The sequence below is a fragment of the Kogia breviceps genome, chromosome 8, assembly GCF_026419965.1.
Source record: "Kogia breviceps isolate mKogBre1 chromosome 8, mKogBre1 haplotype 1, whole genome shotgun sequence".
In the NCBI taxonomy this organism is placed as follows: Eukaryota; Metazoa; Chordata; class Mammalia; order Artiodactyla; family Physeteridae; genus Kogia; species Kogia breviceps.
Window position 1 is genome coordinate 32,497,141 of NC_081317.1, and position 68,293 is coordinate 32,565,433.

At 41.9% G+C, this 68,293-nt stretch overlaps 1 protein-coding gene across 1 annotated transcript; it reads left to right on the plus strand.

Annotated features, from left to right (window-relative positions):
• Positions 1–23,086: 23,086 nt before the first annotated feature.
• Positions 23,087–41,121, plus strand: LOC131760783 (spermatogenesis-associated protein 31A6-like). The gene is made up of 4 exons (XM_059070901.2): positions 23,087–23,194; positions 36,179–36,236; positions 36,814–36,874; positions 37,103–41,121. The coding sequence occupies exon 4, from the start codon at positions 37,170–37,172 to the stop codon at positions 41,046–41,048; it is 3,879 nt and encodes a 1,292-aa protein (XP_058926884.2). The 5' UTR covers positions 23,087–23,194; positions 36,179–36,236; positions 36,814–36,874; positions 37,103–37,169; the 3' UTR covers positions 41,049–41,121.
• The last annotated feature ends 27,172 nt before the right edge of the window (positions 41,122–68,293 follow it).

The following is a 68,293-nucleotide window of genomic DNA, read 5'->3' on the forward strand; positions in this document are numbered from 1 at the left end:
GGGAGAACGCAAGGAGGAGTGCAGACCGTGATAAATGAGGATGGTTGTACTACGAATGAATCACAGAACCACACTGCAGGGGTTGGGAAGGAAGGGGATGACCTAAGTCACTCTGGAAGTGGGTTCTCACTGGACACCATAAGGCAGTTGACAAAAAGAATACTATACAAATAGTGTACTCTAGTTGGTAATTTCTTGTTTTGCTTTCACAGGGGTATGTGTTAGCAGCTCTGAAACTACGACCAAGAAAATATATTGCAGATAACGAAAGCCTGGCTTCTCCCTGTCAGAGAAGGAAGTTTACCAACAGGAAAAAGGTACGGACCGTATAATAATGACCCTGTGTGCTGGAATGGCATTCAAGGTTTCAGTATGAACGCATAGATACAGGGGAAAAAGAAAAAATTGCGTGTGTGTGCGCGCGCGTGCATGCATATTCAAGGATCAGGGTATACGCAGTCAACCTTGTAACCCTCCCAATGGCCAAAGCTAGCATGCTTTGAGCAACAAAATAATGACAGTGTTGGATTTCAGTCCCTCGATATATATCTAGATACCGATATCTATAACTATGTCTAGATATATATGCATCCCCTGGAGTCTATATGGATATCTATAAAGTGCATAAATGGGGAAGAAGGGACAACTCTTCCCTTCCAGAGGATTCCAGTTAGCAGAAGTAGAAGGAACGAAGGAAATAGAAGGTCACGGTTAGAACAACTTCGTGATAATTGTTGTAGGCATAATGCACAGTGGACGCTAACATTGAGGGATAGTACTTTAAGAAGAAGCAGAGTATTTGTACAGTGTCAAAGTGTTGTCTCTCAAATAAGTATTTATTAATTACAAGGAGAAAAATAGGAACTTAATAGACAGGAAACTTGGCAGAAACTACCTGAACCAAGGATCAAGTCACTAGTAATAGGACTTAGTGACCTATTGTTCCCCCTGTTAGTATGCATTAAGAAGGGCAGTAATGCATAACATCGCTCTAATCTTGAGAAAACACTAGAAAACCCCGGATTGGCGGACATTCTACAAAACCTGTAGCCAGTGTCATGGTCAAAAGTGTCAAGGTCATGAAAGAAAAGAAGAAATTGAGGAAGCATCACAGATTGGAGGAGGCTAGAGAGGCAAGGCAACCAAACACAATGTGGGATCCTGGATTAGACCTCGGGCAGAATAAAGGACAATAGTGGAAAAATGATAAAATCCCAAAATGTTGATATGTAAAAGCCCAGAATATTTGGGATTTCATCACGCTGTACATGAGAGAGGACCCAAGCCTTACATTAGTGTTTGGATTGTAAAATGTGGACTTTGTTCGGTGTCCTTGCGGAGTTACTAAAGATTACAACGTATTTCAAACTGCCAAGAAAATAGAGGGGATTTCCTAGAAAAATTTATCTGAGTTGGAAATAAAGGTGTACCTTTTCCACTGTCCCAATAATGCTGCCCACTGCTTGTAACCTATGTAGGCCTTAGAGAAGGGAGGGAGGGAGGGAGGGAGGGAGGGAGGGAAGGAAGGGGAAAGAGTCAAGGAGAGAAGGAGGAAAGGACAGAAGGAAGGAAAGAAAGGAAAGGAAAGAAGGAAGTACATCGTTGAGATCTCTGAGGTGTCCCATTACTTATCTTCTGTGTGGCTCAGCCTCATTAGGCTAACACAGTCTTACAAGTTACTGTAAAATGGTTGATTTTTGTCTTCATCGAGTGACCTTGGAAACTCCAAGGCCTGTCGCAAGTGAAGGGGAATTTCAATTCCAGCACCATGAATGTTTTCTAGAAAGACTCACTGCTCATCTTGAAGCACTATACACTTGACCCTTGCACAATGTGGGAGTTGGGGCGCCCCCCTTCCCCGCCAGGGAAAATCACAAACAAAGTTCTTCTATCCCTAAATCATCTGTCAGCTCAGACTTCTATAAAAGAGGGAAGCATTTTTGTGTGTGTGTCAGCCCCTTAACGAGATAAAAGTTAATTTTATTCTCTGCTAATAACGTTGGACGTGATTCTGTGCCAACGTCCTAATCAAACAGTGTCTAAACAAAGGAATAAAGTCGTTCCTTGAAAACACTAGGTTACAGATTTAATCTGTAAACCTAAATGAAATATTATGAGGCTCCATCAGCTTTGTGTATAGAGGGAAAGATACCTGTCTATTCTCAGTGCTACTTTTTCCTTTCTCTTTGCGGTGTCCCTGTATGTTGAACATCCAAATAATTTGTAATGATAAATAGTGCATGTTAATGAGTATTTTGGTATAATACATACTATTGAGGGTGGCACCATGAGAAATCATAATTTAGTAGGAACTGTCCATTGTGAGAGGCGGTACGGAGGACAGAGGATGCCGCTTTCAGGCGATCATAGTCACTACTGAGGTGGCAGAGGTTGTGTGCTGCCCTAGGGCGGGGCCGGTACCTCCTGTCATCACAGCGGGACTCAGAACAACCTTGGGGTATTGACAAATTATATGATGCTGCTGCTGCATCCTCACAGCGTGACCCAGGCAGCGTCCAGGACACTGGAACAAAAGCACAATGCGGTATAAACAACGTTGTGAGCTCATGCATGCTGGGGTTCCAAAACCGTGTGCTGCGGCGGCATTGCTAAGGACTAGCTACAGGGAGGGGGTCAGCTGTCCCTGAGCGAAGTGAGGGAGGATGGAAGCCCAGCTCTAAGGACCAGACAGCCCTCCTTCAGAGCCAGAAGTTTCCTTTCCTCCTCTTTTCCCCCAGAAACTTCGACCACCTCTGGGCAGAAGGGGAAAGGACAGGGCCAGTCTGTAATTGACCAGGCTTAGGTTCGGCAATGACTGTGCTTAAAACCAGAAGTCATGGGCAAGGTTGGGTTTTCCTGCTCAGAGCAAAAATGAAGGCTCTGTGTTGAGGTGAGTTCAGTTACAGGAAAAAAAAATATTTTGACATGCAGTTCTTAAATTTTTCTGTACTCATAGCACCTATTAATTTTTCTTGTAATGTGTTTTATGCTTGAAAAGGTCTTTCCCGTCCTGATAGTTCTAGTCCAGTTTAGTTACTTTTACACTGAGCACTTTAATCAAGTCAGAATTTATTCTGACGTACGTGATGTATGTGAGTTTGAGCTCTCATTTTGCTTTCTTTTCTTACATTAGTTGACCAATTTCCCTCATACAATCTTTTTTTTTCCTAACAACATTATTGTGATATATTTCACATACTGTACAAGTCGCTGTTTAATGTATACAATTGAATGGTTTTTAGAGTTGTGCCACCATCACCACAGTCAACTTTAAGACATTATCACCATCCCCAAAAGAAACCCTGTCCCCTTTAGCATCTACTCCCAATTCCTCCCTTGGCCTCTCCCCCTCAGGCCTGTCACAACTGACTGTTGAGCTACTTTTTTCTCTAGAGGTTTACAGAGTGTAGACACTTCGTATGAAGAGAGTCATACAATATGTGGTCTTTTGTATCTGCCTTCTTCCCTCCCTGACCATGATGTCTTTAAGGTTCATCACCTTTGTAATACATATTAGTACTCTATTCTTTTTAATGGCCAGATGATATTCCATTGTACAAATACACCACATTTACCTATCGGTCAGTTATTTCCAATTTTTGGAGCTTTATTATGGGTTTGATTTGAGTTACTCCCACTTTTTGGTTCTTATAAATAATGCTGCTGTGAACATTCACGCACAAGTTTCTGTGTGAACCTGTTTTCGTTTCTCTTCGGTCCATACCGAGGAGTAGAATCACTGGGTCATATGGTAACCCATACATGGAACCTTTTGAAGAACTGTCAGACTGTTTTCCAAAGTGGCTAGACCATTTTACATTCCCGTTTGCAAAGTATTAAGGTTCCAATTTCTCCATGTCCTCATCAACACTTGCTACTATCTCTCTTTGTGATTAGCATTTCCCCAATGACTAATGATGCTAAATATCTTTTCCTGTTCTTATTGGCCATGTGTAAGTCTTTATGGGAGAAACGTCTATTCAGATCCTTTTCAATATTTTAATTAGTTGATTTGCGTTTTTATTATTGAGTTTGAGTGTTCTTTGTATGTTTTGTTTTAGAAACAAGTTCCCTTTCATATATATGATTTTAAAATACTTTCTCCCACTCTGTGGGCTGTCCACTTTCTGGATCATGTCCTTCGTAGCAAGCAAAGTTTTTAATTTTGATGTGGTCCAGTTTATTTTTGTTGTGGTTGTAGCTTGCGTTTTGGTGTCATGTCTAAGAAACCATCTCCTAATCCAAAGCATGAAGATTTATGGCTACACTTTCTTCCAGGAGCTTTAGAGTTTTAGCTCTTAAGTTTAGGTGTCTGATAAGTTTTGCCTTAATTTTTTGTATATGTTGTAGGCTTGGAATCCAAGCTCATTCTTTTGTATGTGGCTATTCAGTTGTCCTGCACCATTTGTTGAGGAGACTATTCCTTCCCCGTTGAAGGGTCTTGTCACCTTGGCAGAAAATCAGTTGACACCGATACATGGATTTATCACCACACTTGCAACTCTCTTTCATCAATCTGTGTGTCTATGCTATGCTAGTACCACACTCTCATGATTATCACAGTTTTGTAGTAAGTTTTGAAATTGAGAAGTCTGAGCCCTCCAACTCTGTTCTTTTTCTAGATTGTTCTGGCTATTCTGAGTCCTTTATATTTCCACATGAATTTTAGGATCAGCTTGTCAATTTCTGCAGAGAAGCTGGGATTTTGAAAGGGATTGTGTTGAATCTGTAGATCAGCCTGGGGAGTGCTGTCATCTGAATAATAGTAAGTCTTTTGATCCATAAATATAGGATGTCTTTTCATTTATTTAAATCTTCTTTAATGTCTCGGGAAAAAAAAAAAAACTTTCTGTATTTTTATACTGTTTATTTTTGTTTGAACTATTCTTCCCTCTATGATGGGCTGTTAAACTCATTTTACATGGGTCTGTTTCTCTACTCTAATTATATTCCATGACTCAACGTCTATTCCTGTACTAATGCTGCACTATTTTACTACAATAGCTTTGCGACACGCTTTGACATCAGATAAGGAAAGTCTTTCTATACCTCTAGTAATTTGCTTTTCTAAAACTTACTCGTCCTCACTCATTCCTCCCACATGAATGTCAAAATTATCGTTAAGTTCCGAAAAAAGAATTCTACGGTAATCTGAGTTAGAATTACATAACACGTTTCAGTTCACTTAAAGGAATGGACTGTTCGGCTTTTCTGTTACGTGGTTCAACGGTGTGTTACAGTTTCCTTTATAGGTTCTGTGATGGTTAGTTTTATGTGCCGTTTCTCACCCATACCTGATCAGGTGAAATTTAATGAGGCTTTGGACTTGGAATCGGTGTTGGAATGGGTTAAGACCTCTGGGGATATTGAGATGGGGTGAGTGTATTTTGCCCACGAGAAGGACGTAAATTTTGGGGGGACCAAAGGGCATAATGTTCCGGACCCGTTTCTGTCCCCTCAAAATTTATATATTGAAGCTCTAACCACCAGTGTGACTGTATTTGGAGGTAGGGTCTCTAAGGAGGTTAGGGGTTAAATGAGGCCATAAGGGTGGGGCCTTAATCTGACAGGAGTAGTGTCCTTCTCAGAAGAGGAAGAGACCCCAGAACTCGGTGTGTGTGTGCACGGAGAAGAGGCCATGTGAGGATGTAGTTAGAAGGTGGCTGTCCACAAGCCAGAAAGAGAAGTCTAACCCAAACCAACCCCGACAGCACCTTGATTCTGGACTTGTAGCCTCTAGAACTGGGAGAACATAAATTTCTGCTGTTTAAGGCACCCCATCTGTGGGTTTCTCTTTTGGTGCCCTGCAGACTAAGACAGGGTCTACTACACATTTCTTAAGCATTTTTTCCAAGGTATTTTTTTTATTATAATAGCATTCAAGGTGGTAGTTGGAATACCGGTTCTGAGACTTCTGTGCACATATTACTAGTGTTCCTCTGCTCCTTTTCTTGAAGCCTGCTCTTCTCCCTGTTGCCTCAGATCCATCTATCTTGTAGCTTGTTATTGAGCTGCTGCATTCAAAGGGACCCGACCTTGGTTATTAACCTTTGTACTGGAGACGGAGACACTGTGATTTCCAAATGCAGTCCTTGAGGTCAGACACATACATTCGTTCATCTTAGAGACCGGTCGGACTTTTCCCCCAAATTAAAAACAAGACAGTATTAGAAACGAGGTGATGATTTGTTACGTGTGTGTGCTTTATTATATATTAGTCTCTTAAATCAAACAGAAAACGAAAAGCGGAGCTACAAACCAAAGTTACGACAATACTAGCTTTTCTCATCACCAGTCTATCTACTTTTACCCGAGGTCTTTATTTCTTCCTAAGGCTTTGAGTTACTACTGTCCAGGGTCCTTGACTCCAACCTGAAGAACTCCCTGTGGCAAGGCAGGTCTGGTGGTTAAGAACTCTCTCAACTCTTGATTAACTGAGAACGTCTTGATTTCTCCCTCATTTTCTAAGGAAAGTTTTGCTAGATACAGGATTCTTGGTTGACGGTTTCTTTCCTTCAACACTTCAAGTACATTGAGCCATGCCATCTGGCCTCCGAGGCTCCTGATGAGAAATCTATCTGCTCATGACCTTCCTGGCAAATCTTCTCTCAGCTTCATAGACTTTCATAACGTACCTTATCGTGTCTTATGCAACAGAACATTTTGTATGGTATTGTGAAGTCAGTTAAGTTGTAACATTATTTGGAGACCAGAATTTAAGGGAAAGGAATTGAATGTTTCAAGTGTAGACATTATGAGGTCTTTAAAATTATTACACATTTTCAAACTAGAAATAAAAAGGCCACTGAAGTATCCTAACCGATTTTAATTTATAACAAAGTGAATACCGATATCTAATAACACACGTAAAGAAAAATTTCTTGGGGATCCTTTTTCCTAAGTGTAAAGGGGCCTTGAACTCAAAAAGTGAGAAAACCACTGTGGTTTATCCCCAGCTGCGATGGGTCCATTTCTTGCTCTGACCTCACAGTGCACCACTGTGATGTACTTCACAGAAGCCCTGTAAGAGCCTAGCTGGGCCCAGGTTTTTGGTCCTTGAAGCCCAGGAAGCTGCTTTTGGTGACCTGACAGCCTTGGACCCACAGTTAGCTTGTTTTTTCCTTGTTCCTGCCATTTTGTTGATTTTTTTAGTTATATTTTTTTATAGTTATAGTTTTTTAGCATAGTTAGTGTAGTTAGTACCAGTTAGCGCTGTTGGCACAGTTAGCATAGTTAGCGTTGTTTGTTAGTGAGGATAGTTATTTCGCCTTGCCTAGTCAGTGTAGTTAGGCCACAAGGATGCAGGGCCTCACAGCCAACTGTGCTGCCAAGGAGGCTCATATTAGTGATTATGAGATCCTCCACACCATTGGCGAAGGCAGCTTCGCTAAAGTGAAGCTGGCCCGGCACATTCTGACCGGGACACAGGTGGCTGTGAAGGTCATTAAAAAGAGGCATCGGAACTTCTCGACTTTCCAGAAGCTACTGTTGCGGGAAGTGCACAGTATGAAGGCTCTGAATCACCCCAATATTGTCAAACTGCTGGGGGTGACTGACACAGAGGAGGCGATGTTCTTGATAATGGAGTACCTCAGTGGTGGGGACATGTTCGACTACTTAACCACACATGGCCGTATGCCAGAGGCACAGGCCCGAGGCCTGTTCCAGCAGCTGGTCTCCGCTCTGCAACACTGCCACCAGAGGGGCGTCGTGCACCGGGACGTGAAGCCACCGAACCTCCTCTTTGATGGCAACATGAACCTAAAACTTACAGACTTTGGCTTCAGCAACATTTGTGACACCAGCAGGACACTGGACACGATCTGCGGCACACTCCCGTACACTGCCCCGGAACTCTTGCTGGGGCAGAGCTACAGCGGCCCTGCGGTGGACGTGTGGAGCCTGGGAGTAGTGCTCTACTTCATGGTAACCGGGTCCCGGCCCTTTGTGGGAAAAGACCTGCAGGAGCTGCGGGAGCAGATCTTAACAGGGCAATACCCCATCCCAACCTACCTTTCTTTAGAGGTACGGAGTCTCCTACGAAAAATGATCGCCCTCAACCCCAGTGACAGAGGCACCTTACCTGACCTCGTGAGGCACCCATGGGTGACAATGGGCCGGAAGAAGCCACCCCAGCCACCCTGTAAAGAGGACCTGGAGGGGACGGTGACGAATATGCTGGACTCGGTGTGGGACGACATGCAGGCCGGAGGAGAAGGCAGCGTGAGCTCCAGGAAAGCAACGGTGGTGTCCTCCATCACAGCTGCAGGGCCCTTGTCTTCCGGGGACGTCAGTGGCAGTGAACTCGAGCCTTTGCCAAGCCCTGAGTTATCCACCCGGGAAACCAGGCAGCTCCACCAGGGAGAAAATGTGCCACAGCGGGAAGACCAGCAGGCAGGGCAGAAGACCAGTGAGCCTGCCTGTCCCCCAGCCAGCCTGGAGTCGAGGACTGCCACCCCCAGCCCAGCCCACCAGTGTGGCCCTGGGTCGTCCCCCTCCACCAGCAGCAGGACTGGAGCCCCAGAGGGAACCAGCTGCCCCCTGCGTGTGTGCAGCAGTGGAAGGTCCTCCCACCAGTGTGGCCCTGGGGCGTCCCCCTCCACCAGCAGCAGGACTGGAGCCCCAGAGGGAACCAGCTGCCCCCTGCGTGTGTGCAACAGTGGAAGGTCCTCCCAGCAGTGTGGCCCTGAGGGGTCCCCCTCCACCAGCAGCAGGACTGGAGCCCCAGAGGGAACCAGCTGCCCCCTGTGTGTGTGCAACAGTGGAAGGTCCTCCCAGCAGTGTGGCCCTGAGGGGTCCCCCTCCACCAGCAGCAGGACTGGAGCCCCAGAGGGAACCAGCTGCCCCCTGCGTGTGTGCAACAGTGGAAGGTCCTCCCACCAGTGTGGCCCTGAGGGGTCCCCCTCCACCAGCAGCAGGACTGGAGCCCCAGAGGGAACCAGCTGCCCCCTGCGTGTGTGCAACAGTGGAAGGTCCTCCCAGCAGTGTGGCCCTGAGGGGTCCCCCTCCACCAGCAGCAGGACTGGAGCCCCAGAGGGAACCAGCTGCCCCCTGCGTGTGTGCAACAGTGGAAGGTCCTCCCACCAGTGTGGCCCTGAGGAGTCCCCCTCCACCAGCAGCAGGACTGGAGCCCCAGAGGGAACCAGCTGCCCCCTGCGTGTGTGCAGCAGTGGAAGGTCCTCCCAGCAGTGTGGCCCTGAGGGGTCCCCCTCCACCAGCAGCAGGACTGGAGCCCCAGAGGGAACCAGCTGCCCCCTGCGTGTGTGCAACAGTGGAAGGTCCTCCCAGCAGTGTGGCCCTGAGGGGTCCCCCTCCACCAGCAGCAGGACTGGAGCCCCAGAGGGAACCAGCTGCCCCCTGCGTGTGTGCAACAGTGGAAGGTCCTCCCAGCAGTGTGGCCCTGAGGGGTCCCCCTCCACCAGCAGCAGGACTGGAGCCCCAGAGGGAACCAGCTGCCCCCTGCGTGTGTGCAACAGTGGAAGGTCCTCCCAGCAGTGTGGCCCTGAGGGGTCCCCCTCCACCAGCAGCAGGACTGGAGCCCCAGAGGGAACCAGCTGCCCCCTGCGTGTGTGCAGCATTGGAAGGTCCTCACACCAGTGTGGCCCTGGGGCGTCCCCCTCCACCAGCAGCAGGACTGGAGCCCCAGAGGGAACCAGCTGCCCCCTGCGTGTGTGCAACAGTGGAAGGTCCTCCCACCAGTGTGGCCCTGGGGTGTCCCCCTCCACCAGCAGCAGGACTGGAGCCCCAGAGGGAACCAGCTGCCCCCTGCGTGTGTGCAGCATTGGAAGGTCCTCCCACCAGTGTGGCCCTGGGGCGTCCCCCTCCACCAGCAGCAGGACTGGAGCCCCAGAGGGAACCAGCTGCCCCCTGCGTGTGTGCAACAGTGGAAGGTCCTCCCACCAGTGTGGCCCTGGGGCGTCCCCCTCCACCAGCAGCAGGACTGGAGCCCCAGAGGGAACCAGCTGCCCCCTGCGTGTGTGCAACAGTAGAAGGTCCTCCCACCAGTGTGGCCCTGGGGCGTCCTCCTCCACCAGCAGCAGGACTGGAGCCCCAGAGGGAACCAGCTGCCCCCTGCGTGCGTGCAGCAGTGGAAGGTCCTCACACCAGTGTGGCCCTGGGGCATCCTCCTCCACCAGCAGCAGGACTGGAGCCCCAGAGGGAACCAACTGCCCCCTGCGTGTGTCCAACAGTGGAAGGTCCTCCCACGCTGCGCAGCCTGAGAGTATGTCCTCATCCATTCCCTCTGGCCACAGACAGAAAAAGCAAGGGGTGGCTGGGAGAATCTGGACCTTCTTTGCAAGGCATCTTTGTGGCAGTTGCAAACCGCCCAGCATGAGGCGTCACAATAAAGTGAAGCCCATCTGAACCCCATGGGTGACCGAGGCAGGAAGGTCAGGCCGCCGCGCTCCCTGGGCCCCGGTCCAGTGGAAGGTGTGTGTGTGTGTTCTCTGCACGGCCTTCAGAAGCATCGTATCCAAGACCCTGGCCAGCTCAGAGGATGGTCTGGAGCAGCCAGGGCGACTGAGAGAGAGGCCACCGTGGCTGCAGGTCCGCCCCTCAACCCCCACCTGGGTGAAACTTCAGAGACTGGACTGTGATTCCTGGGGCACGTCTCCCCTTCCCCAGTCTTCTGTCTTCCATGTTGGTGGAAGAGGTGGTGGGGGGGATAGTTCTTGTTCCAAGAACTCCTTGGTTCTGCCAATTCTAGTTAATAAACTTGATGCTCCAGAAAGATGTATCACACTCTGCTTTGCGTCTTCCCTGCGCAGAATTGGGGCTGTGCATTTTCCAGGTTGACAAGTGTGTAACCATGTAGTGCTTGGAGTTAATCATAACAACTAAAGGGCAAGATGACCTAAGAGAATTAGCACAGTGACTCCCAACAGCAACAACTGCTGCACCGCAGGGCAGAAATGCAGAAAGTGTGAAATACCTTCCTGCGCTAACGTTACCGAACATTTTCAGAAGGGTCGAGGGGAACGTTTGGTCCCTGCAGCCTGTGTTCATGACAACAGAGAGGCCCCTGAGAGGATAAGAAGGCCCCGTGAACCAGCCTGTGTGCGGTGTGGTAAGGTCCCTGTGCAGCTGAGTTTCATGACTGTCAATGCAGCAGTTGGGCTCTCCTCTTCCCCTGTGCGGAGGGGGCCCTGATGCATGGGTGTATTTTATTTTTTGGATGTGCACCATTTTAAAAATCTTTATTGAATTTGTTACAACACTCCTTCTGGTTTATGTTTTGGTTTCTTTGGCCGCGAGGCATGTGGGATCTTGGTCTCCGACAAGGGATCCAACCCACACCCCCTGCCCTGGAAGGCGAGGTCTTCACCACTGGACTGCCAGGGAAGTCTCTTTTTAAATTTCATTGTTTTGATACAGGGGTTTGACCACGGGGACTGGAAGATTATACTAGATGAGCATACTTTCAAAACACTAGATTTGTCAGCGTTCCCTGGTTCCCTGGTTCAATGAGCCCTTGAACACACGGGTGACTGGAGCAGGGTCTTCTTCCCAGAGGCCTCTCTCTGGGGGCACATGCTCTCGGAGGCATCACCTGCACAGTCCCGTTGGCTCTCGTGCGCTTACAGGTCACTTGCCGACTGCGGAATCCTTCACCGCAAGACACAGAGCACTCTGACCACGTGCCCGTGAACCACCTAAACAAAAAGTACAGCAGCTTAGTAAGGACAGGTAGGACAGATCCTACAGGAAGTGCCTTCCAAAGGAAAAATCGATCCTAACGTGATGACTTGTCGCAGGGCCCTCACACGTCTCTCTGGGAATGGGCAGCAGCACAGATAACTCCCAGCCATACGCTCAGCTTTTCTTTTACTCAGAGAAGCAACAGAATCACCACGTGGAGACAGCCAGTAGAGGGGCGGGATAGAGCCGTCTTCAAGTACGTAAGGAGCCATGACTTGTGCGTCTTCATAGAGTAGAGCTAGGGCAAAATTAGGTGGAAACTTCAAAAAGGTGGGTTTCAACTCACTGAAACCAAAGGGAAGAAAATAGTGCTAAGTCACCTATGTGCTCTTTGTGCTCTGAGACATTTGCATGTTTTCTAATGTAATTGTCATCTTGTTCCCATTCTTGCAGTGAAGACACCGATGTCCACAGGGTTAAATGACTCTGGTCAGATGACTAACATGCCAGCAAAGCTGGGACTGCTTCTAGTTTTATCTCTCACCCTAAAGTTCATAATGATTAAAGGAGACTGAACTAGGAACTGGACACCTTGGAGATATTGAGTGCTCTGTCACTCAAGATGTCCAAGCTGCCACCAGGAGGCTGCAGAGTAGGGGTTCCTAACCTGAGCCCCGTGGTTCTCCCACCCTAAAGTTCATAATGATTAAAGGAGACTGAACTAGGAACTGGACACCTTGGAGATATTGAGTGCTCTGTCACTCAAGATGTCCAAGCTGCCACCAGGAGGCTGCAGAGTAGGGGTTCCTAACCTGAGCCCCGTGGTTCTCCAAGGGAACCATGGACTTGGATGGGAAAAGGAGTACATCTTCATTGTCACTAAGCTCTAACGGCGATTGAGTATTGCCTTCAGTTGTAAAAATGCAGGCCACAACGTGTAGTAGGAGTAGCAGCAATACCTGTGATTTTGTTACCAATAGAAATCATAGCTCTTTTCACATGACATGAAAATTGTGGCAGGCATCCAAAACAGCAATTGCATTCATCACCGTTTCAAAATCAGTGGTACTAGTAGATAGATCCTATTATTTCATGTGTTAATAGAGAAGCAGCTTTACTACTACATCACATTTAAAACTCCTGCAGTAACTGTATTTCAGTATAATTAGTTGGCTTCCTTTGTAATCAAGTGTATTTTATTTTATAGATTTAAAACCCTTGTTTGAGAAGGGAGCCATAGGCTTCTCTAGACTACGGAGGGCTCCGTGGCACTGAAATGGGAAGGACCCCTGATGTAGAGGGATCTAGGGTTAGATGATCTCTACTGTGTCTTCTCGGTCTGAAAGTGTATGACTCTGGTTTTCTAGGAGCGGCTAAAGGCTTGAGAGTACTCAGTAAATAAGGATAAATTTCCCAGTGTGAATTCTCACTTTGTGAGAATCAAGAATTGATGTAAACCAGTTTTCTTGGATCAAATCCCTCCCAGTTATTCTAGCATGGGTTTGCTGCTTCCTGAGGGACAGATGACTCTTGCACAAGCTCTTCCTTTGAAGGATAGGAAGAGCTCATGCCAGAGTCAAGGTGCCTGCGGCACTGGAAGAGAGGTCAAGGGGCCTGCGGTACCCACGGCTCTTCTAAGAACGTGTTCCAAGGCATCTCCTTTGTTTCACGGTGTGACCATGCCTCCCGCTTCTCCTCCAAGGCACAGATCATGGATCCGGGGTGGGCATTTGCACAGAGCAGTGAGCTGTACAACATTATGTACACCTCCGATTCCTCCTCGGTAAAATGAGGTTGATAATAGTGTCTGCCTCACAGGTTTATGCTCAGTAAGTGCTACTAGTGTTTGGTTTTTTGTCTTGGATTTTTTTTTTTCTTTGTTTTTACTGTGAATTTTGGCACTGTGAGCTACAATATTGCCTGCCATATCAGTAAACAAAGGATGTTGCAGCCATCAAGCCATCACATGGCTGCCCTGATGGTGCACCACCCCGAGGAGACTCAGGATGAGAAAGCACAGGACGCTGGCCCCAGACCGTGGAGGTGCACACTTGTGTCCAATCATAAATAGTCATCCATCTATTAGCTAGAGTATCCGATAATGTAAGAGTCTATGGTGCCAAAGGCCCATAACCTGCACAGGCTACTTTTAATTCCTTTATAATTTTATAAGGGAGGGGTTCCCAATTAACCTCATCATCAGTTTCTCCTTCAAATACCACAGGGAAACAAGCAGCCAATTCAGGCTCGGTAGTTGTGGCTCACGGGCCTAGTTGCTTCGCGGCATGTGGGGTCTTCCGGGACCAGGGCTCGAACCCGTGTCCCTTGCATTGGCCAGCAGATTCTCAACCACTGCGCCACCAGGGAAGCCCCTATGCCCACAACATTAAAAAAATAAGTAAATCAAAGGAAACGGAAGGAGAGTAGAACGGTGTGCAAGTCTGTGGGTTTTCGACCCGTGTTACGCTTTCTTCTGTTCCTAGCTTTCCATCCCGGCCCGACCATATTCCCTTTCCCAGTCCCATCCAGACTGCTTTCCTTTGGGATCTGCCAGCCTGAAAATGTAGTAGGTAGTCTCCTGAAGCCCAGAATTGGTCAGTGAGTTCTGCTGCCTAACCTGTAAGTGGTCATCTCCTTCCTCAGCTTCCTTGCTGACCCAGGGATTAGACGACTATTTGCTAAATAAATATTATGAATACGTCAATCCTGTCATCCTGTAATCCCCTCCAAAGGAAAAACCCTTCACATGGTGATGGAAAGCAGTTTCCCCGTAGTTTCATGGAAAATGTTGTTTTTAATTTACTGATTGGATGCAGATTTAAAGATAAGTCGACCTTTGAGGATTTGATTCATATCTGAAAACCCTGATAGGCAAGAAAATTGTTTAATTTTTTTTCTAATCTTTAAATTAATTTCTATCCAACCTAAGTTCCTTTCCCATCCAGCTGTCAGGCAATTTCAGTCTTCATTATGTTGGAGGCTCCCTTTTCTCCAAGCAGGAAAATTATGCAGGGAGCAGAGGCATTGCCAATGCAAGAGGAGTCTCCTCTGGGCTTTAGACATTGGTAATGCTTCCCCCTGAAATGTCTCTGGCTGAAGTTCGCAGAATCCCTTCAGGAGCGGTGCCTTCGCTGCTTTGAAGTTTACGTATGAGGTACAAGAATCTTGGCAAAGCTGGGAGCCGCTGTTGTAGGCTTCCACCTAGCCAACTCTTGATATCTGGCCACCTCCTGGAACACTGATAGAATGGGGCAAAGACCCCCGCTCTTCTAAGAACTCCCTCCCCCTCAATCTTCTACCTCCTTCCTCTCTCTGGGGAATCGTCCCCTCTTCCCTCTCTTGCAGTCCAGGACCATCTGTTTCCTCTTAGGACCTTATTTCCAGAAGGACGTCTGATTTCATCTCTTCATGAATTGTTTTCTAAAAGACAGGAGAACGTGTTGACTTCAGGCAGCTTATATCCTCGGCCCTTCCAAAAGTCCTGCAAGAAGGAAATATCAGGGTCCTGACTACCTGCTTGAAATAAAGGAGGGGAAAAGAACTGGGAGAACAAACTCATTAATATTTCAGTTCATTGCCTCTCTTTAGGAGACCCCTTCAGGGAAATTTTGACCTGCATCTGCTACTTTTTCATTTTGCTGTTTGAATCTTTTTTTTTTTTTTTTTTCATACTGTGTAACTAAATCTTTTCAAATGTCTGTTTCTTTCACTGTGTCAGTCAAAACAGCCGTCCATCTCAGAACATCGTTTTCTCTGCCGTGTGTATATACAATTGCTCATGTGAGTGAAACTATGATAAGTGATTTATGTTTGCATAGGCGACATCGTTGCCCACATGGAATGGGCATCATTGCCCATAGTAGGCACTCCCTATTTATTCAGTGTGTGAAAGACAAAAAAGTCCTTTTGAGCCTAAACTTTTTGTTTGGACTCAGCTCTTTTGATCTCTGTCAGTTCAGTGGGTTCTTTTCTCTATTTTCTTAATTGTGTACACTATAGTCAAGGTACAGTCTTAGGCAGTAAGTATAAAAATATCAATAAAGAGAGGTTCTTGCTTTCCAGGAACGCATACATCAGCTTTCTATAATTGAGGGGGTTTGACATGCTCTGTAACAACTTTAACTTTTAGTGCTATCCATTTTCTTTTCATTTCAGATAGAGTTTATTTTACTTACCTAGCAAAGGTGGAGACCTTCAAACTTTTTACTCCAGTACTTGTACCTTTAACGTTTCAGGCAACTCTTGCAGTGCTTTGGTGATTCCAGTTACTTTTGTAGGTTTGCAGCTCTTCCAGAGATGTGAAGATTTTCCATAGTCCTCATACTTTGGTGTGATTTGGAATCATCTAGAAAGGTTAAAATTGCAGATTCCAGAGCTCCACCTAAAATAGTCACTAGATACTGAAGTGGATCCCAGGAATATGCATTTTTAACCAGCACTGCTGGTGATTCTGTTGCTACAGACACAATGCAATGGGCAGGTATCAGACTCTTCACTGGGTATGACAGGGAACGGAAAGAAGGGCTTTCCCACTATGTTTATAGTCTTGTGGGAATGGTAGTCCCACAGCAAAGATCAGGTAAACGAGATAACGACACATTATAGTCAATGAGATGAAGGAATTGAGCAGTGGGTTGAGATAGAGCAAATGGGAATGGTTGCTCTTTTCTCTTCACCTTTATTCCTTTCTTTCTTGATGCCTTAATGATTCATAATGGAAATTTGAAATAAATTTCACACTGTTCATGTTTATCGAATAAAGATTTTGCATTTAACCAACTCGGAGTGTTAAAATCAAGAAAGTTTAACCTGCCACATCTCTCTGTCAAAGGCAGTTGCTCTTCCATTCTGGGCTTTCTCAGTTGCCTTGTTCAAGTAGCCTGTAATAGTAAAAATAATAATAATAATAATAATAAAATAAAAAAATAAAAGAAAGAAAGAAATGTCCCAACTCCCAAAAGGTTCAAATATGCCAACAAAAGCAAAACTTCCATTTCTTAAATCATCGTCTTTCCACTTCCTAAAACATTAGATCTTTTCTTCGTAGTTTGACTAGGGAACTAGCAGTATTTCCAAGAGCCATATTCAAGGGGTTTGGAAGTCTTGCTTGACTCCCTCATGGGGACCACGTTGACTAGGCAGCAGGAAGCTGCTGATTCATCTGTACCAACACAGAATCGTGTGTCATTCTGTTCTATACTTTTCTGTAATATAGGAAGAGACTGTGTAAAGAGCAGATGTCTGGACTTGTACAGGACTTTTGATCCTTTATAGCATTACAGCTGTCGCACAGTAGATGATCGCCAGAGTTGGCCGGAAGTCTGCCCTGAAAGTATGATTCCAGACACGTCAAGGGTTTTAGGATGTATCAGATGACTAAGAGTGCATTTACCCTTTACTACTTCTCCATAGAAAGTAGCTTTGGGTTTGGAGGTAAACTTTCTAACTCCTAACTAATCTTACTAGAGAAACGAAGACTTCTAAGCTTCCTCTGTCCTCTCCACTTCCTGACTGCATTTTAGCCTATTCCTCTCTAGCTGGTGTTTGGGAAGAGCAAAGAACAACTCAGATGTCTTGAGAAGCAGAGGTATGGGATATATCCACTAAATAATATTTCATAGGCATTCGTTAAGTGTCAGGTGCTATGCTAGGCACCTGGGATACAGTGGTGAGCAAAGCAGTCATGATCTCTGTGCTCACGGACGTTGCAGTCTCGTGAAGGTGTCAGTCAAAAACATCACTCAAAATAAGTATGAAATAGCAACAGTGATCAGATCTGTGAAGGGTAGGCGCAAGGTAACTTCGGATCCGGAATAAGAGGCTTGACTTTATCGGGGAAGTGAGAAGAATGAGCTAAAATCTGAAGGCTGTAAAGCAATTAACTGGATTAAGACGGTAAGAAAGTGCCTTCCAAGGAGAGAGCAGCCTGTAGCAGGAAGGAGCATGGAAAGAAGGAAATGGTCAGAGAAGGCCAGCAGGAGCAGAGAAAAAACAAGAGGAAGCACGGTGTGATTTGAAGCTAGTGAGAGAGGCCGTGTTCAGGTTTTTCCTATATCCTTAGAGCAATAAGAAGCCACTGAAGCTTTCTTTTCTTTCTTGTTTTTTGTTTGTGTGTTTGTTTGTTGAGGGGGGTGGGGTACGAAAGAGAGGTGAGGAAGAGGCTAGGGAGATGAGGGCAAGAATGACCTGATCAAATTTATGTGTGACAGGATGACTGTGGGTGCAATGTAAGAAAAGATTGGAGAGAGAAGTAGTAAATGAGTTTAGGAAGGTATTGAATTGATTTGAATGAGCTATTATGAAAGCTTGGGATGGTGATGAGAGAGAGAAAAGCGGATTTAAGAGATATTTAAGAGGCAGAATTGACAGGAGCTGATGATGAACGAAATACAGGAGGGAGGTGAGGCGTGAAGGGTTAGTCCTAGGTTTCTGAGTGCAGCTGAAGAGACGGTGATGCCAGTCACTAAAAATAGGGAAGAAGCCAATAGGCCCAGATTTGTTGGGGGGGAATAGTTTGATTAGGGGTCTGCTAAGTTTTGAGGTGCCACTGAATATCCAACAGGCCACTGTAAAGACTGGTACGGAGCTAAGAGAAGAGGTCTTGAGTGGAGACGTACGAGTGAGAGGTGTTTCCACATAGTTGGTAATGGCAGCTGTGGGAGTAAGAGGCGTTGTCCTCAGGAGGGAACGTTGGGTGAGAAGGGGAGAGTGGGTAGCCCCAGTGTCGAGGAACTGCCCAACTTCATGACGGACTACAGGAGGGCGAAGCTGCATAGGAGACCAAGAAGAAATAGCGAGGAAGGCAGGGAGAGAGAATATCTCAGAAATAGAGGGAGTGGGCAATAATGTCGATTACGACTTGAGAGGTTAAGTAAGATGAGGACTAAAAACGCCTGATGGATTTAATCACGTAGAAGTCACGGCGCACCTTCAAGCTGTGTTAGAGAAGTGACAGTGCTGGCAACCGGGTTGAAGTGGGTTGATGGGGGTGAGGCAACGGAGTTAACAAGTCGGAGAGGTCACATCGTGACTGGAGAAGGGATTCAGTGAGTTTTGGTTTTTGGAGCTTATGGACATAAACAGAAAATATTGATTAATACAGGATGGTTTAAATAAGTGATGCAGCGAGTGGAACAGTCCATAGTGTCCCAGAGAAAAAAAGCCATTTTGAAGACATGTAGTCATCTGTAGAGCTAACATATCATCCTTACTGTGTACTGAACACTCATGCGTATGCTGTACATGCGTGCATGTGTCAGTCCTTCCAACCACCCAGTGAGGTAGATGGTATTCTTGTCCTATTTGATATCTAAGGAAACTGGAGCATAGACAGGGTAAAGTTATCCCACGTGATAAATCTGGTGAATGACAGAGGCAGCATTTGGACCCAGGGAGTCTGATCGGTCTGAGTCCGTGGTCTCACCACCCCACCAGACAACCTCAGCGTCTGCAGTACCACCTCTGCCACATAATGTTACATAATGCCCAGGGTGGCTAGGGTACCATATGACTCCGACCCACATCAGTACTCTGAATATGATGTATGTCTAAAGGCCAGAGTTTAGACGTTAAATTCTTTCCTTAATTGATTACTTAATGGTGAGCAGAAAGACAGCATGACTTCAACAAGAAGAGAGCATGCCCAAATCGTTTATTAGAGTCCTTAATAGGATGAAGAAGGATTTTGACAAAGTGGACCCAGGCGATAGAGTTAAAATTGTTTTCAGATTCATTAAATCTTTAACCTGAGATTTCCTTCCGGGTTAGGAAAACATTCAGTGATTTGAAGATGGTATTTATGTAAGAGCCAGTTAACTGAGGATCCACTGTAAAGATGTTTCGAAAACTAGGATCTCTGACATTTATTTTTCTTATATTTAGTCACTGGATAGGACATAAAGGAATTCAATAATCTCTTTCAAGGAGCTTATCAACCATCACCATTTTAATATCTTCTTAGACTTTTCAAGTTAAAAAAAAAGTCTGGAAAATTTTAATACGGCATTGAAAAACTTAGAAATAAAAGAACCTGTGAAGCTATGTTTCAAATTTATATGTTTCAGGTTGGATTCTCGTCCTTCTGAAATAGTCAGACAGCCTCGCCATGCACCAGAAGTACTATAAACCAAAGCAGGGGGAGATTGATCTTGGTACTACCTGCACACGGCATCTTCATTCTTGTAAAGTGCAGCGTGTGGCAATAGCTCGGCCTTTGGAGAGACACGTTAAAAAAGGGAAGTTGGATACCGTCCCGACCTATAAAGGTAACTTGCCATTTCAAAAACTAAAGAGCCAAAACCCAAAAACTTCCTTCCAGCTTTGAGATCTAACATCAGATCGTGATTTTGGTGCATTGCCAAACGTAAGTCTCCGTGGCTTAGGAAAAAACATTTTTCCCTGTTGTCTACATAGTATTGTATAGTGAGAAAAAAGCGGACTGTTTGCTTGATGGAGAGTTAAGAGGCCTGGATTCCTGTCCAAATTCAGCCACTTAATTAGTTTTCTCCGTCTCCAACCATGAAAACAAAGGATACCACTGAACAAGCATTATGTCATATGTGTCACATTATGCCACATTTAGTCGGCACTGTTCCTTTCCTTCCATCCCAGCATGGGTTGAAACTTTACTGAGCATACTGGAGCCTTTGAGAAAGTCAAATAAAGAGCAGCCCTCTTCTCCATTCAAGTTCTGAACCAACCGATAAAGCAAAAGAGTGAGCAGGTAGAGAACCAAAATACTCCCTTTATACTGAGAAAGGCTGGAGTAGAGGGTGAAGCTTGCATCTGTTAGCAGATGGTCCCTGATACTGAACCTCAGAATACAATAGGCTTGTCCACCCAGCGAGACAGTGTTGGAGCACCACCTAGGCAACCTGCTCCTCCAAGACTTCCAGCCTGGAATACCTCCTGCCTCCTGGCAACTGACTTGGAAGAGTAAGGACTGTACAACGTATGACCAGGTTCTTCCCCCCCAATCAGTCTGAGTCTATAATGGTCTGTTGCTTTTGGGCAGGGAGTGGGGTCCTTTATTTTTACACAATAGGCTGTCTTGTTAGTTCATTTTTTTTTTTTGTTAATAATGTAATTGCATATTTAGGCTTACAGCCTTTTCACTGGTTATGTGATATAGCTGAATGGGTATGTCCTAATATACAACCCTTTTGTACGAGTGATGCCATCCACAGTAAAAGTAATGATTTATACGTTAAACCGGTAATAAGAGAACACATACTTTTTCTTTAAATGTCACTCTTACCAGTTTAATGGGTAACTAAAGTATATGGTATCAGTATGGCTGTGATCTGTACATCAGCCCAGGAGGGAGATCTGTACAAAGGACACATTTTTAAGACAATGCACACGGTGAACATGTATATTGTTATAATCTAATATAGCATACAGTAATTGCTAAGATATGTATTTATTGGTATGCAGAGGAGACAGTGTATTGTGTAATAATTTGACATAAAAGGTTATTGGTGAACGGTCTGTACTAGGTCTTTTAAAACAACCATAGTGAGATTTTCTTTTCTCTTTTTTTCCCCACAAAGTCTATTGAAAAATACAACAGTAGTGATACTCCTTGATGCTGTGACTATTTACATATGAGACACACACATTCACACACACCAACACTAGTTCTGGCTTCTAATTAGCTGGGTTTCCTATAGATTCCTGTACTTCCACTCCCGTAATCCAGTGTTGAGGATCCTTGGGTTCCTTCTGGCCTTCTCTCTCCTCATCTTCCCTAGTGAGGAACAGGGATCCTTGTATTTCCAGGTTTTCGGGCATGAGACAACGAATACTAAGGGCCTAGGGAATAAGTTGTCGTTCTGTGTGTTGGTTGTACTGTAGGCTTTGTAGATACCTACAGCAGGACAGGTCTGTAGCTGAAGAGAAATCACAATGGGAAGGGACTCTCTCTCACTGTCACCGAAGAATTAGAGAACAGAGCAAAGGCAGAAATGGGATATGATTAAAAACAAAAACGAAAAACTCTACAAGATGGTGAGAAGGGTGACATGTAGATTCTGGAGACGTGGTTCTCTGAAACTGGTGGCTCTTAGACACAGAAACATACCTGCCCCTAGCAGCAGCCTTGCTTTAGAAAGTCATTCAGATGAACATGTAGATAATGAAAATAGGTCAGTATTTGATGTGATACTTTTTAGGGACGACTCTTCTGTGTGCCGGGCACTATAAGGAATAGAGATCTGAATTGAGCATCGTTGTTGACATTTAGAAACTTTACAGTTGAGTTGAGAAAGAAGAGCGGTAATAGCCTGAAGAATTAGGTAAGTCATACGAGAAATCAAAACAGGAGATATCACAAGAAGAGGCGAATAATTCACAAGGAAAGTAATGGAACAACTAGGGCTTCAAACACTTAGACTAAGCAAGATACCACTCCAGGCTAGTGTGGGAATGCATCACGGACTAGTAAGTATTGATATATAGAAAGAGGAGGGATATCCTAAAAGCTTAGGATGAGGCGAGCAAAAAAATCATAAAGCCAGAAAGATAAGAGGGTGGTTCAGCGAACATGGTGGGAACCAGAGAAATTCAGGATCTGAGAGATCGGTGTATGCTTCCAAACAGGTAGGTTGAGATCAGATTGTGAAGTCTTGCTTGTCAGACTGAGGAGCTTCATTAACGTTTTTCTAGTAGCCAGTAACAAGTTCTCAGTTCTGCTACCAGATAGGACATAGCAGATGGCAGAAAGCCATTACTTCCACTGAAACAGCTTAAAAAGATACATAAATTTTTAAAAATCTCTTTTTAATGGAAGCAAAGAACTAAAATTACAGACCGAGGGGAGCCCTTCCTACATGAGCTGAGATGGCCAACTGTGTACTTCTCTGGGAGCATTTGTCAAGTCTAGGCCAAGGCTGAAAATTCGGGTAGCATCAGCAGCGGGGCCCTCCTAGGGGAAGGGAAGGAAACCAGCGGAGCACCTGACATGTAGGCCAGTGTGACCAACCGGGGTCTGTAAATAGCCCTGATGTGTGGCTGGTTTTCCTCGCGGGATGTGTGCTGAGTGATGAGGGGGCATGGTAGGCTAGAGGACTGAGACTTCTAATCATCAAATCACGTTTAAAAGGAAGCTAAGTAACAGAACATTGGTTTCCCGAGGGCAACACCAATTTTCTGTGGTAGGAAAAAATGTTTATGACAGCTGAAAAAAATCCTGTTTTAAAGTTTTAAACGAGATTTAGAAAATTTGTCACCAGGAGGCAGGGAGAACGCAAGGAGGAGTGCAGACCGTGATAAATGAGGATGGTTGTACTACGAATGAATCACAGAACCACACTGCAGGGGGTGGGAAGGAAGGGGATGACCTAAGTCACTCTGGAAGTGGGTTCTCACTGGACACCATAAGGCAGTAGACAAAAAGAATACTATACAAATAGTGTACTCTAGTTGGTAATTTCTTGTTTTGCTTTCACAGGGGTATGTGTTAGCAGCTCTGAAACTACGACCAAGAAAATATATTGCAGATAACGAAAGCCTGGCTTCTCCCTGTCAGAGAAGGAAGTTTACCAACAGGAAAAAGGTACGGACTGTATAATAATGACCCTGTGTGCTGGAATGGCATTCAAGGTTTCAGTATGAACGCATAGATACAGGGAGGAAAAAGAAAAAATTGCGTGTGTGTGCGCGCGCGTGCATGCATATTCAAGGATCAGGGTATACGCAGTCAACCTTGTAACCCTCCCAATGGCCAAAGCTAGCATGCTTTGAGCAACAAAATAATGACAGTGTTGGATTTCAGTCCCTCGATATATATCTAGATACCGATATCTATAACTATGTCTAGATATATATGCATCCCCTGGAGTCTATATGGATATCTATAAAGTGCATAAATGGGGAAGAAGGGACAACTCTTCCCTTCCAGAGGATTCCAGTTAGCAGAAGTAGAAGGAACGAAGGAAATAGAAGGTCACGGTTAGAACAACTTCGTGATAATTGTTGTAGGCATAATGCACAGTGGACGCTAACATTGAGGGATAGTACTTTAAGAAGAAGCAGAGTATTTGTACAGTGTCAAAGTGTTGTCTCTCAAATAAGTATTTATTAATTACAAGGAGAAAAATAGGAACTTAATAGACAGGAAACTTGGCAGAAACTACCTGAACCAAGGATCAAGTCGCTAGTAATAGGACTTAGTGACCTATTGTTCCCCCTGTTAGTATGCATTAAGAAGGGCAGTAATGCATAACATCGCTCTAATCTTGAGAAAACACTAGAAAACCCCGGATTGGCGGACATTCTACAAAACCTGTAGCCAGTGTCATGGTCAAAAGTGTCAAGGTCATGAAAGACAAGAAGAAATTGAGGAAGCATCACAGATTGGAGGAGGCTAGAGAGGCAAGGCAACCAAACACAATGTGGGATCCTGGATTAGACCTCGGGCAGAATAAAGGACAATAGTGGAAAAATGATAAAATCCCAAAATGTTGATATGTAAAAGCCCAGAATATTTGGGATTTCATCACGCTGTACATGAGAGAGGACCCAAGCCTTACATTAGTGTTTGGATTGTAAAATGTGGACTTTGTTCGGTGTCCTTGCGGAGTTACTAAAGATTACAACGTATTTCAAACTGCCAAGAAAATAGAGGGGATTTCCTAGAAAAATTTATCTGAATTGGAAATAAAGGTGTACCTTTTCCACTGTCCCGATAATGCTGCCCACTGCTTGTAACCTATGTAGGCCTTAGAGAAGGGAGGGAGGGAGGGAGGGAGGGAGGGAGGGAAGGAAGGGGAAAGAGTCAAGGAGAGAAGGAGGAAAGGACAGAAGGAAGGAAAGAAAGGAAAGGAAAGAAGGAAGTACATCGTTGAGATCTCTGAGGTGTCCCATTACTTATCTTCTGTGTGGCTCAGCCTCATTAGGCTAACACAGTCTTACAAGTTACTGTAAAATGGTTGATTTTTGTCTTCATCGAGTGACCTTGGAAACTCCAAGGCCTGTCGCAAGTGAAGGGGAATTTCAATTCCAGCACCATGAATGTTTTCTAGAAAGACTCACTGCTCATCTTGAAGCACTATACACTTGACCCTTGCACAATGTGGGAGTTGGGGCGCCCCCCTTCCCCGCCAGGGAAAATCACAAACAAAGTTCTTCTATCCCTAAATCATCTGTCAGCTCAGACTTCTATAAAAGAGGGAAGCATTTTTGTGTGTGTGTCAGCCCCTTAACGAGATAAAAGTTAATTTTATTCTCTGCTAATAACGTTGGACGTGATTCTGTGCCAACGTCCTAATCAAACAGTGTCTAAACAAAGGAATAAAGTAGTTCCTTGAAAACTCTAGGTTACAGATTTAATCTGTAAACCTAAATGAAATATTATGAGGCTCCATCAGCTTTGTGTATAGAGGGAAAGATACCTGTCTATTCTCAGTGCTACTTTTTCCTTTCTCTTTGCGGTGTCCCTGTATGTTGAACATCCAAATAATTTGTAATGATAAATAGTGCATGTTAATGAGTATTTTGGTATAATACATACTATTGAGGGTGGCACCATGAGAAATCATAATTTAGTAGGAACTGTCCATTGTGAGAGGCGGTACGGAGGACAGAGGATGCCGCTTTCAGGCGATCATAGTCACTACTGAGGTGGCAGAGGTTGTGTGCTGCCCTAGGGCGGGGCCGGTACCTCCTGTCATCACAGCGGGACTCAGAACAACCTTGGGGTATTGACAAATTATATGATGATGCTGCTGCATCCTCACAGCGTGACCCAGGCAACGTCCAGGACACTGGAACAAAAGCACAATGCGGTATAAACAACGTTGTGAGCTCATGCATGCTGGGGTTCCAAAACCGTGTGCTGCGGCGGCATTGCTAAGGACTAGCTACAGGGAGGGGGTCAGCTGTCCCTGAGCGAAGTGAGGGAGGATGGAAGCCCAGCTCTAAGGACCAGACAGCCCTCCTTCAGAGCCAGAAGTTTCCTTTCCTCCTCTTTTCCCCCAGAAACTTTGACCACCTCTGGGCAGAAGGGGAAAGGACAGGGCCAGTCTGTAATTGACCAGGCTTAGGTTCGGCAATGACTGTGCTTAAAACCAGAAGCCATGGGCAAGGTTGGGTTTTCCTGCTCAGAGCAAAAATGAAGGCTCTGTGTTGAGGTGAGTTCAGTTACAGGAAAAAAAAATATTTTGACATGCAGTTCTTAAATTTTTCTGTACTCATAGCACCTATTAATTTTTCTTGTAATGTGTTTTATGCTTGAAAAGGTCTTTCCCATCCTGATAGTTCTAGTCCAGTTTAATTACTTTTACACTGAGCACTTTAATCAAGTCAGAATTTATTCTGACGTATGTGATGTATGTGAGTTTGAGCTCTCATTTTGCTTTCTTTTCTTACATTAGTTGACCAATTTCCCTCATACAATCTTTTTTTTTCCCTAACAACATTATTGTGATATAATTCACGTACTGTACAAGTCGCTGTTTAATGTATACAACTGAATGGTTTTTAGAGTTGTGCCACCATCGCCACAGTCAACTTTAAGACATTATCACCATCCCCCAAAGAAACCCTGTCCCCTTTAGCATCTACTCCCAATTCCTCCCTTGGCCTCTCCCCCTCAGGCCTGTCACAACTGACTGTTGAGCTACTTTTTTCTCTAGAGGTTTACAGAGTGTAGACACTTCGTATGAAGAGAGTCATACAATATGTGGTCTTTTGTATCTGCCTTCTTCCCTCCCTGACCATAATGTCTTTAAGGTTCATCACCTTTGTAATACATATCAGTACTTTATTCTTTTTAATGGCCAGATGATATTCCATTGTACAAATACACCACATTTACCTATCGGTCAGTTATTTCCAATTTTTGGAGCTTTATTATGGGTTTGATTTGAGTTACTCCCACTTTTTGGTTCTTATAAATAATGCTGCTGTGAACATTCACGCACAAGTTTCTGTGTGAACCTGTTTTCGTTTCTCTTCGGTCCATACCGAGGAGTAGAATCACTGGGTCATATGGTAACCCATACATGGAACCTTTTGAAGAACTGTCAGACTGTTTTCCAAAGTGGCTAGACCATTTTACATTCCCGTTTGCAAAGTATTAAGGTTCCAATTTCTCCATGTCCTCATCAACACTTGCTACTATCTCTCTTTGTGATTAGCATTTCCCCAATGACTAATGATGCTAAATATCTTTTCCTGTTGTGGATATACATTTGTCCGAGCACCATTTGTTGAAAACACTGGCACCCCTTTGAATTGTCTTGGTACCCTGTTGAAAATCAATTGATTGTAAATGTGAGAGCTTATTTCTGGACTCTAAATTCTATTCCATCTATCTATATATCTATTCTTTTTTTTTTTCCACACAGTGGCCTGTGGGATCTTCGTTCCCCAACCAGGGATCAAACCCGGGCCCTTGGCAGTACAAAGACTCTCGGAGTCCCAACCACTCAACCACCAGGGAATTCCCTATATATCTATGCTTATGTAAATACCACCAAGGAATTCCCTATATATCTATGCTTATGTAAATAACATATTGTCTTAATTACTGTAGCTTTGTAGTAAGTTTTAAAATTAAGAAGTGTGATTCCTCAACCTTTATTCTTCTTTTTCAATATTGTTTTGTCTATTCTGGATTCCTTAAGTTTGTACACAAATTTTAGGATCAGCTTATCAAATTCTGCAAAAATGTCATCGAGATTTTGATAAGGATTGTACTGAATCTGTACTGATCAATTTGGAGAGTATTGCCATCTATAAATATTGTCTTCCAGTTTGTGAACGTGAGATACTTTCAAACTTATCTAGTTCTTTAATTTCTTTCAACACTGGTAATTTTCAGAGTATAATTTTTGCATTTCTTTTGTTAAAATTATTCCTATTTTATTCTTTTTCTGCATCTATTCAGATGATCATATGGGGTTTTTTTGTTTGTTTTTTTGTTTAATATCTTTATTGGAGTATAATTGCTCTATAATGTTGTGTTAGTTTCTGCTGTACAACAAAGTGAGTCAGCTATGTTTATCCCCATATCCCCTCCCTCCTGTGCCTCCCTCCCACTGTCCCTATCCCACCCTTCTACATCATTACAAAGCATTGAGCTGATATCCCTGTGCTATGCAGCAGCTTCCCACTAGCCATCCATTTTACATTTGGTAGTATATATATGTCAGTGCTACTCTCTCACTTCGTCCCAGCCTCCCCTTCCCACCCCACCCCTGTGTCTTCAAGTCCATTCTCTACATCTGTGTCTTTATTCCTGCCCTGCCACTAGGTTCATCAGTACCATTTTTTTAATGTTTCATATACGTGTGTTAGCATCCAGTATTTGTTTTTCTCTTTCTTACTTACTTCACTCTGTATGACAGACTCTAGGTCCATCCACTTCACTACAAATAACTCAATTTTGTTTCTTGATATGGCTGAGTACTATTCCATTGTATATATGTACCACATCTTCTTTATCCAATCATCTGTCAATGGACAGTTTAGGTTGCTTCCATGTCCTGGCTATTGTATATAGTTAGTTCTGCAATGAACTCCATACTGTTTTCCATAAAACTCCATACTGTTTTCCATAATGGCTGTATCAATTTACATTCCCACCAACAGTGCAGGTGGGTACCCTTTTCTCCACACCCTCTCCAACATTTATTGTCTGTAGATATTTATTTGATGATGGCCATTCTGACTGGTTTGAGGTGACACCTCATTGTGGTTTTGGTTTGCATTTCTCTAATGATTAGATCATATGGTTTTTATTCTTCAATTTGCTCATGTGATGTATCATATTGATTGATTTGCATATGCAGAAGGATCCTTGCGTCCCTGGGATAAATCCCACTTGATCATGGTGTCTGATTCTTTTAATGTGCTATTGGACTTGGTTTGCAAGTATTTTGTTGAGGATTTTTGTTTCTATGCTCATTCATGATATTGTCATTTTATTTTATTGGCATTCCCCATGAGGTGTTTGTTTGTTTGTTTGTTTGTTTTGGGGTGTTTTTTTTTGCGGTACACAGCCCTCTCACTGTTGTGGCCTCTCCCGTTGCAGAGCACAGGCTCCAGACGCATAGACCGAGCGGCCATGGCTCATGGGCACAGCCGCTCCGCGGCATGTGGGATCTTCCCAGACCAGGGCATGAACCCATGTCCCCTGTATCGGCAGGCGTACTCCCAACCACTGTGCCACCAGGGAAGCCCTCCCATGAGGTTTTTCTTATAGCAGTCTATATATATATATATATATATATGTATATATATTTATATTTATATTTATATGTTTATACACACACACACACACACACACACACATATATATATATATATATATATATATATATATATATACACATATATATACACACAAAGTGGTTTTATGCTCCTGGCCTCTTTTTTTTTTTTTTTTTTTTGCAGTACACAGTCCTCTCACTGTTGTGGCCTCTCCCTTTGCGGAGCGCAGGCTCAGCAGCCATGGCTCACGGACCCAGTCGCTCCGCGGCACGTGGGATCCTCCCGGACCGGGGCACGAACCCGTGTCCCCTGCATCGGCAAGCGGACTCTCAACCACTGCACTACCAGGAAAGCCCTGCTCCTGGCCTCTTAATTTCAAATGCAATTTCCATTTCTTTCATTTGTACTTTTTGGGGTCTTAGTATAGATATCTGCTACCTCTTTCCTTAGTGTATGCTAGCTGTTATCACCTTGATGGGGGTTTGACTGGTGTTGCGGTGACCAGAGCCTGCTCTGGATATTGAGTGGGGCATTTCCTTTCCTCTGTGGTTGTCATTGCCTTGTCAGGGTTGGGTTCTGATCCCTAGTCGTTCGAGTAGAGGCCCTCAGATCTGTTTCTTAGCTGTGTTTCTGATCTGTGGTGTGAGGTAGAGAGGATTGGAGCACTCCCACTGGGAAAGAAGCCACTGAGTATTCCTCCTCTGGAGGTGTTCACCTGTGGGTATGCTCTGTTTTGTCTCCTTTCATCCATTGTGTGGGCTCACAAAGTACACTGTTGTTGGTACTGCTCTCAGTCCCACCTTAACCATGGTTATGCTGGCAACTGGCCCTGGTGACTCAGGGATCATTTTCACCAGGCCACGGGCCCAGATCCACTGAGGTCAGGTCCCAGGACTGCAGTAATTGTGTACCTGGACCCACTATGTGAGATATGGAGGCAGCTCAGACTCTGGCCTGGCCAAACCCCAGCATGTACATGCCCACAAAACCCACAGCTGCTAAAGCCAGACCTATCTCAGCTGCAGGAGCACTTGTCCATTGGGATGTTTCCAGGTGCTGAATTTAGGAAGCCATCAGAGGAAGTGTAATGCCATGATTTGCACAGCCATGAGGAGAGATTTCAGCTCTTCTTCCTTAGTTGCATGTTCCCTGGAACTCAGCTGTGCTTTCAGTCCCATCTCTGCATGTGGGCTACCCACTGGCGTCTGTTCCCAAGGCTGCTGGAGCACACGAGCTTGTCAGGCAGGACGATGTAGAGGCGGCAATCAGGGCAGGCAGGCTGCCCAGGTGAGAGCGTGCTGGGTGGCTATGGGATGCGCAAGCCTGTCAGGCAGGAGGGAGTCAAGATGGCAAGCTGGGCAAATGGGCCACCCAGGCAGGAGAGTGCTGGGGTGATGATGGCTGGGGACATGTGAGCCACTCTGGCAGGAGCCCTTCCTACTGCCTGTGGAGGCAGGGGCCAGTGCTTGAAGAGAGAGGCTGCAGTGGTGGTCCCACCCTTTGTACATCACTCAACAATGGCACTTTGCTTCTATGGTGGTCTGAACTTCCTCCAGGAGCATTCCTTGTTGTGGAGCTCCTCACTCCTATCCCCTTGAGCTGTCTCCTCACAGCCAACATCATTCCCCTTCCTGGGTCTGCTCTTCAAACCCCACATTCCAACATTCAGCCCCCATGTGCACCAGTGGTCACCAGTAGCTGGGGCATGCAGAGCTGTGGCCAGACCATTTGTGTAGGCCTCACTCTCTCCCATCTGCCACAGACTGGTTGCTGCACTATTCTCTGAGCCACCAAATTTCTCCTGCCCCAGCTTCTCTCCCTGCTGCTTTCCCAGATGCAGGAACCTCTTCTCACCTTCAGCTCCCCCCACCCCACAGGGTCACAGGTCACGTCCCACTTCATCTGCTCTTCCTTTTCCCTTCTTCTTTCTTTCGTCCTACCTGGTTACATGGGGATCTTTCTTGTCCTTTCAGGTGCCTGAGGTCCTCTGCTAGTGTTTATCAGGTGCTCTGTGAGAATTGTTCCATTTGTAGATGTATTCTTGATGCATTTGTGGGGAGAGATATGAACTCATCTCCTACTCCATTCTTCCTACTCCTCCGTCTTCTTTTTTTTTTCTTTTTTTTTTTTTTTCGTACGCAGGCCTCTCACTGCTGAGGCCTCTCCCGTTGCGGAGCACAGGCTCCAGACGTGCAGGCTCAGCGGCCATGGCTCACGGACCCAGCCGCTCCGCAGCATGTGGGATCTTCCCGGACCGGGGCACGAACCTGTGTCCCCTGCATCGGCAGGCGGACTCTCAACCACTGCACCACCAGGGAAGCCCAGAATTATGTTTTATTTGGCAGATTTTCTGAGGACTTAAGCCCAGAACACAGCCTGTCAGATCACTCTGAGAAACTGCTCAGAAGACCTAAGGGAAGAGTCAACAAAAAACAGGTAGTCAGAACATCAAAAGATTACTATTAATTAAAGAAAACTAGACATCTCAAGTTAAGGACTTTAGCACTTTTCTGTGTATAAGAAGATGAAAGAATCTGGGTTCCTTGAAATCATTCCTTTGATATGCACCTTAACTCTAGAATCAGTACCCTGTTTTTCTCCATCCAGAATCCCCTCAGGGTGCACAGTTGAGGATTCCTGCTTTGATATCTGACTTGACGGCTGCAACATCCTTTGTTTACTGATATGGCAGGGAACATTTTTCATCCACGGTAAGAAATTGAGGAGAAAATTAAGATAATTCATGATATAAAACCATTACAATATTAAAAATTCCCAACTGTCAAACAAACATAAGTACCCTTGACCTGTAAAATGGAAGATGCCAAAGAAGGGAAAAAAAGAAACAATAAAGAAAATGTAGAAAATAAAGCATAAAATAAGATGGCAGAAATCAATAACCATAGAACAATAATTAAATAAATCAAGATAAATGTTATAAGATTTTTAAATTTCAAAAAAAAGAACCCATCAAACAAAGCATATTGAAAATAAAGTAATAGTGAAAATTTAGAGAGCAAATATGAATGCAAAGAAGACCTGTTAGGTGGTTAGTCAGACATTAGCAGCAAGGAGGTGACAGTGATGAGAAAGACAAGAAGAAGAAATTGAGTCGCACACCCAACCATCTGGGGACTATTCCAGACATTAGCAGTGAGGAGGTGACAGTGGCGAGAAAGAAAAGAAAAAGAAATCAAGTCATACCCAGCCATCTGGGGACTCTCCCTTGACTGCACCCAGAACGGGAGAAACTATGGTAGTGTGGTGGGCAGCTTATCATGATAAAGAGAGGCACAGTAACACGAGGGGACTTCTCCAGGCTGTGCATGCCCAGACCAGACAGGTGTATAACCTATAGTAAATCCAAACTCATTATACCCTAATTACAATAAATTACATGTGGTTTTGCCCTTCCCCCCACCCAGTAGGAATTTCTTGGGTCTTCAAGGGTGAGAGCATGCACAGCAGTAAACTTGTTACATAGCTCAGGACTGTAAATCAAATAATGATCCCCTATCACTCACCCCCACCTCGCTGCAAAATGCTCCTTAAAAGTGCTCTTAAGCCTTTATAGGAATGCTGCTTTCAATTTGCAGAAACAGCCCTCCTCCCACCCCACCCCCGCCCCGAGAGTGTACCTTTGCTTCGATATACTTTGCTTTGGGCTTACTTCACTTCGCTGAATCAGCCCGTTCTCAGAAACAGCCTGCTCTTTCTCTCTCCTTCTCTCTCTCCCTCTCTGAGAGTGTACCTATGCTTAAATAAACTTTGCTTTGTGCTTAAGCTTAACATGCTAGTTTGCAATCCTTTGCTTCCTATCATGGAACCAAGATAGCTGGTCCAGGCCTTCCACTGACCTCCTCCGTTGAAGCTATTTTGTTACAAAGCATGCTCACCCGGTGACAGACCTAAGTCTAAATTTTGATAAAAGGTTGAATTAAGGTGAGAATATCATATGGGAGGAAAAGACTGTAGGAAAAATAGTAGATGTAGAAGATATGTTTGTGAAAGTGCACATTCATGGCAATATAGCCAAATAAACTCACATTCCCATTTTCCCACTAAAACTGTATAAAATTATGACCAACAAGCAGAGAATACACATTATTTTAAAGCCCTCATGGGGCATTAAGACAAATTTACCATGTGAATCCTTCAGTGAATCCTGTGTTACTGCTAAGGGATAGAGAGTGGCATCATAAGGGAATTTTGTATAAGACTCAAAGCTCCCTTTCTATATGGTTCAGGCTGGACTTGAAGCTTCAGGGGCCTGGGAGGATGGGGCAGGGAAGGCAAGGCACACTCAGAAAAGAGAATACATATATAACACACTAGGGATATCTGAAGAGGCTGCTCAAGACCTTGCTTAGCCCCAAGGGTTTGACCCCTAGTCCTACTCTTCACCCTACAGCCCTTTAGGGTCAGGATCTTGGCTCATTCTAACCCATTCCTAGTTTCTGGGTATAGTATGAGTGCACATGTCTGAATGTTCATGCCCTCTCAAAATTTACGTGTTGAAATCCTAACTCCTAAAGATAGGAGGAGGGGCCATGCAAAAGTGCTTATGAGCTTTCATGAATGGGATTAGTGCCTATAAAAGAGACTCTAGAGATATCTCTAACCTCCTCCCATCATATGAGGATACAGAGAGAAGGCTCCAGCTGTGAACCATGAAGAGAGCTCTCACTACAAGGTGACAATGTTGGTGACTTGATCTTGGGCTTCCCAGCCTCCAGAACTGTGATAATAAATGTCTGTTATTTTTAATCTACCCAGTCTATGGTATATTGTTATAGTAGCCCTAATGGATTAAGACCACATATTTCAAAATTTATCTGGAGAGTGGGGACTGTCTTATCGTTGCAAACTAAGAAGTTGGGTTGCGACAACATATGAAAGATTTTTTTTAAGTAGAAAATTATGCATTATTGGATTTGAAAGTACTAGATTGGTTAAGGAAAGATGAGTATGTGTGTGTGTTTGCAGTGTGTCCCAAAAGTTTTTGTGTGGTTTAAAGATTTACTAACTCCAGAATTATAAATGCTACAAACTTACAAAAATATCATTTGAAGGTTTTAACTGTTACCAGATGCAAGTCTGTGTGCCTGATGCACAGTGAGGCTAAATACTGAAACATCAGAGTTTGGAGCAGAGAAAGGTTTACACAGTGCCATGCAAGAAGACGTGGCTCATGCCCAGGAAAAACCCCAAACTCCCTGAAGGCTTTCAGCAAAGCCTTTTTAAAGGCAAGGTGAGGGAAGGGCATGGCTAATTGTTGCAAATATCTTGGTGTTTGATCCTTTGTTCCAGCAGCTGTCCAGATGGGTCAGATCCTGGTCAGGTCACATGTTCCTTTAAACCTCCAACAAAACAATTATTATTCTCTGTTCTGCAACTTTTTATCTCCATGAATGGGCTCTTAAAAGTCAGAGCCTTAGAAATAGGCTACCCTGTATATTTCAGGCTATAAGCAACATTGTTTTACAAAAAGTTCAGAGCCAGCCTGCCTCACAGGAATGGACAGAGTTAGCTCCGGCAGCAAAGCATAAAGATTAAAGTAAAAAAAAATCTAATGTGGAGTCAGATTTGTTCTTCCCTATTACATAACTACTTATAATTCTTTCATACTTATGAATTTTGAAAAATAATTTTAATTTTTGTGTGTAGGTCCCTCTTATAGAAAATGAGGCAAAACATACACTATTCAAAATTCACAAAACTAAATAAATGTAAAAGAAATTCCAGTTCTATCCCTGGGTTTATACAAGACACAAACATGATGTGGGAAAGTTGGAGCTGAAGACAAAGGAAATCCTGAGTGTAAAAATTTCTGTGAAATAGCCAATCTTCCAGGGTCAACTTAAGATTTTCAAGACTTATAAAATTGGTGGGCCTCAAGTAAGGATCTCTAATGGCTGAAGGAACCAGGTTCCAGATGGAATGAATAAAAAATTGGCTAAGGTCTCTCTGACAGGATGAGAGTAGTTGGAAGGAGGGATCTGGAAGCCCCAGGAGGGTGCAGGTGTCTGTGGGGCTGGATGGGAAGGAGGGTCAGTGATTCAGCCTATTTCTCTTTTTTTTAACATCTTTGAGTATAACTGTTTTACAATAGTGTGTTAGTTTCTGCTTTACAACAAAGTGAATCAGTTATACATATACATATGTTCCCATAACTCTTCCCTCTTTTGTCACCCTCCCTCCCACCCTCCCTATCCCACCCCTCTAGGTGGTCACAAAGCACAGAGGTGAACTCCCTGTGCAGCCTATTTCTCTTATTGTCCCCTCCCCCACACTCAGGAGCCCTTTGTGACAAGGCCACAGCTCTGTGATGCAGTTCTGGGGTTCTGCCATCAAGTGAACTCCCAGTGCTCTGTTGCCTGAGGGCAGCAATGCAATTCAGAAGATGGAGAATCTCTTTTCTTTGAAAAACATTGTTTCTTTCTGGCTGAGATCCAGCCCAACTTCCTGGGTGATTGATATCATCCTTGCCTTCCTGTGTGGACTGGGGCTCTTCCTAATATTACTCCCCTGCTTCCAGAGTAATCCATCCTTAGCACCACCTAGGAAACATAGAAACATCAAGAAGGTAAAAAACTTTTGGCTTAATCCCAGCAGAGATTATCTCTTTTTTTCTTATTCTTATTTCCACTTTTCTAAACCACCTAGAGAGACTCCTGAGATGGGAACTCAGAAAAGTATAGAATATCATCCTAGGGAAAAGCCAGGCCAGAGAGGGGTTAAAGTGGGCATGAGGATTTCTAGCCCAAGATCTTAGACCAGGAGTTCAGGTATGGTAGAGGGCTCCAGGACAAGTCCCAAATGCAGTGACTAATGGTCAAGGACTGGATTACTAAGAGTTCAATCTCTGCAGGAAGGCTGAACCCTGAGCCCTGGTTCGCCAGCCACCTTCCCACAGCGGGTGTCTTAAGTGAGACTTTCCTCTGTGTTGGGGCTGATCTAAGGGCAATGCTGAGCCCCTGAGAGCCTCAGAGCAGAGGCTGGAGTGGAGGTCTGGCCTTGGGAAGCAGAATCGTATCTGACAAAGCTCACATGGGCATTTAGGTCTGAGAATGTGTGTGTTTCTTGATCAGAGGAACAGTGAGAGAAGAAATCTATGGTGATTAAAACTTAAAAAACCCTTTGCACTCTTCAAAGAAGAAAAACTGAAAATATTGTTATCCATTTTAAAAATAAGTAAAAGAGGAAAAAAACCCACAGAGTTTTAGTTAAATGTAGAAAGTCATGTTGTTCATGAACACAGCTTGCCTAGATAGAGGACAGTGAGAGTTGGGAGTTAGCCCCTCATTTTTTTCTTACCTCTCAGCATCAAGTATATCTGAAGGGGAGGAGCAGGAGTAGGAAGAAAAGTAGATCTTTGAAAGGTAAGCCTTTGCCATTCATCCCTGCATGCCCCCGAGAGTTAGCTTCCATCTCTCCTAACCCTGAGGGCCCAGCTTCACGGCTTCTGAGGATGCCAGTGGCAGAGCTTATTCTTCAGGAAACAGAGCCTTGAGGAGGCTCCTTGGAAGGAGATCAGAGCCCAGATACTTCCCAGAAATTTGTGCTTAGAATGAAGCCATGAGGACCTAGAAATGGGGTGTGTGGACTGTGGTGGACCATTGGTGCCTGAGTTGGGAAGTAGGACCTCCAAGTCCAACTGTGAACAAGTTGTTTAACTTTGCTCAGATTCCTCTGTGTGATGACCACTGACCTTTCACCCCTACAGGGCAGTTGTAAGGGCTACAGGGGTTAATTAACATGGAAGCACTTTGCAAAGGACAAACCCTTTTCAAGTGACCCTTACCATCACTGTCAGGGGCATGTGGCCTTGGACACTGATACTTGGGCTCCAGAATCTAATCCTCCAAAGATTTCCCTTAAAGGGCCATTGCACTCAGCCTCCTGAAAGACTCTTAGGCCTCTGCCTTCACCACCATGACCCAGTCTCCTGATTTCCAGCTTGCAGAGATTACCTGGAAGAACTGGAGGGGCCTCACACTCTGGTTTCATATCTGCAAAGGTAAAGAATATTTCCCCTTCTCTCCTGGGTCGTCCTTCCTCCCAGAGCCTATAATGTGACCCCAGTCCTGGGAGGGGGAGCCATGGGAGGACGTGGCTAAAGCCCTAGTGTGAGGGAGAGCAGGAGCATTATGAAGGCAGTGTGGGGGCAGAGGAGGGTTCTTGGGCTGCAGGTGCCCACCCCTGCCTGGCCTGTCCAGCTCTCCTGGTCCCATCTGCTCTCCTGCAGCTGCCTGGGGAGGCTCCCTGGCAAGGACGACTTTCATCAGCTCTCATGTCAAGACCCTCCTAGTGAGATGTGCAAAGCAGTGCCTGCTGGAGCCCACCAGCCATGCAGGGAGCCTGTTGAAGATACTGTTCCTGCCACGTCCCTATTGGCTCCTCTGACCAAGTGCCGTCTACATCTGGCCTCTTCCATTTCTCCAGGCCCAACGATCTCCCCAGTTTCTGTTCATCCACACACATCCTTGAGTGCCTCTCAGTCACCAGAACCTTTTCTTCCACTGGATAGTCTTTCACCCCTGCCACTTGCTCGTTCCTCTCCCCCATCATGTCCACCTGATTCAGAGGCCTCCCCTCTGACAGCCTCCTCTGCCCTACCACCACCTGACTCAATTCTGACTCTTACTCAGTGTGACTCTTCAATGGCACTACCACTGGGCACTGTCCCACAGAGCATGTCTCCACATACTCCTTGGTCAGCTTCTGTCGTCCCAGCCATCTCAGACCTTGGTCACTCACGCTGTCCCATTTCAGCCCTGTCCCGGTGGCAGGCAGCTGCCAAATCCTTGTGCCTATCAACCTCATCACAGTGCAAGTTCCAAAAAAAGCACCTTTCCCACAACCCACCAGAGGCCTCATCCTGGGTAGGCCCCACAGACAGACAAGTAGAGGTGAGTAACCCTCCTTTGCTCAGCTCTGATTACCTAGAGATACAAGTCACAAAGAGAGTTGAGATCAAGATTCAGAAGGAAAAAGAAAACAATGGTTCACATCTAAAACAAATGAGCCTAAACTGCCACCTGAATTCTTTGGGAAACATGCTGAAATCACTAGGTACTGAGCAGGACACTAGAACCCCCCAACTTTTCTGGAGCACAAAGGACAAACCAGAGCAGCTGCCTTGTCTTCAGCAGTGCTCATATCCCAAGGTCTTGGGGGACCATCTACAGCAGAAATATAACCAGTTTTTCTGGGGTCTCCCTTCCCTGCACAGTGAATCCTTGGTGGCTACCGCCTGGATCTCTGAGAGCTCTTCGGCACCACAGTCTCCTTCTTTCTTATTCAATGTAATTTTGAATGCCTGCCCAGTTGAAATGCTAGCTAAAATATCTCCACTGCTTTGCCAGTTCCAGCCCCTGTCCCATCTAGAGTTCCAGTCTCGACCCTTTATTCCAACAATACCTCAATTCCAGCCTCCACTTCTGGCTCAGGTCCAAACCCAGGCACATCTCATATCCTCTCTCCTAATCCTACCACCTTCTTCTCTACCCCAGATCAGGGCCTGTGGAGTACCTTGCCCTACAGCCCAGAGTAATGTACAATTTCTTACCCCAACTGAGATTCAACATTCAGAATTGTCCTTGTTGCAGAAGCAGCTAGAAAATGAGTGGACTTCATCTTCTGTAGTCAAAGGATCTCAGGAACTCTCTAGTGTCTTCACTTCCAACATTCCTGAGGACAGCTGGGCTGCCTCCTTCATTCCTGAGAATTTTCCAATCAGTCCTGAGCTCCGGAAGCAACTGGAACAACACCTCCACAAGTGGCTCATCCAACACCAGTGGGAGCTGCCGCAAAGGATCCAAGAGTCTTTAGAGATAAGGCAGCTTCAGGGAGAATTACCAGGGACATGCCAGGCAAAGGACAAGCATGGACCCTCACAGCCCTCTTCGTTTATAGGTGAGAGCAACAAGGATGCACAGAAAGTGGGGTTCCAGCTAAGTCAGAAACTGGGCAAGGGTCTGGGACATATTCTGGGGAAGGTCCCAAAAGATCTCTCCAGAAGCTCAGAAAGCTCCCTAGTGAAGTTTCAGGTGAAATCTGAGGAGTCAAAAGGTGACTTGAGGCTCTTGAGGAGTGACTCAGGAATTGATTTACTAAAGAGCTCAGACAAGAATCTAGAAAACATTTTGAAAGGCCATTTGGACAAAAAGTTGGGGCAGATCAATGAGGGTTTGATTCCCGTGAATGAGCATCAATCCTGCCTTGCTCTCGAGCATGCTTCTCCCAAGTCCGATATTCACATGGAAACCAGAAATCCAAGAATCTTGAAGGGTTGGGAACCCTGCGTGAACACCTCCCGTAGGGTTTCCTTCCTTGATGCAGACACTCAAGAGGTGCTGGAAGCACATATTATAAAGCTTCGGGTAAAGCACAGGTGGACCCTACCCCTCAAGGTCCTCAAGCCCATAAATCTCTTTAAGTTGAAAAAGTTTCAACCCTCCACCATTCTGCAGGTTGCCTTTTCCCCTTCAGCCACCTGTGTATCTGGGTCCCACTCGACAGTCAAGTTTGCTGAGTTCCCAGGAAAAACTCAGGCTCATTCAGGAGAGAAGGTGATAACAGAAGAGTCAGTTCCTACCCTGATGAGGCCTCTCCTTGTCCCCTCACCTGTGTGTAAGAAAATCCAGAGTGCCCTGGGAGGAATTCCATCTGGTGACTACCATGGGCCCTCAAAGTCTTCTCTGACTGGAGAGGAGGGCAGGCCACCTTCTCAGTCCCTCACACTCAGCCTTGTGGGCAGAACCTGGAAGAGTGAGACTGTGGAATGGGTCAAGAGGGACAGCCTAGAGCCAGGCCCAAGTTCAGCAATGGTCAGGAATGAGCCAAGAGAGGAGAGTGGTGGTCAGGCCTCACAAGACCCCTGCCATAGGGTAACAGTGATGGAGGTGAACTTAGGATCCCAATCTTTGAGAGGTGAAGAGGCCAGAGAGGCTGTGGGGGCCAAGGAGTCCCCTGCTCTTCAACCACAGTCTAGTGTTATCTTGGAAACAAAGGTATTGACAAAAGCCCAAACCACAAATGTACATATGAGGAGTTTAGAGGTGCCAGGGACCAGTAAAAGTTTCGTACTACCTAGAATGTCTGTTCTCCAACATCCAGGTGAGCCATGCCTTAACATGGAGGTTGCTAGTGAGCTTAAGTCCAAAGTAAAGGTACAGTCAGACAACCAGCTTCAGGACTTTCCCAAACACATGTTCCTTGCTGCAGACAACTTGGCTTCTCAGGTGCCTCAGTGCCATCCCCAGAGAGTCCCCACCAGAGACAGGTTAGCTTCCCAGGAGACAAGTGGCCTTATGGCAGCCCAAAGGAGCAACCTAGAGCAGCAGGAGCCCAAAACTTCAAAACTTCAGGACTCATGGAAGAGCCAGAGCAAGATTATTGCTCCTACTTACAAAAGAGAGGACTGTAGGAGGCATAAACCAAGAGATCATGAGGAAGGGTTTAAAGAATTAGGGACCTCTCAAGCTGGAAGTATGAGCCGCCTTGCCCAGGTCAGGGGAATAACAGACTCTGTTGGGAGAAAATGTCTCCAGCTCATGCCAGAGAAGAAACATAGCCCTCCAGAAAACCTCTTCAGAAAAAGGATGAGGCTATTTTTAAAGCGGATTTTCCCCAATGAAAAAGTCAATGGTCAGGATGCTCTGCAAAAATTCAAGCCCATATCAGCCACTGCCCAGAGTCACGGATCAGTCAAAAACAGATCAATCTTGAAGAGTGAGACTGCTGAGGGTCAGGCACTCATGACAGCTGTTGGACAGAACCCAGAAGAAAAAATAGCAGTTCATCATGGACTTCATGCCACAAAGTTAAATGAACACAAACAGGAATTCCAAGCCAAAGTATGTGGGTCTTTCTGCTACCATAGGCTTTCCTCCTACCCAGAGCAAGGGAGAATGATGGGTTATATAGACTGTAGTCATCAAGCCATCTCCAAGGACCAGAGTTGTTCTATCAGGGAAAGGGAAGTCAGACACAAACATAGTTTGAAAAATGTAAGATTCAATGATGAGCAGCTGGGCCTAAGGTGCCTCCCATCCTCGACCCCCAAGAAGAGTTTGTTTCCAGTTAGTACCTGCAAGTATGCACCAAGGATTCCAGATGCCCCAGCCCACCATCAACACTGTCCAAAGCATTGTCATCTTTGGGGAGGTGTCCTGCCTGGTCAACAGTAAAATTCTTCTTTAGTAGGAAAACATGTCTCCAAGTAAAAATTCAGTCCATGTAAATAAAATGATTTGCTCATTAGCACATCCAAGATATTTAATGTTCCTCAATACATATATATTTTTTTTTTTCTCATAAGAGCATAGTGTAATGGTTGCTGTCTGTGCTGTGCACTTTGTCTTCTAGAAGGGAGGGGCATGGAGGGAGGTTGACAGTAGCATCACAAGCTTGCCCCTTGTCTCGTGTCCCTTCATTGCACCTTATAATACTGTCATTACACAAACCCAAACTACTCTAACAATGAGATGGGAAAAACCTATGAAGCCCACACCCAAGGATCTGGTTCAACCAGTCTTTCTCCTTCTTCTATGCTACTTTGAACTTTATGCAACTCTAGTGGATAGGTTTACACGATAGGGCCGGACATTCTAATTCAGGCTCCAGGAAGTGTCAGAGCCAAGTGGATGGAAGTTTGGGGGGAATAGAGTATAGGCTCTGAGTTCAGAAGCAGGAGAAATCTTGCCCCTGGATCTCTTGGTAGGGAATATACAACATCTGCTCTTAAGAGCTCCTTCTCTCTCTGATGAAGGCTGGGATTGAGATGTGCCCTATGAACCCCTCTTAGCTTAGCCATAATAAAATGTGCAGCATCACCCTCCCTAACCCCTCTTTTTCCCACACTTTAAAGCAGCAGCAAGGATGGCATTTCCAGCTGTGTGTGTGTAGGTGGGGGGAGTATCAGGGAGGCTGCTGAGTGCTGTGTTGAGCCCAGTCCCATATAAATGAATGGCTATGTTCATGGGTCACCTACCTTCCACTCTATGTTAACCCCAGAGAAGGAGTTTTGGATGAATGGAATAGGGGTGTGACTGTGTGTAGTAACTATCTGATGGTCAAACACTGTGAATTTAGGGTGGGATGTAGTTGTAGAAAAAACGTTGGATCTGGCCTTCCCTGGTGGCGCAGTGGTTGAGAGTCCGCCTGCCGATGCAGGGAACACGGGTTCGTGCACCGGTCCGGGAAGATCCCACATGCTGCAGAGCGGCTGGGCCCGTGAGCCATGGCCACTGAGCCTGCGCGTCCGGAGCCTGCGCTCCGCAACTGGAGAGGCCACAACAGTGAGAGGCCCGCATACCTAAAAAAAAAACAACAACAACAAAAGTTGGATCCAAGGAAGGAGGCAAAGTGGTACCAGATTCCCATAAATGTGCAGTGAAAGAGCAGCCCCCTGACATACAATCACCATCTAAAGGCCTAAAGGGGAGGAAAAGTTAAGGGTCCAGTAGCTCATTATGGCCCCACCCCAGGGTCTCTACCCTATTCCAACTCTAAGATCACAGACCTAGAGAAAGCACCTTTAGGTCAAAACGGAAGGTCAAACTTATAGAAATAAAGCAAATCAGGGAAGGTTAATCTCTTAATACTATATTTAATAAGCTTACACATCATCACCTCTTGACTTTTAGAAAGGATAGCTTAACAATAGGTGTAAAAGCCAGGACTAGGGAACTAGGGATGTGACTCCTAGTCTGGTGACCTTCACATAAACACATGGCCCAAGGACTGTTTCAGGGGAGAGGTGGGGACTGGCTTGTGATTGGTAGTAAGCCTTGCCTGTCTCCCAGTCCTTGATCACCCCAGAGCCTGGCAGGTGAAGAAGCAATCAGATAGGATTTGTGTTGGTGGTAGTGTGGGGGTGACCTGTGCAAAATGGATGGGGCAGGGTTCAATACAGGGGTGTTCCACTGATCTGCTTCTAGCACAGCTTTTCTTGTCTCCTGACCCCCATCCATATGGGAAAGCAGGGAGATGAGGAAGAATTTCTCTAGAGTGATTTGGTGCTTTCTGCTATGTGCAGGGCACATGGTGGACACAGCTCCAGGTGGTGTCTTTCCCAATGTGGAGATTTCTGTTCCAGCTGATGCCCCGATCTAGATGACAACAGAAATGGACCCCATACCTGTCAGGGCCCTCAACATGTGGAAATGCTGGGACCTGGGGTGGAGGGGGCAGAGTGAGCACAGGACTGCTCACACCCCTGGTTTCTCCCTGGAGCCAGGCCCTACCTCTGGGCCCCAATTCCCAAGGCAGCCTCCAGAATGGGCAGAGCAGTGAGAGTGGAGCCAGGACTTGTGGGAGGGGTCGGTAACCAGAGGAAAGAGTTGACAGGGCTGGGACCTGAGCCTGGCTGCTGCTGGGTCGTCCTGGGGCACCCAGAAGTGGGTTCTGGGAATATGCGGAAGCTGGACTTGGACCCCCCTGGCTCCTGCTGAGAGAAGTGCCACAGACACGTGATGCTGATGGAACAGCAAGAAAACAAAAGAAGCAAGTCCCTTTGCCCTTCTCTTGCTGCTCCGTCTTCCATAAGGTACAGTAAGACAAGAAATTGAGAGACCAAAAGAAAAAAAGAAATGGAGAGACCTAGAGACAATACAAAGACTTCACAGACACACCTCTCGAGAGACTTCTCACACAAACACCTTTCTCAGAGATCACATACTGAGACCTCACACAGGGGACTCATGTTGCCTCACAGACCCTCAGACAGAAACCTAGCACAGATTTAACAGATTTCCCAGAGAGACCTTCCAAAGGGACCTCATACAGAGACTTCACACAGAGATCTCACCCAGAGACAACACACAGAGACTTGGCACAAAGACCTCACAGAGACCTCATATCTATTCTTCAGTATCCATTGACAAGTCTTTCTTAGTGAATATGAAACCACTTAGAAAACTGGCAGCATGATAAATATATTATCAGTTGTGTCCCTCTGAGATCCACCAGACACTCATTGTCAGCATTACTTTAAACGGGGAAATGTTTGAGAAGTTTTGTTCTTTTGTAATGTCATTGCCTCTGAACAAAAGAATTACACATTCCACATGTAGATGTGCAAAATTCATTCTTAGGTGTTCATTAGCTTGAAAATCACAAATTATATTTTAAAAATTTTTTAGAAGAATGAAGAAAATAATGTTCATTTCTTAGAAATGCATGTAGTACTCTTTTTTTGTTTTTAAAAATTTTTATTGGAGTATAGTTGATTTACAAATTTGTGTTAGTTTCAGGTGTACAGCAAAGTGAGTCAGTTATACATATACATATATGCACTTTTTTTTAAAGATTCTTTTCCCATATAGGCCATTACAGAGTATTGAGTAGAGTTCCCCAAGCTATACAGTAGGTTATTATTAATTATCTATTTTATATATAGTAGTGTGTATATGTGTGTCCCAATCTCCCAATTTATCCCTCCTCCCCTTATCCCCTGGTAACCATAAGTTTTCATTTGTACCCTTTTTTTAGGAGAATAACAAATTTTAAACACAACTAAAACACTGTCAGTCTCCAGTGAGAGAAAATATTTGTCCAGTTTTAGTTATCATCCAGTCACATGGTATCTGGCATATTTTTTACTTGATTCGGGATAAAACTTAAACTTGAGACGGCTTATTTGTTGCCTTTGGAAACATAAGAAAAACCTGCAACAAATGTACTCTAGGAATGAAATAAACCAAGAAAGAAGCATCAGGACTCACATTCACTTCCCAGAGGGCTGTGTAACTAGCACATTATTTTGCACATAATAGCTTGCATCAGGTTTGTGGGGTTTGCTTTATTTTTTAACAGGCCAATAATCATGTGAGGATTTTTCACAAGTCAAATTTCTGGTTTTAAATTTTACCTTCTGGCAAAATTATGCTTCTGAATATTATTTTATTTCTTAAAATGTGGTAATGCCCTAAAATGATATTACACAATTATAATGTTCAGCTAACATACTTAAAAAGATGGGTTATTAAGGATTCATTCTTAAATAATTCTATGAAATGCACATTTTCTAAGACGTGTTAGGATCCATTTTATATTCAATATAGGGTTAACACATTGCTTTAAAATTTTTTGAAAGATTATAAAATATATGACTTAGCCTATGCTTGAGATTATACATGTTACCTCATAAAATTACTGAGAGAAGGATATCTTAATATCTGAATTGAAGGTAGTGTACATTTAATCTACATTTGGCTTATAACAATGAATAATGAAAGGCTTTCATTTATTATATATCCCACACTTTCCAAAGGGTACACTACTAAAAGACTACTGATTTCTCACTGCTAATAAGCAACCTATTGTCCTTGCCTTGGTAAAATGTATTTTAATGACAGCTGGCTGTCTCCCAGATTATCCATTGGTATTACAGCATCACGGTCCTTTAAGAGGAGCAGGGCTGACACGAGGACTCTTTGGGCTTATTTCTACAAGAAATTTAGTTTTTCTATTCTCCTAATTAAAAAATGTATAATTATTATTTTTTCAATTTACTCCCTTATGTCATTGAATCAGAAAACAATGGAATATGGTCACGTATGTCATCTAATACTCTTATCAGATCACTTTTTTTTTAATAGTGCAGCTTATGCAGGTAAGTTTACTGATCAGAACAAAATGGAATCAATTAGGAAAAAGTTCATACAGGAAAATATCCTTTTCAAAGTTGACTATTTTGACACAGTTAAATAAGTGATTATTTTTTAATCCTTTGAGTTAAAATTGTTCAGTGTGGCCAAGAAAGTCTGGAAACATGAAAAATGTCCATAAAAGCACTTTATTACTATAATATGTTGAATGTGTTGCTCCTCATTATTAATTCACAGTTCATTAAGCTCGGCAAAATTACAATGAACAATGTGCATTAAAGCAAAATTCCTATCAATCATTTTCCATCTGTCATACATTGTGTCAGATGATTTATGTGTCTAATTTTCATGGAAAAACTTGTACCTTTACTCCAGAATAAGAAATCAAGGAGGATCAATCTATTAAAAGATATTAATATTCCCAGACTCTGTGGCCTTCAGTATTTTCTTTTTAAGAAGATTCACCTAGTGCAAATCTTATAAATATTTTTACCATTTAATATGCCCAGACAAAATGGATATAAAAATTAGATAAAAGAGAAAACAACAAAAACAGATCCCCTTTGTTTTCAAAATATTTGATGTTTACATCAAAATATTTTGCAGAAAATGAAGTGGGTTTTAATCTTTAGTTAAAAGACACTCTATAATGATATTTAGAACATATTACAAATTTGGATTTTTACCAATAGATTTTTATTTAAAACAGGTCTCACACTGATATCAATAAACGAGGCACTCTAGAACAAAATGTGGAGAGATGACAATTATGCGATGACTTCTTAATACTCCAAGGGAAAACGATTTTTTCCAAAGTAGTCCGTCTACAATATTAACCCTTAAACTCTGCTTCCCTTGATAGGTTTCAATATTATTTTCTGTTTCATACACATTTACTTTATTATTAACTCCTACAGGAGGACATTTCTGGAAATGTTCCCAGATATCTACAGCCACACTTTCTGTCATGATAACACCATGGAAAAAGTAGGGAACATCCAGATCCTGATGACCCAGAGGTTTCATAATTACCTCTTTGAGGTCAGTCAGAATCATAATCATTCCCAGAACAGGGTCGGTCTTTATATTTGTGCCCCTAGACATGCAGATTGTAACATTACCCACACAAAGGCAAGTTGTCTTCCTTTCTCGGGTTTGCAGGGGCGCCACTCACTGTGGTAGCTAGAAGAGTCTGTTGCCCCCACCCCTGACCTGCATTCTGTACTCTCCACAGACACATCGTACTACAGATATACAAGTGGTGCTGATGAAACTTCCAGAAAGCTATAAAATAATGCATGCCAGGCACGGTAGATGAGGATTTAGAAAATGCTAACATCTTTTCTAGGAAATAAAGGTGACATACCTATTTGGCTTTAAGCATTTTTGTGCATTAGCTGGCCCACTGGATCTGGGAAAAAGCATCTGATTTTAAAGTTTCTCAGCCTCATTCTCTGCAGTGAAATCTGAAGCTCTTCCTTCCTTCTCTGAGTCCAGAAGCTGGAATTGATACAGTCTGCTCTCTGTGATTTCAGTCTCTACCATTTGTTTCCAATGACCACTTCAACTCAGATACCTCTCAATTCAGGATCACTCCTAAACTTCAGGAAGAAGGTCACTGTTCTTTTTATTCCCACCACAATTTTATGCTAGTAACCCTTTACAGTGTCAATAAATTCATTTTGTAGAATGTGCCCCTGGACTCCACCTTCTAAATCTGTTTTTTGGGCAAATCATTTGTTACCTAGCTATACAAATTTTATAAAATCATATTTCATAAAATTGTATAAAATGTTATTTTCTTGTTCTGTAAAACTGGTAAATCTAGGGATTTAGGCTTAATTATTATTTTAAAAATGTTGGTATTCATTTTGCCAATTTTTCTCTTTTTACATATATCAGAAAATATGTTAAGAACTCAACTGTGAAGATACCATTATTTTTATTTTTTTTTCACTTTTTGTACTTACTTTTATAACAAACCTTTATTATTGCACAGGAAACAAGAAAGTTTGTTCCTTGGAAAACCTAAGTCTTAAGAATGTACTAAGTTAAGCTTAGCAATGTTAGATCTGCCAGTAACGTCTTTTTTTTAATGATGTTTTTTCTGAATTGGTAAAAAAAAAAAAGCCTTAAGAACTTAGGAACAGAAGCAAATTGAGAATTAAAATCCAAATTATTCAAATGAAGTTTGTCAGAACAGTTTGTGTGTGGAGAGGACAGCTTCTAGGCACTTCAGAGAAACCAGCTGAACAGAATTGAGAATAGCCAGCACCTTACAGGGCTTCTCACAGAAATGCTTTAATGCAAAGAGGTGACTAGATTTCACAGGGAGACCAGGGAGAGGATGCAGAGATAATTAACTCACATTCAAGCACCTGTTTACCTGGGAGGTAAGTTCCTTCATATTGTGGTCAGATGCTGTTTAGGGGGACATTGGTGCAGGGGAGGTATTTGGAGGATGAACTCTTTTCTGAGTGATTTTGCAAGTGTGAAAATTCATCCAACAGAGATGCTAGAAAAATTTGCTCGTAGTAGGGAGCGTCCAACATGATATTTTGGGACAAAAATGTGTATTTGGGGCTTCCCTAGTGGCGCAGTGATTGGGAGTCCGCCTGCCGATGCAGGGGACACGGGTTCGTGCCTCGGTCCGGGAAGATGCCACATGCTGCGGAGCAGCTGGGCCCGTGAGCCGTGGCCACTGAGCCTGTGCGTCCGGAGCCTGCGCTCCACAACGGGAGAGGCCACAACAGTGAGAGACCCGTGTACCGCAAAAAAAAAAAAAAAAAAAAAAAAAGTGTATTTGGAAGAATTTTTCACAAAAGAGCAGTGATGGGAGGAAAAGATTCATATGGGCCTTACTAGTAATATTCTTCCTTCACAATTTTCTTGTGGGTTCCTGAGGCCTGTTGTGACTGCTTGGAGACCTGATCCCAAGACCAGGTCATACTCAGGGTAATCCAGGAAGTTGCTTGTCTGAAGCAGAAAAGGTTCTCCCTTCCACTCATGTCTTCTTGCTGACCAGATGAACACATGGCATCATCTACAGCTGAGAAGTGTTTGTTAACTAGTTTTGTTTCATAGGACACAACTCATATATACTCTACAGATGTTTATCACTGTCTTTGATAATCTCAAGGTAAGAAGTAATCAGTGTTAAAATCATTCTACTGGAATAACAAAGCACATGAATTTTTTTTCCCTAATAGTGATTGTATTAGTTTGCTAGGGCTGCCATAACAAAATAACACACTTGCTACTAGGTGGCTTAAACAACAAAAATATATTTTTTCATAGTTCTAGAGGCTAGAAGTCCAAGATCAAGGTATCAAGTTTAGTTTCTTTGAGGTCTCTCTCCTTTGATGGCTACCTTCTCGCTGTGTCCTCACATGGTTGCCCCTCAGCCTGTGCATGTCTGTGTTCTAATATCCCCCCCTTTTAAAGATAAAAGTCATATTGGATTAGAGTCCATCCATATGATCATTTTACCTTAATTTTCTCTTCCAAAGCAGTATTTCCAAGTACAAGTTAAGCTTACTGCACAAGCAATCAGGTATTTAATAAAAGGCATTGCTATGGAGACAAAAAAATGGTTAATAACTGAGGCAAATTTCTTATCAGTTTTTGAGTTCTGAGGGTAGACAGTTGAGAAGATCTCTAAATGTCAGGGTTAAAGCATCTTTTGTAGTTTGAATGTCCATGATGATGTCATCAGATGTTCAGGTAAACTTTCTGAATGGTCCATATAGCAACAGGAATGAAGAAGATTGTCTAAACATGAGCTGCTGTGGAGATTTCTCTGAAGTTTATATTAAAATATCTACCTTCAGTATGCAGGACTTCAGAAAAAAAAAGTCAGTTTTAGTTTCAATGATTGCAAGTCAAAAGGGTGGGAGAAAATTTGGAAATACTAGTTTGGAGAGTTGTAGTCAGGTAGTGGAGGAAACTAGAAAAATTCAGGATACAGTCCAGTTTTCAGGTAATTAACAAAACTTCAAGGAAAATTAATAACACTAGAATCTAATATCCACAATACGTATTTTGGTTTCTATGGAAAGATAATTTTTCTCTCTAAAATCACCCTCATTTCTATCAAAGATAGCCAAATTAAGACAAATTTGTTTGCAAAATAAGTCTAGATTCAATAAACTTGGTCTTGTTATTTATATAAGTATAGCAAGGATTGTGACTGACCATATAGGCTTATTTTTTATTTTTATTTTTTGCTTTATTAAGAGGATTTATTGCCTCTCTCTCCTCCCAATAGCTCAAACATGAAGAAGCAACATCGGAGGAAGACAGACAGACAAATGGCTCTTTGAGTTTGTCCTTCCTGGCATTGGTGAAGGAAGAGGCAGCTTTCTCAAAGTTTTTATCTGCTTAATTGGAAGTAGTGGAGAAAGGGAAGAAAGAAAGTCAGAGGATAAGTGAACAGGCTCTGCACCTACCAAGGATGTGTTATCTTCCTAATCGTCCCAGTAGGAATATTCCATTCATGTTCTTTGAGCTGATCCTTGCGTTGGAAGACACTTTTTTTAATCTCTTTTTTAAATTTAATTTTTATTTTATATTGAAGTATAGTTGATTTACAATGTTGAATGTTTCAGGTGTACAGCAAAATGATTCAGTTATACATATACATATATCCATTCTTTTTCAGATTCTTTTGCCATATAGGTTATTACAGAATACTGAGTAGAGTTCCCTTTGCTATACAGTAGGGTCTTGTTGATTATCTATTTTATATATAGTAGTGTGTATATGTGAACCCAAACTCCTAATTTATCCTTCCCCATACCTTTTCCCTTTAGTAACCATAAGTTTGTTTTTTAAGTCTGTGAGTCTGCTTCTCTTTTGTAATTAAGTTCATTTGTATCATTTTTTTAGATTCCACATATAAGTGATATCATATGATATTTGTCTTTCTCTGAATTACTTTACTTAGTATGATAATCTCTATGTCAATTCATGTTGCTGCAAATGGCATTATTTCATTCATTTTTATGGCTGAGTAATATTCCATTGTATATATGTACCACATCTTTATACATTCATCTGTCAATGGACACTTAGGTTGCTTTCATGTCCTGGTTATTGTGAAGAGTGCTGCACTGAACACTGGGGTGTTGTGTGCAGAGCGTGTTTGCCGCAGAGCGGCTGGGCCTGTGAGCCATGGCTGCTGAGCCTGCGCGCCCGGAGCCTGTGCTCCGCAACAGGAGAGGCCACAACAGTGAGAGGCCCCCGTACCATAAAAGAAAAAACAAAACAAAACAAAACAAAAAAAAGTCAAGCCGTTGAAAACAGTGCCCACAAGCAAAAAGAAAAAAAAAAAGTGATACAAAAAACTCTATTGGCATCAGCACATCTAGGATAAGTAGCTTCTTATATTAACTACCATAACTTAGAGGAGAATGTGGTTACTTCTTTTAGAAAATATAGAATTAGGAGACTAGGAAGTTAAGAAATCAGGATGTAAATGCAGAATATAATAAAAATGGCCTATATTTTGCTGTTCCAAATTAGATACAGAGAATTCAAGAGAAACAATCCCCGTTTGGACAGTAGACATCCAGGTTGTTGGCATGATTTAAGGACATGTGAGGGAGTTTGGGGAATGGCGTTGCTTTCTTACTTGAAAAGAAACTAAGCTTACTCATACCAAGAATCATTCATTGTATGTTAGTTCATAGATCCCAATAATCCAATTACTTGTTCCAACAATTTCCTTTTTTTACCAGCAGAGGAACAATAATAATTTCTCATATGCATCAAACATTCCCAAGATTTTCCTATGTAAGAACCATTCTAAACAATTCTTTGGTTACATTGAAGAGAAACTTGAGTACAGTCCAGTGGGACCAATATTTTCCAGCCAGGTCCTATGGCTAAAGCCTTCTATTCGTGGAATCTTAAATGCATTTGCAGAAGGCTGATATCTTCAACAATACAACCAAGTTGCCTAATTAGACTTTTGGGAAGTACTATGGATGGAATGTTTGTGTACTCATCCCCCCAAATTTATATGTTGAAATCCTAACCCACAAAGTGATGGTATTAGGTGGTCAGGGTGTTTGGGAGATAATTAGGTCAAATGTGGAGCCTCATGAATGAGATTAATATCCTTATAAGAAGAGACATGACAGAGCTTGTTTTCTCTCTCTCTGCTCTTTGCCATGTGAGTGTACAACAAGAAGATTGACATCTACAAGCTAGGAGGTGGGTTGTCACCAGATGCCAGATCAGCTAACACCTTGATCTTGGAGTTCTAGCCTTCAGAACTGTGAGAAACAAATTTATGTTTTTTAAACCAACTAGTCTATGGTATTCTGTTTAGGTAGCCCAAACTAACTCAGAAGTCAGTACCAAGAAGTGGGATGGTACTATAACAAATACCTAAAAATGTGGAAGTGCCTTTGAAACAGGCTAATTAATGGGCAGAGGCTGAAAGAGTTTTGAAGTCTGTGCTAGAAAATTTTGATATTGCCATGAAGGGACTTTTAAAGACAATTCTGCTGAGTGCTCAGAAAAAAAAAAAGAGGAGAGCTGTAGTGAAAACTTTCATATTTTTAGTGAATACATAAATAAATGTGTTCAGAATGTTGGTAGAAAAGGACAGTAAAAGATTCTGATGAGGTCTTAGATGTAAATGAAAAACATGTTATTGGATGATGCAGAAAGGAATATCCTTGTTAACAAGTGGCAAGAAGCTTGGCTGAATTATGTTTATGTTCTAGGGTTTTGTAGAAGGTAGAACTTGCTTGTGGTGAAATTGAATATTTAGCTGAGGAGATTTCTAAGCAAAGTATTAAAGGAGTGGTTTGGTTTTCCCTTACTGCTTATAGTAAAATGTGAGAGGAGAGAGATGAATGAAGACAAACTTTAAGCAAAAAGGAACCAAAATTTTAAAATCTGGAAAATTCTCATCCTATCTAATTTACAAAAAATGAGAAAGCTGTTCTAAGAGAAAATTAAGGTTTTGGCAGATAATTGATAAGGAGATTAGTGTGGGTGTGAACCATGGAGTTAATCAGCCAACTCAGCTGAATCCAGGAATAGAGATGGGATTATACTAGCAGAAACACTGCAAACTGGGACTCAAGGAAACAGAGAAAAAACAGGATGGAAGGAAGGAAGGTTGTGAATGTGTGCTACACTTAATAAAAGGGAAAAAGGACCAAAAAAGTATTTCAGAGAAAATTGGGGCCACTGCTTAGGTTTCAACAGAGATGGCCTCCAAGCAAAGGCATGAAAGTGGGGCCCCCTGAAGTGCTATTAGCAGTATCACCATTTGGCAGAGCCATGGCATGGACAAGGCCCCAGCAGAAATCCATGGCATGGGTGGAGCCACTGCAGAGAGCTTTGATGTGGGCAGTGCCCAGCCAGCTGTGAGGGTAATATTGCTACCTCAGTGGGCCTGGAAAGCAGAGCATTAAGCCAAAGAAGATTCTTCTAGAGACTTAACACTCAATGGAGTTTGCCTTCCTAGATTTTGGATTTGCTTGGGACACATCACCCCATCCTTCTTTCCTGTTTCTCCCTTTTGGAATGGGAATGCCCATCCTATGCCTGTTTCAATATTATGTTTTTAAAGCACATAACTTGTTTGGTTTCACTGGTTCACAGCTGGAGAAAAATTTTGCCTCAGGAAGAATTGTAACTCATCCCTATGTGTCTTTCCAATATATGATTAAAATAAGGAGGTATCTAGAGATTTTTGCAATTGGCCCATTAGTTACTTGCATAGTTCCATAGTTTATGGCCATTAGCAATAAAAAATAAATACCATTAGCAATAAAAAGTAAATAAAGTGGCTCAAAGTAAATCTCTAGATTAGGAATAATAAAGAAGACTGGCTCTAGAAGAAACATTCAACAGACACAGGTAAACAATAATTCAATACCTGTTTTTGAGACTGTGTGTCCATTTTAGTGAATCCTTCAGTACTTAAGACACAATTTCACCACCAAAATAATTGTTAGAACTAATAAATGAATTTAGTAAAGTTGCAAGACACAAGATCAATATACAAAAATATGTTCCTTTTCTGTACACTAAAACTATCAGAAAGAGAAATTAACAAAACAATCCCATTTACAATTGCACCAAAATAAATTAATTACCTAAGAATAAATTTAACCAAGGAGGTGAAAGATAGTATGCTGAAAATTAGGACATTGATTAAAGAAATTGAAAAAGACATGACTAAATGGAAAGATAGTCCATGCTCATGGATTGGAGGAATTAATGTTGTTAAAAGGTCTATAATACCCAAAACAATCCACAGATTCAATGCAATCTCTATCAAAATTCCCATGGACTTTTTTTACAGATATAGACAAACAATCCTAAAACTTGTATGGAACCACAAATGACCCAAGATAGCCAAAACAATCTTGAGAAAGAAAAACAAAGTTGGAGGCATCAAACTTCCCAACTTCAAACTATATTACCAAGCTATAGTAATCAAAACAAAGTGGTATTGCCATAAAAACAGGCACATATATCAGTGGAACAGAATAGAGAGCACAGAAATAAATCCACATATCTATGGTCAAATAACTTACAAGAAAGGAGGCAAGAATATACACTAGAAAAAGAAAAGTACCTTAAAGAAAGGTGTTGATCACAAGTGAAGGGAGAAATTGACAGTAATACAACAATAATAGGAGACTTTAACACCCCACTTACATCATTGAAAAGATCATCCAGACAGAAAATCAATAAAGCAACCAAGGTCCTAAAGGACACAATAGACCAGTTGAACTTGATAGATACCTACAGGACACTACAACCAGAAAAGGGAGAATGCACATTTTTTTTCAAGTAAGAATAGAACGCTCTCCAGGATAGATCACATACTAAGTCACAAAACAAGTCTCAACAAATTTAAGAGGATAGAAATTATATCAAGCACTTTTTCTGACCACAATGGTATAAAACCAGAATCGACTACACACACATACAAAAAAGGAAAAGAACAAACACGTGGAGACTAAATGACATGCTACTAAGAAAACCAATGGGTCAATGAGGAAATCAAAGAGGAAATCAGAAAATACCTTGAAGCAAGTGAAAATAGAAGCACACACTCCAAAATCTGTGGAATGCAGCAAAAGCAGTTCTAAGAGGGGAATTCACAGTAATACAGGCCTCCAACAAGAAACAAGAAAAATCTCAAATAAACAATCTTACTTACCACATAAAAGAATTAGAAAATGAGCAAACAAACCTCAAAGTCAGCAAGAGGAAGGAAATAATAAAGATCAGAAAGGAAATAAATAAAACAGATTTAAAAAAAATTAGAAATGATCAATGAAACCAAGAGCTGGTTTTTTGAAAAGATAAATAAAATTGATAAAATCTTTGGCCAGGCTCACCAAGAAAAGACAAAGGACACAAATAAACAAAATAAGAAATGAAAGAGCAGAAATAACAACTGATACCACAGAGATACAGAAAATCATAAGAGAATACTATGAACAGTTATATGTCAACAAATTTGACAACCTAGAAGAAACAGACAAATGTCTAGAAACATACAGTCTGCCAACACTGAGTCAAGAAGAAACATATAATTTAAACAGACCTATCACTATAAGTGAAATTAAATCTGTAATTTAAAAAAAGACTCCCAGCAAACAAAAGTCCAGGACCAGATGGCTTCACAGGGGAATTCTACTGAACATATAAAGAAAAACTTATACTGATCCATCTCAAACTATTCCAGAAGATTGAGGAGGAAGGAACACTCTCAAATTCATCCTATGATGCCACCATCACCCTGATACCAAAACCAGAAAAAGGTACTACAAAAAAAGAAAATTACAGGCCAAAATCACTGATGAATATAGATGCAAAAATCCTCAACAAAATATTAGCAAACCAAATCCAACAATATGTAAAAAGGATCATATACCATGATCAATTTGTATTAATTCCAGAGTCACAAGGATGGTTCAACATATGTAAATCAATCAATGTGATATACCACATTAACAGAAGAAAAGACAAACACCACATCATCATCTCAATAGACACAGAAAAAGCATTTGATAAAATTTAACATCCATTCATAATAAAAACTCTCAGCAAAGTGGATATAGAGGGAACATATCTCAACATAATAAAGGCCATTTATGACAAACCCACAGCCAATGTAACACTCAACCATGAAAAGCTGAAAGCTTTCCTGCAAACTCAGGAACAAGACAAGGGTGCCCCCTCTCACCACTTCTATTTAACATAGTATTGGAAGTTCTAGCCCCAGCAGTCAGGCAAGAAAAAGAAATTAAAAGGTATCTAAATTGAAAGGGAAAGGTAAACTGTCACTATTTGCAGATGACATGATACTCTATATAGAGAGTATCTGTCCACCTTGAAACTGTCAGAACAAATAAATGACTTCAGCAAAGTTGCAGGATACAACATTAATACAGAGAAATCTATTGTGTTTCTATACACTAATAATGAAATACAGCAAATCCCCTACATAATAATGAGTTTCATTCTGAGAGCACATTTGTTAAGTCCTATTTGTTCATAAGTCCAACAATGTTAGCCTATGTACCCCACTTACACAATTGGCTATATAGTACTGTACAGTAACAGGTTAATAATAATTTTCAGACAAATAATACATAAAAAACAAACACAAAAGTAAAGATTTCTTTTGAGTGTCAGTTCTTTTTTTTACATACTTATTAGCATGTAATTGCTTCACAATGTTGTGCTAGTTTCCACTGCACAACAAAGTAATCAGCCATATGCATACATATATCCCCATATCCCCTCCCTCTTGTGTCTCCCTCCCACTTTACTATCACACCCCATAACATTTTTTTTTTTTTTTTTTTTTTTTTTTGTGGTACGCGGGCCTCTCACTGTTGTGGCCTCTCTCATTGCGGAGCGCAGGCTCCGGACACGCAGGCTCAGCGGCCATGGCTCACCGGCCCAGCCGCTCTGCGGCACGTGGGATCCTCCCAGATCGGGGCACGAACCTGCATCCCCTGCATCGGCAGGCGGACTCCCAACCACTGCGCCACCAGGGAAGCCCCCCATAACATTTTTAATCTTACAGTACAGTACACAAAAGCACAACTACTTGTAGAGGATGCATACATGTGACAATGTACACTAGACACATGAACTAACTTACATGATTGGACATGTGAACACATGTTCACATCTTAGAAAGTTGCAACTTGAAGATTCACATCTAGGAGACTTACTGTATCAGAAAGAGAAAGTTTTTTTAAAAATCCTGTTTAAAATTGCAACCAAAAAAAAAAATCCAGGAATACACGTAACCAAGAAGGTGAAAGACCTAGACTTTGAAGAATATAAAACACTGATGAATGAAATTAAAGATGATTCAAATAAATGGAAAGATATCCTATGTTCTTGGACTGGAAGAATTAATGTTATGAAATGGCCATACTACCCAAAGCAATTTAATGCAATCCCTATCAAAACACCCAGGACAGTTTTCACAAAACTAGGACAAATAAATCTCAAAATTTATATGGAAACACAAAAGATTCTGCATTGCCAAAGCAATCCTCAGTAAAAAGAACAAAGCTGGAGGTATAACCCTCCCAGACTTCAGACTATACTGCAGAGCTACAGTAATCAAAATAGAATGGTACTAGCACAAAGACAGACACATAGACCAAGGTAATGGAATCGACAGTTAGAAATACACACACACCTATGGTCAATTAATCTATGACAAAGGAGTCAAGAATATGCAATGGAGAAGAGAGTCACTTCAAGAAGTGGTGTTGGGAAAACTGGACAACTACATGTAAAAAAATGAAATTAGGGCTTCCCCGGTGGCGCAGTGGTTGAGAGTCCGCCTGCCGATGCAGGGGACACGGGTTCGTGCCCCGGTCCGGGAAGATCCCACATGCCGCGGAGCGGCTGGGCCCGTGAGCCATGGCCGCTGAGCCTGCACGTCCGGAGCCTGTGCTTTGCAACGGGAGAGGCTGCAACAGTGAGAGGCCCGCGTACCGCAAAAAAAAAAAAAAGAATGAAATTAGAACAGTCTCTAACACCATATACAAAAATAAAGTCAAATTGGAATAAAGACCTGACAATGTAAAACTCCTAGAAGAGAACATAGGCAGAACACTCTGACATAAATTGTGACAATATTTTTTTGAATCTGTCTCCTAAAGCAAAATAAAGAAAAGAAAAAGAAACAAATCAGACCTAATTAAACTTAAAAGCTTTGTACAGCAAAGGAAACCATTGATAAAATGAAAGGACAACTTATGGAATGGGAGGAAATATTTACAAATAATGCAGCTGACAAGAGGTTAAAATGAAAAATAGATAAACAGGTCATACAATACAATATCAAAAAAACAACCAAATCAAAAAATGGGTAGAAGGCCTGAACTGACATCTCCAAAAAAGACATACAGATGGCAATAGACACATGAAAAGATGCTCAATATCACTAATTATTAGAGAAATGAAAATCAAAACTATAATGAGATTCACCCCAAATTTGTCAGAATGGCTATCATCAAAAAGACTACAAATAGGCAAGGACCTTCAATACAGCAGAGAAAAACGTGGAGATCATCTTCCTCCCCACAAATATATCAAAAATACAACATGTGTAACAACTCCTACAGAACACCTGCTGAACACTGGCAGAAGACCTCAGACTTCCCAAAATGCTAGAAACTCCCCACGTACCTGGCTGTGTGGCTGACAGAGTCTTGGTGCTCCAGCCAGGTTTCGGGCCAGAGCCCCTGAGGTGGGAGAGATGAGATCAGGGGACTGGACACCAGAGACTTCCCAGACCCACGTAATATCAATTGGCAAGAGCTCTCCCAGAGACCTCCATCTCAACACTAAGACCCAGCTCAACTCAATGATGAGCAAGCTCCAAAGTTCGACACCCCATGCCAAACAACTAGCAAGACAGGAACAGAAACCCACCCATTAGAAGAGAGGCTGCCTAAAATCATAATAAATTCACAGACACCCCAAAACGCACTACCCTATGTGGTCCTGCCCACCAGAAAGACAAGATGCAGCTTCATCCACCACAACAGAGGCACCAGTCCCCCCCAAATTAGGAAGCCTACACAAGCCACTGAACTAACCTTACCCACTGGGAGCAGACACCAAAAACAATGGGAACTATGAACCTGCAGCGTGCAAAAAGGAGATCACAAACAAAGTAAGAAAAGCAAAATGAGAAGATAGAGAAATAGGCAGCAGATGAAGGAGCAAAGTAAAAAGCCATCAGAGTAAACAAATGAAGAAGAAATAGGCAGTCTACCTGAAAAAGAATTCAGAATAATGATAGTAAAGATGATCCAAAATCTTGGAAATAGAATGGAGAAAATACAAGAAATGTTTAACAAGGACCTAGAAGAACTAAAGAGCAAACAATGATGAACAACACAATAAATGACATTAAAAATTCTCTAGAAGGAATTAATAGCAAAATAAATGAGGCAGAGGAACAGATAAGTGACATGGAAGATAAAATAGTGGAAACAACAACTGAAGAGCAGAATAAAGAAAAAAGAATGAAAAGAACTGAGGACAGTCTCACAGACTTCTGGGACAGCTTTAAATACACGAATATTTGAATTATAGGGGTCCCAGAAGAAGAAGAGAAAAAAGAAAGAGAGAGAGAAAATATCTGAAGAGATTATAGCTGAAAACTTCCCTAATATGGGAAAGGAAATAGTCAAGTCCAGGAAGTGCAGAGAGTTCCACATAGCATAAATCCAAGGAGAAACACAACAAAACACATATTAATCAAACTATCAAAAATTAAATACAAAAAAAATATTAAAAGCAGTAAGGGAAAAGAAAAAAATAACATACAAGGGGATCCCCATCAGGTTCACAGCTGATCTTTCAGCAGTAACTCTGCAAGCCAGAAGGGAGTGGCAGGATATATTTAAAGTGATGAAAGGGAAAAAATTACAACCAAGATTATTCTACCCAGCAATGATCTCAATCAGATTCAATGGAGAAATTAAAACCTTTACAGAGAAGCAAAAGCTAAGAGAATTCAGCACCACCAAACCAGCTTTACAACAAATGCTAAAGGAATTTCTCTAGGCAGGAAACACAAGAGAAGGAAAAGACCTACAAGAACAAACCCGAAACAATTATGTAAATGGTAAGAGAAACATACATATCTATAATTTCTTTAAATGTAAATGGATTAAATGCTCCAACCAAAAGATATAGACTGGCTGAATGGATAAAGAACAAGACCCATATATAGACTGTCTACAAGAGACCCACTTCAGACCTAGGGACACATACAGACTGAGAGTGAGGGAATGGAAAAAGATATCCCATGCAAATGGAAATCAAAAGAAAGCTGGAGTAGCAATTCTCATATCAGACAAAATAGACTTTAAAATAAAGACTATTACAAGAGACAAAGAAGGACACTACATAATTATCAAGGGATCAATCCAAGAAGAAGATATAACAATTGTAAATATTTATGCACCCAATATAGAAGCACCTCAGTACATAAGGCAAATTCTGACAGCCATAAAAGGAGAAATTGACCATAAAACAATCACAGTAGGGGGTTTAACACCCCACTTTCACCAATGGACAGATCATTCAAAATGAAAATAAATAAGGAAACACAAGCTTTAAATGACACATTAAACAATATGGACTTAATTGATAATTTATAGGACATTCCATCCACAAATGACAGAATACACTTTTTTCTCAAGTGCTCATGGAACATTCTCTAAGATAGATCATATCTTGGGCCACAAATTAAACCTTGGTAACTTTAAGGAAATTGAAATCTTATCAACTAGCTTTTCCGACCACAACGATATGAGACTAGATATCAATTACAGGGAAAAAAACTGGAAAAAATAAAACACACAGAGGCTAAACAATACACTTCTAAATAACCAAGAGATCACTGAAGAAATCAAAGAGGAAATAAAAAAATACCTGGAAACAACTGACAATGAAAAACACTATGACCCAAAACTTATGGGTTGCAGCAAAAGCAGTTCTAAGAGGGAAGTTTATAGCAATACAATCCTACCTCAGAAACAAGAAAAATCTGAAATAAACAACCTAACCTTACACCTAAAGCAATTAGAGAAAGAATAAAATAAACCCAATGGAAGAATAAAAGAAATCATAATGATAAGATAAGAAATAAATGAAAAAGAAATTAAGGAAACAATAGCAAAGATCAATAAACCTAAAAGCTGGTTTTTTGAGAAAATAAACAAAATTGATAAATGATTAGCCAGTCTCTTCAAGGAAAAAAGGGAGAATACTCAAATCAACAAAATTAGAAATGAAAAAGGAGAAGTAACAACTGACACTGCAGAAATACAAAGGATCATGACAGATTACTACAAGCAATTATATGCCAATTGACAACCTGGAAGAAATGGACAAATTCTTAGAAAAGCACAACCTTCTGAGACTGAACCCAGAAGAAATAGAAAATATAAACAGAAAAATCACAACCACTGAAATGGAAACTGTGATTAAAAATCTTCCAAAAAATCAAAACCCCAGGACAAGATGGTGTCACAGGTCTATTCTATCAAACATTTAGAGAAGAGCTAAAACCTACCCTTCTCAAAATCTTCCAAAACACTGCAGAGGAGGAACACTCCCAAAATCATTCTATGAGGCCATCATCACCCTGATACCAAAACCAGTCAAAGATGTCACACAGAAAAAAGAAAACTACAGGCGAATATCACTGATGAACATAGATGCAAATATCCTCAATAAAATACTAACAAAAAGAATCCAACACCACAATAAAAGGATCATGAACAACAATCAAGTGGGGTTCATCCCAGGAATGTAAGGATTCTTCAATATATGCAAATCAATCAATGTGATACACAATATTAACAAATGGAAGGATAAAAATCATCTGGTAATCTAAATAGATGCAGAAAAAGTTATCAACAAAATTCAACACCGATTTGTGATAAAAGCCCTACAGATAGTAGGCAGAAAGGGAACTTACCTCAACATAATAAAGGCCATATATGACAAACCCAGAGCCAACATCATTTTCAATGGTGAAAAATTGAAAGCATTTCCATTAAGATGAGGAAGAGGACAAGGTTGCCCAATCTCAATACTATTATTCAATATACTTTCAGAAGTTTTAGCCACAGCAGTCAGAGAAGAAAAAGAAATAAAAGGAATCCAAACTGGAAAACAAGAAGTAAAACTGTCACTGTTTGCATATGTCATGATACTATACATAGAGAATCCTAAAGATGCTACCAGAAAACTAGTAGAGCTAATCAATGAATTTGGTAAACAGGATAATTAATTAATGCAGAGAAATCTCTTGCATTCCTATACACTAATGATGAAAAATCTGAAAGAGATATTAAGGAAACACTCCCATTTACCATTGCAACAAAAAGAAAAAATACCTAGGAATAAACCTACCTAAGGAGACAAAAGACCTGTATGCAGAAAACTATAAGACACTGATGAAAGTAATTAAAGATGATTCAAACAGATGGAGAAATATATCATGTTCTTGGATTGGAAAAATAAACATTGTGAAAATGACTATAATACCCAAAGCAATCTACAGATTCAATGCACTCCCTATCAAAATACCAATGGCATTTGTCACAGAACTAGAGCAAAAAATTTCACAATTTGCATGGATACACAAAAGACCCTGAATAGCTAAATTGATCTTGAGAAAGAAAAATGGAGCTGGAGGAATCAGGCTCCTGACTTCAGACTATACTACAAAGCTACAGTAATCAAGACAATATGTTACCAGCAGAAAAACAGAAATATAGATCAATGCAACATGATAGAAAGCCCAGAGACAAACCCACACACATATGGTCACCTTATCTTTGATAAAGGAGGCAAGCATATACAATGGAAAAAGACAGCCACTTCAATAAGTGGTGCTGGGAAAACTGGACAGCTATATGTAAAAGAATGTAATTGGAACACTCCCTAACACCATACACAAAAATAAACTCAAAATGGATTAAATACCTAAATGTAAGGCCAGACACTATCAAACTCTTAGAGGAAATCATAAGCAGAACACTCTATGACATAAATCACAGCAAGATCCTTTTTGACCTACCTCCTAGAGAAAGGGAAATAAAAACAAAAATAAACAAATGGGACCTAATGAAACTTCAAAGCTTTTGCATAGCAAAGGAAACCATAAGCAAGAAAAAAAGACAACACTCAGAATGGGATAAAATATTTGCAAGCGAAGCAACTGACAAAGGATTAATCTCCAAAATATACAAGCAGCTCATGCAGCTCAATATCAAAAAAACAAACAACCTAATCCAAAAATGGGCATAAGACATTTCTCCAAAGAAGATATATAGATTTGCCAACAAACACATGAAAGGATGCTCAACATCACTAATCACTAGAGAAATGCAAATCAAAACAACAATGAGGTATCACCTCACACTGGTCAGAATGGTCATCATCAAAAAATTCTACAAACAATAAATGCTGGAGAGTATGTGGAGAAAAGGGAACCCTCTTGCACTGTTAGTAGGAATGTAAATTGATAGAGCCACATAGAGAACAGTATGGTGGTTCCTTCAAAAACTAAAATTAGAACTATCATATGACCGAGAAATCCCACTATTGGGCATATACCCTGAGGAAAGCATAACTCAAAAAGTGTCATGTACCCAATGTTCATTGCAGCACTATTTACAATAGCCAGGACATGGAAGCAACCTAAGTGTCCATCAACAGAGGAGTGGATAAAGAAGATATGGCACATATGTACTATGGATTATTACTCAGCTATAAAATGAAATGAAATTGAGTTATTTGTAGTGAGATGAATGGATCTAGAGTCTGTCATACAGAGCGAAGAGAAAAACAAATACTGTATGCTAACAATGTATATATGGAATCTAATAATATCTACAAATTAAAATGGTTCTGAAGAACCTAGGGGCAGGACAGAAATAAAGACACAGATGTAGAGAATGGACTTGAGGGGACAGGGAGGGGAAGGGTAAGCTGGGATGAAGTTAGAGAGTCGCATTGACATATATACATTACCAAATGTAAAATAGATAGCTAGTTGGGAAGCAGCCGCATAGCACAGGGAGATCATCTTGGTGCTTTGTGACCACTTAGAGGAGTGGGATATGGAGGGTGAGATGGAGACGCAAAAGTGAGAGGATATGTGGATACTTGTATACATATAGCTGATTCACTTTGTTATACAGCCGAAACTAACACAACATTGTAAAGCAATTATACTGCAATAAAGATGTTTAAAACAAAAAAAAGTCTACAAATAACAAATGTTGGAGAGGACACGGAGAAATGGGAGCCATGTGCACTTTTTGGGGAATGTAAATCAGTTAGCTCTATGGAAAACATTATGAAGTTTTCTCAAAAAACTAAAAATAGAGCTACCTTATTATCCAGCAGTTTCACTCCTGGTATATATCTGGAAAAAATGAAAACATGAATTCAAAAAGATACTTGCACCCCAATGTTCATAGCAGTAATATTTACAATAGTGAAGACATGGAAGCAACCCAAGTGCCCATCAACAGATGAATAAAGAAGATGTGAAATATATATATAATGGAGTATTACTCAGCCATAAAAAGAATGAAATTCTGCCATGTGCAGCAACATGGATCGACCTAGAGAATATTATGTTTAGTGAAATAAGTCAGACAGAGAAAGATAAATACTGTATGATATCACTATATGTGGAATCTAAAAAATAGTATAAATAAATGTATATGCAAAACAGAAACAGAGTCACAGATGTATAAAACAAACTTATGGTTACTAAAAGGGAGAAGGAAACAGGGAGGAACAAATTAGGGATATGGGATAAACAGATACAAACTACTATGTATAAAATATATAGGCAACAAGGATACATTGTACAGTACAGGGAATTATACCCATTATCTTGTCCTAAGCTATAATGTAATATAATCTGCAAAAATACAGTATCACTGTGCTGTACACTTGAAACTAACATAATATTGTAAATCAACTATACTTCAATTAAAAATAAATGAATTTTTTTAAAAATTTAAAGGAAAGATCAAATAAATGTGTTGGGAAAACTGGACAGCCCCATGCAAAAGAATGTAACTAGACCACTATCTTACACCATACACAAAAATAACTAAAAATGGATTAAAGAAATGAATGTAAATCTGAATCCATAAATCTAAAAGATGTAAACTTAGGTGTTAAGCTCCTTGAGCTCAGTCTTGGCAATGATTTTTTGGATCTGACTCCAAAAGAAAATACAACAAAAGCAAAAATAAGTAAATAGGACTACATAAAACTAAAAACTTCACAGCTAAGGAAATCATTAACAAAATGAAAAGGCAACATACTAAATGGGACAAAATAATTACAAATCATATATTTGATACAGGGTTAATATTCAAAATATATAAAGAACTCATACAACTATTTAGCCAAAGAATAATCTCAAGGAAAAATGCACAGATTTTAATAGACATTTTTCCAAAGAAATCATACAGATGGCCCACAGGTACATGAATAGATAGATGCTCAACATAACTAATCATCAGGGAAATGCAAATCAAAACTATACTGAAACACCATCTCAAACCTGTTAAAATGGCTATTATCCAAAAGACAAGAAGTATTGGGCTTCCCTGGTGGCGCAGTGGTTGAGAATCCGCCTGCGGATGCAGGGGACACAGGTTCGTGCCCCGGTCTGGGAAGATCCCACATGCCGCGGAGCGGCTGGGCCTGTGAGCCATGGCCGCTGAGCCTGCGCGTCCGGAGCCTGTGCTCTGCAACGGGAGAGGCCACAACAGTGAGAGGCCCGCATATCACAAAAAAAAAAAAAAAAAAAAAGACAAGAAGTATAATAATAAGTATGGATGAGGTTATGGAGAAAAGGGAACACTTGTGCACTCTCGGTGAGAATGTAAATTAGTGCAGCCACTATGGAAAACAGCATAGATGTTCCTCAAAAAATTAAAAGTTAAACTACCATATAATCAGGCAATTTCACTTCTGGGTATATATCTGAAGAAAACAAAAATGCTAACATGAAAAGATATATGCACCAACATGTTCATTACAGCATTATTTTAGAAAGTCAAGATATGGAGGTAGCCTAAGTCCATCAATAGATGAATGGATAAAGAATATATATACACACAATAGAATATTATCAGTCATAAAAGAATGAAATCTTGCCATTTGCAACAACATGGATGGACCTTGAGAGCATTAGGCTAAGTGAAATAAATGAGGCAGAGAAAGACAAATACCCTATGATCTCACTTATATGTAGAATTTAAAATAAAAAAAAATTTTTAAACAACCAAAACAAAAACTAATCATATAGATACAGACTACAGATTGGTAGTTGCCAGAAGCAGGGGGTGGAGGGTGGGAGAAATTAATAAAGATATAATTTATAACATGGTGACTATAGTTGATGATACATATTGCATATTTGAAAGTTGCCAAGCAAGTGGATCTTAGAAGTCTTCAAAACAAGAAAAAAATTTACAACTGTGAACAGTGATGGACGTTAACTAGACTTACTGTGGTGATCACTTCACAATATATACAAATATGGAATCATGTTGTACATCTGAAAATGTTATATATCAATTATACCTCAATCTATAAAAAAGAGACAATTTCACTCATTCTTGAGTCCCTTGATAGCTTTAAGAGGAAGTATCAATTTCCCTATGTCTGCAATGACTCTGTGTGGTAGCACAGATAGTGTCCAGGAGAAAGAAGCTGGGAAAGTTATTAGACCTAGGCGGTAAGTTCCACAGTTTGTTCAGACCTCACAGGACATTGTCCTGCCACTCTAATGAAGGTTAATATTCAGAGATTGGCTAATTTCTAAGCTCAAAAGGCAAAAGAGAGGGAAAGGGCATATCCATAATTGTTTACATTAGAAGTTAAAAAGAGAAATTATCTTTTTTTTTTCTTTTTTTTTTTTTTTTTTTTTTTTTTTTGCGGTGCGCGGGCCTCTCACTGCTGTGGCCTCTCCCGTTGCGGAGCACAGGCTCCGAACGCGGCTCACGGGCCCAGCCGCTCCGTGGCATGTGGGATCTTCCTGGACCGGGGCACGAACCCATGTCCCCTGCATTGGCGGGCGGACTCTCAACCACTGAGCCACCAGGGAAGCCCGAGAAATTATCTTAAGTAAAGTGATTTTTCATATCTTCATTTTGACTGAATTCAAATAGATCTTTGGGCCAAGTTAGCCATCACAGTTATGATTGCCAATGCCCCTTACCCCATCCATCTTGTCTGAAGCCCTTGAAAAGAAAATAACATAGGTTGAGTTCAATGAGTAATTTCAATCAGTCTCTCCTTCCTAAAGAGAATTGAGGTATAAAGATGTACACCAAACTGCAAATGAAGTGTACAGTACAGATGATATTTGACATATGCATAAACACAAAAAACTATCACCAAAAATAGGGATCGTAAAACTATACATCACCCCCAAAATCTTCCAGGCAATCCTTCCTTGGCAATGCTTCTCTTCTATTCCTCCCAGCCAAACCAGGTAATCATTGACTAATTTTCTATCATTATAGATTTGTTTGCATTTTCTGGCATTCTATATAAGTAAAATCATGATTACATACTCTTGCTTATCTGGCTTCTTCCACTCACTGTGATTATTTTGAGATTCATCCTGTTGCAGGCTGTATCATCAGTCCATTCATATTTATTGGTCAGTAGTACATTGCATTATTACATATTATGGACATATTACATATTATGAATATATCATAATTTTCACTTTCACCAGTTGATGGACATTTGGGTTCATCCCAGTTTTTCCTAGTAAAAATTAAATGGCTATGAATATTCATGTACAAGTCTCTGTATAGATATATGCGCTTTTTTTTTTTCTCTTGGGTAAGTACCTAGGAATGGAATGTCTGGAACAAATTGTGGGCATATATTAATCTTCTTAGGAAACTACCAAGATAACATTCAAAGTGGCCCTACTGTACCATTTTTAAATTTACCAATTTGAAACTATACTAATTTAAAAATTAACATCAGCAATATATGAGAATTCCAGCTTCTGTGCAACTTTTTCAGCAGTCAATATAGTCATTCTTTTTAATCCCTGCCATTCAAATAGGTATGCAGTAATATGACACTGAGTTTTTGGGTTGCTTTTCCCTAAAAATTAATGTTTACATGCATCTTTTCACAGTCTTATTTCCTATCTGTATATCTGCTTTAATGAATTATCTTTTCTAATCTTTTGTCCATATTTTTAAAAATTGGGTTATTTTCTTAATATTATAAGAGTACAAGTCCTTTATCAGATATAAATTTTGAAAATATTTTTATTAGGCTGTGGCTTTTCATTCATGTAATAGTGTCTTTTGAAGAGCAGAGGCTTTATAATTTTGACAAAGTCCAGTTTCTAAATTATTTTATGTATTATTCTTTAGGTATATCTAAGACATGTTTGCCTTACATTAGGAAAAAAAATCTGTTTTCTGCTAGAAATTTTTTAGTTTTAGTTTTTACATTGAGATCTATGAACTATTTTGAATTCATTTTTAAATATAGTGCAAGGTAGGGACCAAAGTTTAAAAAGATAGCTGTTCACATATGTGCAGGCTTATTTCTGGACTCAATTCTATTTCATGTTCTACTTGTTTATCTTTACACAAATACCACACTGTCTTGATTACTACAGCTTTAAAAGCAGCCTCAAAATCAGGTCATGTTCATTTTCTAACTTTACTTTTCATTTCATTTTTCATTTCAAAGTAGTTTTG

Coding starts and splice junctions, on each gene's coding strand:
- LOC131760783 (XM_059070901.2), top strand. CDS start 37,170: ATGTGCAAAGCAGTGCCTGCTGGAGCCCACCAGCCATGCAGGGAGCCT.